The sequence below is a fragment of the Cibotium barometz genome, chromosome 25 (assembly GCF_041138505.1).
Source record: "Cibotium barometz isolate CiBa-2024 chromosome 25, ASM4113850v1, whole genome shotgun sequence".
NCBI classification, from domain to species: Eukaryota; Viridiplantae; Streptophyta; class Polypodiopsida; order Cyatheales; family Cibotiaceae; genus Cibotium; species Cibotium barometz.
Genome location: NC_141070.1, coordinates 14729496 through 14801584, shown reverse-complemented (window position 1 = coordinate 14801584; position 72089 = coordinate 14729496). Strand labels below are relative to the sequence as shown.

The 72089-nt window shown below is 38.2% G+C and overlaps 2 protein-coding genes across 3 annotated transcripts; one reads left to right on the top strand and one right to left on the bottom strand.

Moving 5' to 3' along the window:
• Positions 1-36227: 36227 nt before the first annotated feature.
• On the top strand, positions 36228-40171 carry LOC147624283 (uncharacterized). Its single transcript, XM_086819817.1, has 5 exons — positions 36228-36554; positions 37824-37891; positions 38021-38512; positions 38595-38985; positions 39084-40171. Exons 2-5 carry the CDS (start codon positions 37853-37855, stop codon positions 40169-40171), a joined length of 2010 nt encoding a protein of 669 aa, XP_086675943.1. The 5' UTR covers positions 36228-36554; positions 37824-37852.
• Positions 40172-41698: 1527 nt separating this feature from the next.
• Positions 41699-46247, bottom strand: LOC147624282 (uncharacterized). 2 transcript variants are annotated; one of them, XM_086819253.1, is made up of 12 exons: positions 45955-46247; positions 44513-44583; positions 43732-44199; positions 43558-43653; positions 43310-43447; positions 43136-43236; positions 42933-43055; positions 42678-42848; positions 42445-42582; positions 42278-42371; positions 42102-42203; positions 41699-42025 (listed from the first exon to the last, which is right to left on the bottom strand). In XM_086819253.1, the coding sequence occupies exons 2-12, from the start codon at positions 44516-44518 to the stop codon at positions 41918-41920; spliced, it is 1545 nt and encodes a 514-aa protein (XP_086675379.1). In that variant the 5' UTR covers positions 44519-44583; positions 45955-46247; the 3' UTR covers positions 41699-41917. The 2 variants fall into 2 exon arrangements, with proteins under 2 accessions (XP_086675379.1, XP_086675380.1); XM_086819254.1 differs by lacking the exon at positions 45955-46247 and having other exon boundaries at positions 44513-44672.
• Positions 46248-72089: the final 25842 nt, after the last annotated feature.

Below are 72089 nucleotides of genomic sequence, written 5' to 3'. Positions count from 1 at the left end.
AAGAATGGATGTAGATGTGTATGTGAAGAATGGATATAGATGTGTATGTGAAAGAATGTGATGTGATGTAAAGAGATGTGATGTGACATGAATATATGTGGATGTGAAGTGATAGATATGAATGTATGGATAGATGTGAGTAGTCGTACATGGGAATGATTGGATGGATGTGGATGAATGAGATGAGACATGTATGAATGAGATATGATGTGGATAGAAGTGATGTGATATAATGTGGATAGAATGTATGTGATGGGATGGCTACGAGAATGTATGTGGTGGATATGAACGAATGAATGTGATGGATATGAATGAATGTGATGTGATGTAAATGGAGATAGATGTGATGTGTGATGTGAACGAATATGATGTGATGAGATGTGGATATGGGTAGATGCGAGTGGATGAGATCTGATGCGGATAAATGAGAAAAGATGTGATGAGATGGAAAATGATGTGATGAGAATGGGAATACATATGAAATAAATGACGATTGATATGGAACAATATGGAAAGACGAGAGTTCGTATTTATGACATGTTTTTAAATGACTGTTTTATGTCAAGAATGCTGGGGAAGCATTTTGATCGTCTTGTGAATGAGGTCGTGGAGACCTAATCTGATAAAGTTGCAATAGCTGACAGAGAGTCAATGGAGGACGTCTCGCGTAGCAAGGTCGGCCGAGGTCTTGACCAGCCTCGATTCGATTTAAATGGTGAGCTTCCGGTACGGTGGATGAGGGACCAAGGAAGCGGCCTATGAGTGAAGCGCTAGGTGACCTGCAAAGGATCCTAGAGGGTGCTGACCATACGGTGCTCGGGCTCTGGGTCGCCGAAGACACCCACATGTGCATTGTGGAAGATTTTGGAACAAGGAGTAAGAGTTGTTTTCTGAATTCGGGCATGGATCTGGTTGATTGACCTTGCTGGTCCTCAATGGACGAGTCCATGGCTCTTTTATATGAAACTGTTGGTGGTTGATCTTGCTGATGTTCAACGGAGATTCCATTTTGATTTTTATAAGTGAAAATATTGCGAGTTACTATGAGCTAGGAACTATCGAAAAGGCCCCTGAGTGGACAGGTGGTGAGCGTTCTGTTTGCCAATGATGCCATAGGTACACCGATGATAGAAAAATTGGAAATTAGGATTCAACCGGATATTTTTGGCAGATTATGATCAGTGATGCTATAGTTTCATTAAATTATTGTTTTAAAGACAATTGAATCTATGAAAAAAGGTAATTTCATATTGGGTGTGTAAGTGGTGTGACCAGTTTTAAGTTTGCATGAATATCCGGCTAGGGGGCCTAGGAACTCTTTTCCCTGGTACCCGGGACAAAACCTAACAAAATTCTTAAATGGATCCCATCACTACAGTGGTTGGCGGTTAGCTAACCCATGGGACTGGATGGGGTTAGGTTGGACTGATGGGTCCCTAAAATGAGTCTATTATGGTATGATAGATGAAGTAAATCCCGGATAAAAATTGTTCTATGGAAAAGAATAAACGGTTGTGCCTCTCAATGAGGAAAAAAGCGTTGGTCTCTATGATCCAAGTGCAATCTTTTCCTTGATCTGACTATGGGACTTACGGGTTCGGTCAGATCAGTTCAATTAGTTAAGGCTTTTGACTATGTTAGAGTAAAATTATCCTGGAGGAATCGCCCGTGCTTTCCGGGCGAGGGAAATTTTTCTGGGTTCGGTTTTGGAAGAACCGAGGGATTAGTCTCTTGTCCGGATATCCATGGTGGGCGAGGCCTTGAGCGAGGGAACTAGCACCCCTGAATTCATTGCATGGTGGTTTCAGATCCTACACTACCAATTCTTAAGGTAGAGGATTCGATTATGTCTAGGTAAGTAATAAGGGTACACCTGCTATTCCCTTGCTGCCTTGTTTGCTGAGATTGTATGCATAAGTTGTATATTCCCTTTCCACCAATTTAAAAAAACAATGACACAATTGACACACACCAATATTCTACGTGAGATCATATATCCTAAAAGGACCTATCTCTCTCAACTTCAATTTCCTTTTATTTTTCTTAAGGTTATAAAGTAGGAGTGTGATTATTTAGGGAGCTTCTTATTTAGAGATTTTTCCACAAAACAACGAAGAACTAGATCTTTTTTAACACATTCTCACTACCTCCACAAAAAATAGAGTGAGAGAGTACGAGAGAGAGAGAGAGAGAGAGAGAGAGAGAGAGAGAGAGAGAGAGAGAGAGAGAGAGAGAGAGAGAGAGATGTCCAAGGTGAGAGAGACAAAGAGAAATAGAGATGAATGCTACATTAATTCTCCATAACAAATCTGTATATATCACACCTAATATGATAGGATACACACAAACCAACCATTCATTTTTGTGTCCAGCTAAGTAGTGAAACCTCGCAAAGTGAAATATCCACAGAGTGAAACCTTAATTATTTAAGGATCTCCTAAGCAAGGATGCCCAAGCGCATTCTCTTGATGGTCGGACAACGTGCCGGGGGATACTTGGAAAAAATGTACTTTGATTAAGATATGGGTTCGTAGGCGCATATGCGGAGGATAGCTCCTTAAGACTTTCTGGCCCAAAAATCTGTGGTATAACATAATGAAAACACCAAAAATTTCTTCAATAGATCAAAACCAAAAGAAGATATTGCATCCCTCCCTAAAAGTACCTATCAATCCAAAATATATCCAAAGCTAATAGGGAAAAATGCATCCCTCTCTAGAAGTATCTGTCCATCCAAAATGTATCCAAAACACCCTAGGCCTCTAAACATGGCATAAAACCAATATAACCATGAAATAGTACTCATCGCAAAAGCCCCACCAAAATAACCACACACGAGAGTCCATTACAAAATCATGGAGGTTGGGACCTGAGCTCATAGAGGTCCCAATTGGTCTTTGCATTGACACCAGTTGATGTGCTAGATTGTACATGAGAGGTCAGTATTGGCCTCATATTCTCAAAATGCATGAGATTGGTCTCGTAAACTTGTATACCATTATCCATACACAAGCAATGTTGACATAGCTCCATACATGCAACTCTTAATCCACTATATCCTATAAATATGTCAATGACTCCACTCTCCTCCTCTGTGAAAGTCAACACCAACCACCTATCCACAATTTCAAGATTGTTAATTTGAGCTAAAAAAATCCCACGTCCTTGTAATTTAAAGATTTCTAAAGCAAAAATCAACGTCCTTACAAAAAGAGTTCTAAAGAGTGTCAAACCACATAATTAACAAGTTTTTATAATTTCACAAAACAAGCATAAAGGGTGTAAAAAAAAACATTTCATGTCCTTGCAATTTAAATGTGACACGTGTAGAAGTCCATGCTCCTCTTGTTGCACCCTGCAGTGTGCCCTTCCCAAGAAACTCTCCATCGCCTAGGTCCATTAGAATCTATGACTAGGCATTAAAAGCCTTCTTTTTTATGGTCTCCCACGCTGCCTATCATACATGGGGCGGTTACCTTTGTGATAAAACATACCCATCACTAGGACCTCCACCTATAATAGATTCCATAACATGATCATTATTTGCATTTTACACAACAAGAAACCATAGAGCATGTATAAATGGTATTAATGACATTAAAAGTTGGCAATGTACCCTCTCATGAGTGCTCTTTTGCACGTAGCCTTGCGAGATTATTATATGAATTGTTTGGTTTAGCTTGAAACCCATAATTATGGCATGCCCACTCACAATACTAAAGTGGTCCAAAGAACATAAGCTAATGAACCAGCCATCATGGCCACATAGTTGCTACCCAATGTAGCAACTTTCTTACTCAACTTATGAGAGAAGTCATTCCATTTAGGCACCTAACACAACACTTTGTCCTTATATATTGACCACATTCCATACTTGTAACCATCACAAAATAACATATGTATTAATAAACTTACTGAGTCTACAAAAATGTTTTCAACCAAGAAACCCGGTGCAAAGAATAGAGAGAAAACATATGTGCTCTCCTCACCACCATGAAGAAGTAGACCTTTGGCATCTACTTTAGATAGAAAATGCACAATCCTACCACCACCACTAAAGACAGGTAAATACCATATGAAACTTACGCCAATCATTTTCTAGCTCAAGTAAAACCATCACCTTGCCTCCTTGCACAAAGTGAGATCTAAGATGTTGAGCAAGGAGCAAGCAATAGTGGTGTTGCAATTCTCAAGCTTATAATCTGTTTAAAAGTAGCGTTTCAAGAATTAAAAGATGCACCATTTTATTTTCACAAAGAGACATTGTGACACTATACCCTTTGATGTAGAAACCTCTGCAACTTACTTCTTCATAGAGGAAGTTTTCATTCTTGTCTTCTTTGAAGGCTTTGTGCTCATATACTCTAATCATTTCTTGATTGACGATGCCATAACTTATGAGGGTTGCTGCCTATGTTGGGCTGTCCTTTTGGAGTGCATAGACTTCTTCGAGGTGGACCCCACCTCATCCATTACATCTTGGGGCCCCATGAATTCATGTTCTTTACCAAATAAATACGTGTCATTAATGAAGTAAACATAAGTTGTTTATAACACACAAACTATGAATGGGAGGTATAACTGGACATCTTATCCTTATAATGACATGCCTTGTTTTTGGGATAATCCAACCACCAAGGGAAATATTCCTTCTCCCAATCACTAAGCTCACAATCTTGCATCCAAGAGGGGAAAATGCATCCCTTCCTAGAAGATTCTATCCACTCTGCCACAAAATCTGGCGTATCCTTAATAGAGTGCTCATCATGTGGCTTCACTAGCCATCTATCACAAGAGAGTATACAAAATTATCATGCCATATAAATTACAAAGTGACATAAAGAAGAGTTAGGGATAGAGAAGAACAAGCATACCTATAGAAAACTCTTTTTGAAGACTCCATGAGCTCGGGAATTTTCTCATCCGACTCCTTTATCTTGAGGTGGCCCCATAACTCACAAAAAACATTATCTATATGGTCTCTTCTTTGGTTAGAGAACCATTTTTCAAAACCTTCAGGCAACTCCTCCACCACATTCAATCTCAAATTTTTACATTGTTTGAGAATATCCCCCAATACCACTCCTTCCTTAGATGAATTCTAAATTTTTGAGCACTACTATACCGCTTAAAAAAGGTCATCCAATCTACAATTTAAAATGGAGTGGAGCAAATCCTTCTTCCTTGTGGTTGCATGTAAAAACAAGAAGCCTATGACTACTCAAGCTTTACCAACATAAACAAAAAGAAATATTTGATTTCAATCCCACATTTCAGGATTAATCTTGGCCGTATAGCCAATGAGTGAATCTTGTCCTTGGTCAACCCCACCATGTCTTTGAATTTGACCCAAGTATGATTGAATAGAAATGAGAAAAAACCTTGACCATTTGCCAGATTTGCAATGGAAAACATCTTTAAAAGATAAAAGCTCATCAACACCCACCCCATAAAACCTGTTACATAATATACCATCGCAAGCCACATACCTTATATGCTCGTTCTTTGTACACCTTCTTGATTCTTCTACGAGCTAAGATCTCCCTCTCTTTTTCTGTGAGAGTAGGATCCTTTATTTTCACAAGCTCTTTAGCCAAGGAGGCATCAAATCACCCAACATATCAAATGGTAACCCACAAAGACCATATAAAAAGTGAAAGCACAATTGTAAGAATATTTCAATAAATGTTTTGAATGCACAATTCTCATTACCTTCCATACAAGTAATGCAACTAAAATAGCTGGAGCATAATACTAAGAGCCCCTGTGCATTTTTCTCTCGTATGCCAGCTCTAGCTCTATCTAATGCACCCACTCTAGCTCTATCTAATGCACCCACTCTAGTGGAAACCCTTTCATCAAAGAGGCCTTGTTTACCATTCTAAATTTTTGAAAAAGGAATATTTCTTGGCCATAATTTGTGCTCACAGTTGTTCTTCCAACTCTACACAAGGGAAAAACACAACAAAAACATTTCTTATTAACATAATGCACACATAAAGCAAACCTCATGTGAGAAAAAGAGATATCCTAAAGCATACACTTCACAACATCTCAAAGAACAAAGAGAGTAGTCGCTCACTCATTTTGAGCTTTCAAGGCCAACATTAACTCTCCCTCAGTGCTCCAATCCACATTCAAAAATTGGCCTTTCACCTTGTAATGCCTCCATTTGACCATGGAGTACTCTAATAATTTAAAAGAGGTCACAAAGCTAGTAAAGAGAATCTTCAAAATTATGGGACAAGTAAGAGTATAGTAACTAGATTTGAACAACTTATGAGTATTGATCATTGTGAGCCAAGTTACGAGTTTATGGTTCCCATCCCAAACAACAAACTTCTTGTCTCAAAGATCTTCCCATTGGATGGAAGATTTTTCTCAAACTCCTCATTCACCTCTCTGCACAATGGCCCCCATTTGTTAAATTAATTTCAGACATAATTTCTTGATCATGGCCAAGTTTCTTGAAGGAGACTACAAATGGAGGTCCCAAAACACTATAGCCTGATTTCTCAAAGCTGTATACAAGTCCGTTAGTCCCGGGACCAACAACCCTTATGGAAAAATTCTCCATGAGCCTGCAAAGAGGTATGTGAGGCGGATCGCTACATCTCTTTATAATGAAACTCTCAACCAACTCCTCCAAAATCCTCCTTAAAACATCATTACCAAAGGTAGGCACGTGGTTAGGTGGCCTATCCACACAGAGGCTATATCAGAGATGACACTCATGTTGTCACCTTTCCAAGTTTGAGATGGAACTATTGGATCCACCTCCTCCTCTACTTGTTTCTCAATCTCAAGCTCCACGTCCGCATCTGGAGGGAATCGGGTCTTTCTTTGTTCTCTTCCTTCTTCCAACAATGTTGGAAGAAACCATAGACTCACGGGCACCCCTTTTATGGCCAATATTGCCTGATCAAATGGCATACACAATCTCTGCAAAAACATTGAGCGATGAAGAAGAAAAAGGATGACACACACACACCCTCCACTTGCCAACTTGAAAAGAAAACTTACTTTTTGTTGCAAGAGGGGGTTTCTTCTTAGAAGGAGTAAGAACCATTTTTGCAAAGTACACTTCCCTAATGAAAAGAAAGCGCACGTTGCCAATTAAATGTGCATGCAAACCTTTTGAATGGACATCGCATAGCCCATTTCACACTGCCTACTCAAACACACAAAGCTTGTGTGTAATCAAGCTTTGAGACCTTGATGCCATTGCAGGGATCACCATTCATTCTCCAAGAAAAAACCCCCGAGCTATGAGTTGCGCTGGCATCATTGGACTATTGATGATCTGAGTTGAAACTGAGCCGAAGTCGAAAGTTAGAGCAGAGTCGAAAATTGGAACGTAGTGGAAAGTCGGAATAAAGTCAGGAGTCGGGAGTTGAGAGTCAGAACGGAGTTGGAACGGAGTCAGAAGTCGGAACAGAGTCGGGGGAGTGGAAAGTTGGAACGGAGATGGAAATCGGAATGGAGCCAAGAAGGGGTTTGGAGGAAAATTGCAGAGAATTGAGCACTTGATGTTTATTTGGTAACGAGTGCAACAGGAAATGGGCAAGAGAGATTAAAGAGAATGTCAAAAGTACCTTTTTGGTATTCCCAAGAATTGATACCACGGCTAGAATATACATCTAATTAAAACGATTGGAAACAACTTCTAGGATAATGATGTGTAGCACATATATTTATTTGAGATCTCTTTTTAAAATCAAGAAATTGAGTCTTAAAAGTAAATCAAGGCAATGAGTTGGGAAAATCTAAACATGAATTCAAGATGAATGTGAGAGAAAAAATATGTATATAAGGTATTTGAATATTTTAAAAATAAAGATATCTTTCTAATATCTTAAAATAAATAACTACTACATTAATTTTCACTATTTTATTTCTTGATAAATTTTCATTTTAAAAAATTAGCAGCATTGATTGCACTCCTGAAGGGCAACAATAAATGATTACTTTGACAACATGGCTATTTATTTTAAATATTTTTTCTTACGAGATTTAATTATGTGTTTAAATGAAATAATATTTTACATGGTCCATAGATACATTCAAATTACTTGTTTTTCTTTAAGAAGAGACCTCAATAGACCTTGTCAACCCCATTCTCAAATTCCTTGCTTTTATGATGGATATGAAGCTGCTATTTCTTGGGCTGTAAGAAAGAGCACGAAATAACAAGAGTTTCAATGATACATATTTCCATAGCTTCTTGGAAACAAGGTGTCAAATGATTTCTAGCAGAACAAGAAAGGACACATATAACGTGTCATTACTGTAACAAGATTGTGCATTGTGTTTATATTTCAAGTGTTTGGTCTATTATGTCATTCTAAATGATAATTCCATGACACGTCTAATGATACACGAGGTTGAACACAATCATCCAATCCAACCACGGACATCAAGGGCTACTATTGAGAGATTAAGGAAGCTAGTTAGGATTGTCATCAAGGTGAATAGAGATATTGGACCAAGAAAAATACAAAAGTTGGTGTGGCCAGACAACTTTTGATGGAAACTTTCACTATCGATAGTGTGGAAAATATGGGGGATATAGAGCTAAACAACTTGAAGAGATGATACCTTTAGTACAAAATCAAAGGTTGTAGCTCTCCTCTCATTTTAATGCATTTCATTTGTCCAACCAAATATGTTCTATGAATATTAATAATTTTATCATATATAGGTTTGAGAGCATTGTTTCATGTGAGGAAAAGAAGGAGTCTATGGTTATAGGGGATGGTTATGACAACATCCTATACCTCAAAAAGAGGTGTATGTTCCCTTTTTTTCATGGCTGTCAATTTTCAGGTCAAGGAAAAGCCTCGAAAAAGTGCTTTCTCTTCAAAATATCTACCAAAGGTGTTGGTTTTGGAGTGGATCTTATGAATCGCATGTGTCAAACTAGCAGTGGTGACTTGCATGATTCTTGGGTGCATTTTGACCACACCCATAGAATAGATGGTTGGGCTACAATGTTGTGTTCCATCTTTGACCTAAGGTTTGCAGTTAGATGTTTCGTCTCGTTTGTTCCTACTGTCTACTCTAATTTTTAATGATATGTTTGTTCTTGCAGTTTGAAAGGATTGATGGTAATAGCCATATGTGAAACAAAGGATGAAGATTCAGAATCACCAATTCTATTTTGGGAGAATCTAGACATGATGATTGAACAAGGATTCAGAGCAGCAGCGTTGATTTTGTAGGATTTATAGACAAGGCTGGTGCTAATTGGATTGCAATACGTAGTACTGTATTCAATGGAGGCCCCAATAATGTATTACAAGGTAGGGAGCGTTCTTGTCTATTTCATGGGGAGTAGAGTCTACAAAAACACACCAAAACTTTGGTGCTAGTAGAACATAGAAGAACACATCTTCACATGTGCGAATCATGGAGGCTTTCTCAAACGCCTGAGGTTGTAGCTCTGAAAGCCTCACTAATTAAGAGTTGGTGGGTTGAGGGTAATGTTCCAAAAGCAAATATTAAAATTTTGAGGTAGTGGTTTTCATGGTGGCACCAAAGAATTGCTTATTGGGGGAGTCTACATGAGGTTAGTGAAACCACAGTTGTGTCATTGTTATTCTAAACTCAAAAAGTAGAAATATTTATTTACATGTAAGTTTCACTTTGGATGGCACAAGCTACCACCACGAGTCCATGGGAAAGAGCGAAAATCCCCAGCATAAATCTCTTAGAGAGTTGCATGCTAGTTGGCTGGCTGGAGAAGGAGGCACTAGAAAAATATCCCTATTTGATGCTTGTGCAACTGATGTGGTAAATTATTATATTTAATGTGCAAAGTATCTTGGTTTTGCGACTAGATGATACATTGGGACAAGGCCTGATATGGAGACATTTCTACATCAAGAGTAAGGGGTGGCGGGGAGAACTCCAACACCTAATATGGTTGCTCGAGTGATGCATTCAGCAGTTTGCAAGGACTCTTATGAATGAAGAGTCTAACCTTCATGGAGATAAAGAGACGGTTCAACAAAAGAAGAGGGGGGGTATTACAGCTAGCTCACATAAGCTAGGCTATGTGATGGAGGCAAGACAACGCAAACCTTGAGGAAGGCCAAGGAATTATAGCTAGCTCACATAAGCTAGGCTATGTGATGGAGGCAAGACAACGCAAACCTTGAGGAAGGCCAAGGAAAATTAGTTTCGAAGGCAAGTGAGCACACTTTGGAGAGGAGGATGTGCTTCAAAGGGAGGAGAATGTACATAGCAAGGATAATAAAGGACATGGGGAATTTACAAAAATCAAAATAGCAATTGATATGGAGGAGAAAAAGGTAATTGAGGAGTGTCCTTAAGAAGAAAACGCTAATTAGTGAAGGCTACATCCCCATACATGTTCATTTCAAGATAACTCTATAGGAGAGGGAAATATGATGACTTTGCGTATACAAAGACAAGTACTACATGGATATTCTATAATAAGATCATGAAAAGGGCCCTTTGGAGGAGATATCACAACAAATAAAGCCCTATATGTAGGACTATGGCCACCGACACTCTTTGGTGATGTAACGGAATAGGTCAAATGTTGTGATGTGTGCCAGCGGTTCACCATTTCATAACAAAAGGATAGAATCCATTATGTACAGCCAATCATGTCCATAAGACTTTTCACCAAATGGGGTCATGCCAAGATGAGTACATTGATATTCTAGAACAAGCTCATGTAGGAGTCATCGAAAGGCACTTTCGAGGAGACATCATAGCAAGAAAAGTCCTTTATATGCAAGAGGTGGTGGCCGCGACACTCTTTGGTGATACACTAGAATACATCAAATGTTGCCATGAGTGCCAATGCTTCACCATTCCACAACAAAAGGATAGAATTCCATTATATCCAATCATGTCTATAAGACTTTCTTTTTCCAAATGGGGCATTGGACTTTGTAGGACCCATTAGCATGCAAGTACAATACATCATGATGGCTACCGACTATGTGACCAAGTGGGCTGAAGGTAAGGAACAACTGCCAAGTTCACATCATCCTAGATTTGGATGTCCTCTGGAGCTAATTAGCAACTAAGGGATTGATTTTTTAAGTGACGTGATAGATTTTCCCTTAAAAGAACTGATGGTAGTGGGATGGTAGTACACCACAAGTCTTCCCCGTACTATCCACAAATGAACAGATAGGCTGAAAGCACAAACATGGTCCTATGCACTATGATTACAAAGATAGTATATAAGCATCAAAGACAGATTGGGAGAAGAAGCTCTCATCCACTTTATGGGCTCACAAAACCGTCTACAGAATCTACCACACCATATAACCCAGTCTTCAAACTTAATGCCACTCTCTTAAAATTGACCTTATGATCCTAAACTTGAGGGTAGCAAAGCAAATGGAATGGATAGGCAATGACTGAATGACTCATAGAGCTTGAGAAACTTGATGAAGCAAGGTTACACTCAATGGTGGGCATGTATACCAAGAAAGAGAGAAAGAAAAGGTGGTTTAATGCCAATATCAAAACCAAGAGGTTCAAGGAAGGGGACCTAGTCCTACTTTATGGGGATTATAATTTAGGGAGCTTCTCATTTAGAGCTTTTTCCATAAACAGACCAAAAAATATAGCTTTTTCAATGACGAGAGTGATGCACTCACTCAATTCTTCCTCCGTTAGAGAAGAGAGAGAGAGAGAGAGAGAGAGAGAGAGAGAGAGAGAGAGAGAGAGAGAGAGAGAGAGAGAGAGAGAGAGAGAGAGAGAGAGAATGAGACATACATTTTTATTCAAATATTACCAAGCTACATGGCTTGCTAAAAGTGACTCCTTGACCTGTTTTTTGCAATCTGGTTGCTACATGCATATAAACCACCTCTCATACTCTAATTGGTTGCTACAATCTGGTTGCAATCTGGTTACAATCTGGTTGCAATCTGGTTGCTACAGTCTGGTTGCAATCTGGTTGCTACATGCATATAAACCACCTCTCATACTCTAATTCACTAATATCCAAATCATGCATTATTATACACTGTGATTATCAACACAATATTTCTAACATCTCAAGAAAAGGTTCATAGTTATAAGAAATACTAGACATAAGTCGTGTTTTGATTCATATCACAATTCAACAAATAGCGTTGTTTTAATGAAGTTATTTTGTTGTAATCTATTGTAATTTCTTTGTACTAATGAAGTTTTTATTTCATCACAATCTAAAGTTGTCTTCTAATTTGAGGTCTATTAAATCATTCTTGAATAGTTTAGTGTGAATCCCAAAATTTTGAGTTGTCCTTGTTTTACATGCTCATAAAGGCCATTGCTCTAGACATAACAATTAGAGACACAAACATCCCAATTGGACACACACCCCAATTAGACTGACACACATATGCTCTTACCAATTCCACACACACACACACACACACACACACACACCAATTCAACACATACACGCCAATTGGACACACACACACACACACACACACACACACACACACACACACACACACACACACACATATCAATTACCCACACACACCCCAATTTAGCACACACACACCAATGGACACCACAAACACCCGAAAATCGACACACCATGCATGAATTGGACACTTCACACACCAATTGGACCTACACCCCAATTCTATACGCACACACACACACACACACACACACACACACACACACACACACAAGATTTTTAGTGAATAATTTTAAAGCCAAGACATTGCACTTTCACATCCATTGCTATTTAGAAATTTCATAACTCTACCTTGGTACTAAGCTTATTTGAAATAGAGATGCATCTGGAAGATCGTCCTTGACCTGTCTGCTCTGTTGGAAATTCTTGATAGCTAATTAGGTCTGACATGTGATGTTTCTTTTCAAACTAGCAATGTGAAATCAAATTTCAGAAGAAGTAATAACCAACTGCTACATAATTTGCCCTGTGGCACATGGTTTATTCATCCTATATAGAGGTAAAGCAAAGACTAATGATTTACAAGATGTATTTATTTTTGCCAAAAGATAATAGGTGAAACTTCTTTACCACATAAACCATCACTTAGCCCTCACTCTTTGTGGTTATGCACATAAGTCTCTAAAACATAGATGGCACATCGGTTAAACCAAACGGCATTCCTTTATATGTGAATGTTCTTCATTATGTAGTGAATACTAACTTATGCTGGTCCCTTGGGTCAATGGATATACTTGGTTGTACTCAAAAAATCCATCTAAGAAGCTCTAGGCTTATTTTCATGCCTTTCTTTCAAGTACATGTTCAGTGTGTAGTAGTAGGTAATGGTCTCTTATCGTAACTTTATTTACTTTTTTCAAGTTAACATACATGCATATCTTACCATTCTTCTTGGGCATAATCATGAGTGGTGACACCAAATTTGTATGCTCAATCTCATAAATGAAACTAGTATTGATAAGTCTATCTTGGCGTAGGTCTCATTGTATGTGTACGATTGGCCTAGCACCATCCACTAAAGGAATTGTGTCCTAGAAATCCTCTGGAGGGACAATTAGCATAGCTCCAAGAGAACACATCTCTGTATTCCTTTCAAATTGTGTCCTGGAAATCCTATGGAGGACTCCTTTCAAATTAGCATAGCTCCAAGCGAGCACATCTCTGTATTCTTTGAGAATTGCTACAAGTTATGTCTCCTCTTCTTGGGTTAAGTTGGTGGCTGTCCAGACTCAACTCCATTGTGAGCTAACGATTATGTATGATGGGCTACTTCTTTGTAAGGATAGTGTGGATGGAGCATTCCCCTCCTCCACCTGTTGATGATCAAGGTGTTCCTTAAACACCACATCAAGGTTGTTCTCATCACGGTGGCTGATTATCTTCTTTACCTCAAGGTCATATAGTTAGTAACCCTTTGACTCCATAATGTATTACCAAAAGATATAGTTCCTACTCTTGGGATCCCACTTGGTTTTGGATGAGTCTAGAATATGCATAAAATAATCACATCCAAATGTCCTAAAATATGCAGCTGAGGGTTTCTTACCTCCAAATGTCCTAAAATATGCAACTGAGGGTTTCTTACCTCAATAGGCTTCTTGAGGTATCATTCCCTTCACTGCCTTTTTGTAATAGGCTCAATAGGTTTCTTACCTCAATAGGCTTCTTGAGGTATCATTCCCTTCACTACCTTTTTGTAATAGGCTCAATAGGTTTCTTACCTCAATAGGCTTCTTGAGGTGTCATGCCCTTCACTACCTTTTTGTAACTCCAATTAAGCTATGCATTATACTGTTAACTACCTCAGCCCAAAAAGAATTTTACATGCCTTTTATTTTAAGCATATTCTACACTATCTCCACAAATGTGTGATTCTTGCTTTCTTGTGGGAAATGCATGCTAATGGTGCTTGCCTATCATACAAGCTTCACACACATCAAACATCTTTAAAAATGAAGGTAGATGTGCCAAAATCCAAGACCTTGCATCTCTTTTAAGACTACAAAGCTTAGGTGCTCAAATCTCTCACCCATAACTTGCTTGTCCCATCATTGGCTTAGGCTATAAAAGCTGATAGCTCATATAAGTTATTATGCAAAATTACTCTCCTAACATTGCCCCCACTAGCTATGATGATTGCGCCAACGTTATCAAAGAGAACCTTTAAGTCACCGGATAATAGATTCCTTATGATTTCTCGTACATAAAGGATATTAGAAAACTCCTTAGTATTACCATTTCTAGAAATAGATAGACAATTGATTCCTTGTGATGTCTAGCACATAAAGGATATTACAAAACTTCTTATTATTACCATTGCTAGAATTAGAAGAAATGGTATATGAACCCATGGCTAGGCATTTGGCATTGTTCTTGACTCTTATTAGGATCTCGGGGGGTTCACCTTAAAATATGTAAGTATAGCACATGAGTTCAATTGAAGGAGTTTTTTAATTCAAAATTGTAAGATAAATTTACAAAAATACATTTACAAAAGCGGTTTTTTATCGATTTTGAAAAAAAAACCATAAGTCTTTAAAGAAAAAGGGGCCATTTTATTCATTGAAAATTCACAAGTAAGGGATTTTTTAAATACCCCTAGAACACACGTGATACATAGGGTTTCTTAGTAGTGCACCCCCTGGGATTAGGATGGACTCCCCCATAGACTTGAGGGAGATATACTAGTCCTTTTGACTCATCATATGTCGGGATGCTCCATTGTCGATGATCCATGAACCATAAAATGCTCAGGAATGTTCTACCCTTTACATAGATCTCTTCTATTGTGATTACAACTCTAATTATGCTTTCATCATTTTTCTCAGATTCCTTCTTCAAAGGTTTCAAAGTGCCATTCTTCTCATTTTCTTCATTCAGTGTACATGATGATTTGACCACATGACTTCTCTTAAGCCCAAAATCAATTTTGGCACATACTCAATCATCCCCTCCTCATTCATTAGAGGTAGCTTATCTTGCAAAAGAAATTCTAGCCCAAGGTGAGCTTTAAAATGTGTGACATGAAATACATCATGAAGTCTTGTGGTTGATGGAAGCACCAATGATTAAACAACTTTACCAACACATCTCAAAACCTTGTATGGCCCATAGTATTGGTGAGCTAACTTGGTGTTTGTGTTGCCCTTAAGAACACCATATCTAGTCTTGGGTATTCTCAAGAAAACCCAATCTCCCTCCGTGAAATCCTTGTTCCAATGGCCTCCCATGAGCATTTGCATAGTGTCTCATCCTTTCTTGAGCTTGCTTCATATTAGCCTTGCATTATTGTATAAGAGCGCATCCAACTTTTTCCATATCCTCTTTTGCACCTATCATTAACATTCACTTTGTATCCATAGAGTGCCTGAAAAATAGACATGCTGATGCTCTCACGATGCATGCTATTATGAGAAAACTTAGTAAATGGCACAATCACTCATCCCAAACACCTTGTGTATCATAGCAATAATGTCTCAAAAGTAAGTCTCCACCCACTTGTTCACCCTCTCGGTTTTGGGGTGGTAGGCATAGTCCCCATGATATAAAATAATTTTTCTCCAAAATGTACTCATAAACTTCATATCTTGGTCACTAATGATTTGTTATGGCACTCCATGTAACTTGAACACATGACCCCCACAAACTGTTTAGCAACCACAAATGCTGAAAATTTGAGCTTGGAAGGAATGAAATGTGCTATTTTTTTCAAGCTATCCACCACAACCACATAAATACTATCCCATCCCCTACTTGTGAAGAAGCCCCATGATGAAATCCATAGAAATGTGCATCCCTTTATCCTTAGGAATAGGCAAAAGCTGAAGCAAACCATCGCGCTTATGTGTGGGATCCTTGTTTTGTTGGAAACTTGTCATAAAATCATACACATCTTTCTACATTCCCTTCTAATAGGAACTCTTTTGCACCTTCTCCAAGGTCTTAAACAGCTCCATGTGCTCGATAATGGAGAAGAGTTTATCTCTTCTAACACCCTCTTCTTGTAGCTTGATGTAGGCACAAGGTAGAATTTTCCTTTGTAGTAAATGAGTCCATTGGCGAAGCTCAAAATGTAGCATATCGTCATGGTAACCTTGTTGTAATTTTTGCCACATTGGTACCACTTCCTCATCCAATATGTACTCTTGGATATCCAATATCCAATCTTTATGTACCTCCAAAATGGCCATGTACATACATGCCCAAAATGCGTGACAATGCATCTGCCATAATTTTCTTCTTCCCTTTTATGTAAGAGATTTCAAAATCATAGTTTTGCAATGTAGCGACCCATCTTCTTTGCTTAGGAAATAGTGTAGGTTGAGACAAAAAAATATTGGAGTACTCTATGATCACTCTTCACGAAGAAATGACTCCCATACAAGTAGTGATGTCATTTCTTTATAGCATTAAGTATTACCAACATCTCTTGATCATAGACATGTATAACCATCTCTTTCTAATCAAGCTTTCAGCTCTCAAATGCAATTACTTCATGTTCTTGAAACAAAATAGCCCCATTGCCTCTTCCACATGCATCAACTTGAACTATAAATGGCTTCGTGAAGTTTAGGCATACAAGTATAGCGGCTAATGTGAGCATTCCCTTGAGCTCTTGGCAGCTCTTATTATCATGGCATCCCGAAAGAAAGCCTCTTTATTAACCTTGTCAGTGAGGAGCGGTAATATGAGCATTTCGCTTGATGAACCTCCTATAGAATGATGACAACATATTCTATCTTCTTTGGATCCACTATATTGACAAGCCCAATAATCTCCTCAATTAAGTGTGGTATTTGTAGGTGTAGGTCAATTCTTAACACATTACACCTTCTTTGGATATACCATAATTCCTTCCTTGATCACTATATGTACAAGATACTCAACCTTTTATGCCATAAATGTGCACTTGCTTTCCTTTGCATACAATTTGTTGGCTCTTAAATCATTGAAAATAGCCCTTACATGTATTAAGTGCTCTTTCTCACTCTTGCCATATATCAAGATATCACCAAAGAGCACAAGCACTCATTTGTAAAGGAAAGGTCCAAGCACTTTGTCATTAAGGCTTGAAATGCGGCCAGTGCATTGCACAACCTAAACGGCATAACCAAATAGTGGTATAGACCCCTGCTAGTTTGGAAAGTTGTCTTGTACTTATCACCCTATTTGATTCTCAATTGGTGATACCCTGACCTCAAATCAATCTTGGAGAAGAAACATGCACCCTTAACTCATCAAGCAAGTCATCAGTCCTTGGAATAGGGAATCTATTCTTGATTGTTGACTTATTCAAATCCCTATATTCCACACACATGTAAAAAGTGTCATCCTTCTTCTTGACTAAGAGTATGGGTGACGTAAAATGTGATTAACTAGGAGTAACCCATCCCATGTCCATGAACAATTGCACTTGCTTTGCCACTTCATCCTTTTCTTTTTCTGATAATCTATAAGGTGGTTTGTTGATGGGATTGGTATATGGCTCAAGATCTATCCCATGATTCACCTCTTATTTTGGTGGCAAGCATTTTGGCATTTAAAACACATCTTCGTACTCCCTTAACATTTCCTTCATACCTTTATGCACAACTTCACCATTTTACTCATTGCTCTCTTCCTTTGCAAAGCTATAATGCATCCCATTTTCTTTGAAAGATCCCTGAATTCTCGGGTGCTAGTAGCGGAAGTAGCACTTCTTACGCAACGCAGAGCCTCTCACTCGAGGCCTCGCACAACACAGATATCCGGACAAGAGACTTATCCCTTGGTTCTTCCAAAACGGAACCCGAAAAAACTTCCCTCGCTCAGCAGACATAGACAATTCCTCTAGGATGTTTTATTCTAACGTAGTCAAGGTCATTGCTAACGAAACTGATCCGATTGAGCTTGTAAGTCTCGTAGGGTCAGATCAAGGAAGAGACTTGCACTTGGATCATAGAGTCCAATGATTTTTTCCTCATCAAGAGGCACAGCCATTGATTCTTTTCCATAGAACAAGGGTTATCCGGGATTTACTTCAACTATCGTAACTTGACAGAATTGAGTCTCATTTTAGGGCTTCATCATCAGTCCAGCCTAACCCCATCCAATCCCAACCACTGTAGTGATAGGATCCATTTAGGAAATTTGGTTATGTTTTTCCCTGGGTACTAGGGAAAAGAGTTCCCAGGCCCGCTAGCCGGCGCTTCAAGAAGAATCTAGTCACACCACTTACACACCCAATATGAAATTGCCTGTTTCACAGATTTAGCTGTCTTTATTAAAAAACAATCTTTTAATGAAACCATAGTATCATTGATCATAATCCTCCAAAATATCTAGCTTGGACTTTGATTTCCAATCATTCCTTCATCGGTGTACCTATGGCATCATTGCTAACCAGAATGCTCACCACCTATTCACTCAGGAGCCTTTTCAATAGTTCCTAGCTCATAGTACCCAGAAATATAATCACATAAGAAAAATCCAGATGGACTCTCCATTGAAGATCAGCAAGATCAGCCAACAAATCCATATAAAAGAGCCATGGACTCGTCCGTTGTGAGGACTAGCAAGGCCAATCAACCAGATCCACACCCGAGTTCAGAGAACAACTCTAACTCCTTATTCCATTTTCTTTCCTGATGCACGCGTGGGTATCTTCGGCGACCCAGAGCCCGAGCACCATATGGTCAGCACCCTCTGGGCTCCTTCGCAGGTCACCTAACGCTTCACTCATCGGCCACTTCCTTGGTCCCTCATTCACCGTACCGGAAGCTCGGCTGACTTTGCTACGCGAGACGTCCTCCATTGACTCTCCGTCAGCTGTTGTAACTTTATCACACTTAGGTCTCTACGACCTCATTCACAAGATGGTCAAAATGTTTCCCTAACATTCTTGACATAAAACACTCATTTAAAAACAGGTCTTAAATACAGTTTCTAACAAACTCTCATCTTCCCACATTGTTCCAAATCAATTCACTTTGCTTATTCCACATCCAGTCATATCTATTCCATCCATTCTCATCCAATCACATCATACTACATCTCATCACATCTATCCACATCACATCTCATCACATCCATTTACATCTATTCAGATTCTCATCACATCATGTCACATCCATCCTCATCACATCTCATCCATTCACATCTACCCATATCCGAATAACATCACATCACATCACATCTCATCCATTCACACCTATCCCGATCCATGGACATCACATCACATCCATTCACATCACATCTCATCCATTCACATCTACCTAGATCCACATCACATCACATTCATCCACCTTACATCTCATCCATCCATTCACATTACATCACATCCATTTATATTCATTCAGATCCACATCTCTCATCACATCACATCCATCCACATCACATCTCATCCATTCACATCTCATCACATCACATTCACAACCATTTACATCTCATCATATCACATTCACAACCATTTACATCTCATCATATCATTTACGCATCACATCACATCCATTCACACCTACCCAGATCCACATCACATCCATTCACATCGCATCACATCCATTCGCATCTACCCAGATCCACATCACATCACATCCATTCCCATCTCATTACATCACATTCACATCTCACCGCATCTCACCACATCCATTCAGATCTCATCACACCCATTCACATCTCATCAGACCCATTCACATCCAACAGACCCCTTCACATCCATCACACCCATTCACATCTCATCACTCCTATTCACATCCCATCACACCCATTCACATCAATTCACATCTTATCACATCTCATCACATCACATTCACATCTAATTTCCAAATTTGGTTATGTTTTGCCCCGGGTACTAGGGAAAAGAGTTCCCATGCCCCCTAGCTAGCGCTTCAAGCAAACTTCAAGATAGTCATACCACTTATACACCCAATATGAAATTGCCTGTTTCACAGATTCAACTGTCTTTAAAACAATCTTTTAATGAAGCCATAGTATCACTGATCATAATCCTCCAAAATATCTAACTTGGATTCTAATTTCCAATCATTCCTTCATCGGTGTACCTATGGCATAATTGGTAACCAGAACGCTCACCACTTGTTCACTCAGGGGCCTTTTCAATACTTCCTAGCTCATAGTACCTGGAAATATAATCACATAAGAAAAATCCAGATGGACTCTCCGTTGAAGATTAGCAAGATTAGCCAATAGATCCATATAAAAGAGCCATGGACTTATTCGTTGAGGACCAGTAAGGCCAATCAACTAGATCCATACCCGAGTTCAGAGAACAACTCTAACTCCTTATTCCATTTTCTTCCTTGACATATGCATGGGTGTCTTCGGTGACCCAGAGCCCAAGCACCGTATGGTCAGCACCCTCTAGGCTCCTTCTTTGCACGTCACCTAGTGCTTCACTCATAGGCTACTTCCTTGGTCCCTTATCCACCATACTGGAAGCTCACCATTTGAATCGAACTGAGGCTGGTCAAGACCTTGACCGACCTTGCTATGCGAGACGTCCTCCATTGACTCTCCGTCTCAGCTGTTGCAACTTTATCACTTAGGTCTCTACGACCTCATTCACAAGATGGTCAAAATGCTTCCCCAACATTCTTGACATAAAACAATCATTTAAAAACAGGTCATAAATATAGTTTCTAATGAACTCTCATCTTCCCACATTGTTCCAAATCAATTCACTTTGCTTATTCCACATCCAATCATATCTATTCCCATCATCCTTCATCCATTCTCATCCAATCACATCATACTACATCTCATCACATCTATCCACATCACATCACATTCATCCACATCACATCTCATCACATCCATTTACATCTATTCAAATCCTCATCACATCACGTCACATCCATCGTCATCACATCTCATCCATTCACATCTACCCATATCCACATCACATCACATCACATCCATCCACATCACACCTCATCCATTCACATCTACCCCGATCCACATCACATCACATCCATTCATATCACATCTCATCCATTCACATCACATCTCATCCATTCACATCTACTTAGATCCACATCACATCACATTCATCCATTCATTCACATTACATCACATCCATTTATATTCATTCAGATCCACATCTCATCACATCACATCCATCCACATCACATCACATCCATTCACATCACATCTCATCCATTCACATCTCATCCATTCACATCTCATCACATCACATTCACAACCATTTACATCTCATCATATCATTTATATCACATTCACAACCATTTACATCTCATCGTATCATTTTCACATCACATCACATCTATTCACACCTACCTAGATCCACATCACATCCATTAACATCGCATCACATCCATTCGTATCTACCCAGATCCACATCACTTCCATTCACATCACATCACATCCATTCCCATCTCATTACATCACATTCACATCTCACCACATCTCACCACATCCATTCAGATCTCATCAAACCCATTCACATCTCATTAGACCCATTCACATCCATCACAGGGTGATTCACATTCATCACACGAATACATCTCATCACTCCCATTTACATCCCATCACACCCATTCACATCCATCACATTCATTGCATCCACATCACATCACATACATTCCATCCACATCTATCCATATCACATCACATTCATTTCATCCATATCACATCACATTCATTCCATCCACGTCACATCACATTCATTCCATCCATATCACATGACATTCATTCCATCCACATCACATCACATTCATTCCATCCATATCACATCACATTCATTCCATCCACATCACATCACATTCATTCCATCCACATCCATCCATTCATTCACATTCACATCTATCCACATCTATCCATTCATTCACATGCACAACTATCACTTCACAACTCATTCTCATCCATTTACATCACATCACACTCATTCACATCTCATCACTTTCATATCGACATCTATTTACATCACATCACATCTCATCACTTTCATATCGACATCTATTTACATCACATCACATCTCATCACTTTTATATCGACATCTATTTACATCACATCACATCTCATCACATCCACTCACATCTCCTCACATCACATTAACATCACATTCACATCTTATCACATCACATTCACATCTCCTCTTATCACATTCACATCTCATCTAATCACATCGCATCCATTTACATCCCATCACATTCATTTACATTCATTCAGCTCCACATCACATCTTATCACATCCACTTTTAGTACCGTTTTCTACTTTCGATACCGATAGGACTTTTCTAAGTTTCTGCCAATTGCTTGGCCTAGTTAAAGGTACTTTTTCTCGATCCCATTGAATCTACGTATCTGAGGGTCGTTGAAGGTTTAAAAAGGGAAAATAAACCTTATCAGAATTGAATAGTAAAAATTCAGAAAGAGCATTTATATATTGTATTTTCATTCCTTAAGCTTGAGAACTAAATCTAAACTTCCGTTTACTCATTGGATCCTCGATCCTCCTAGGGATTCAAGATTCTCTTTTCTGAATTATCCAAGTTTTCTCGATGGGTATTTTCATATTCTTTCTCAAATTTCTCAAGTAAAATATATTCAATATTCTTCTTTTCGAGTAAAAGATTCATGGGATTTACAAAAATCAATTCTACCTATATTTCCCAAAAAAATTAATAATGCTCAAAATTCCACTTTTGATAAATACTCATAATTTGAATTATGCCAAAAATTTCTCTTTTACCATTTAATTACTCGGATCTCAAATATCATTTAATTCCTCTTTTACCATTTAATTACTTGGATCTCAAATATCATGGAAATTCCTCTTTTTGCATAAAAATAAATTTACCAAAAATTCCTCTTTTACCATTTAATTACTTGGATCTCAAATATCATGAAAATTCCTCTTTTTGTATAAAAATAAATTTACCAAAAATTTCTCTTTTACCATTTAATTACTTGGATCTCAAATATCATGGGAATTTCTCTTTTTGTATAAAAATAAATTTACCAAAAATTACTCTTTTCTCATAATCAATCAATTATGCATAATTACAATAACATTATTTCTCATGAATATGATGAAAATCATTCTTTTTGCACAGGATGTCCAATCCTAGAATATCGTAGGAAGTCCTCTTTTAGCATTATGCATAAAAATAAGATATGTATTATTTTCTGAAAATTTTACCATAGCTTCGGCTATTACTGATAATTCTCAATTTTTTTCTAAAAGAATAAAAGCTTGTAATGAAAATATGATAGTAGTTCCTCTTTTATGCTTAAAATCAAACTATGAATTTAAATCATAATTTTAACCATAAAATTAAACATAACTATGATTATCTCACTAGATTAGGCTAATTTCAACATTCCTCTTTTCCTAAATTGTTAGGATAATCCATTTCTCATTTAGAATGAATTAAAGTAGTTTTTAACTACTCATAAACAATCTAAAAGAATTTACCATTATTTTAATAGCATAAAATCATGAAAATATCATTTTCTTAATCTCTTGCTTATCAAGCCTAGAGTTTAGCTTTGAGTTAAGAGACTATCATTGAGAAGCATCCTTTTTCAAGGGATTTAGCCATAAAGATGGCTATTCTTTTAGAGAGAGAGATTTACTTAAAGAAAGCATTACAATTAAGCATAAAGATTAACTTTCTCTTAATTAAACATTAAGACTTTTAGAAAAAGCTTGATTTGAATTAAAACAATCATTTAGAAAGCTTCTCAAGCTTGAGAGGGGTTGAGAAGAAGAAAGTTATTGAGAAAATTAGAAAAAACCATAAAAATTTAATTTTAACTCTAAGTTTGGCTTGATTCTCTAATTGCAGTGAAGCCCTCAACTAATCAATTGGTCCACCAAGAGGAGAAGAGCAACTCCAAGAGTTGTTGTAGAGAGAGAGAGCTCCAAGCTCCCAAGAGAGGAAAATTTAAGGGATAATAGAAAATATGATAATTTTAATTTAATACTGGCATTGTATAGCTCCAATATCCAATTACAAATGATTGAGGGTCTATTTATAGGTGAGGGAGGCCACTAACCAAGTCCAATTGGGTTCTAGAATTTTCCAAGTTTAGTTTGACTCAATTTGGACAAGATTTGGACCAATTTGGCTCCCTTTTTGATTTAGTTTGATCCAGGAGAGAGGAGAGATAAAAATATCACAATTTTTTTAATTAAAAACCCTTCCACACATGTGAAAAAGGTGCCTACCTCAAGAGTCCCCCTTTCCTTATTACCAAGGTGTCAAAAATGTATCATTATTCTAAAATATCTCATTTTTTTAGTAATATCTCATAATTTTTAACTAATAAACCTTGTCCTCAATCAACTCTTCATCTTATGTGAGCATTTACTCATTTTTGGATATTTTCTTTTGTTCTTTTAGATTTATCTCATCCCAACACTTGGATTAATCCAATTGGCCCATTGGAACCTTAATTGGACCATAATCCAAAAATTTCTAAAAATGTAAACTCTTGGGCTAAGGTCCCTTATACACATTTTCAATTAATTCCTAATGCACATTGGAAAGTTCCTTTTGAACTTCTGTTTCAAGGGAATCCATTTTAGACACTATGAGGATTTTTATATCCAAAGATATCTCAATTTTTTATTATCTCTCTCTAGACATTTTCTCTCTCTAGGCCAAAACAGGGTAAAACAAGATCTTTCTTCTATTTCAGAGAGGGAGTTAATTATAAGAATAGAAGGGGAGGTTCTTATATCTTTACTCCTCAAAAGTTGGAGGGAGGAATCTTACATTCTTTAGCTCCCTCTTGAGTTGTTTTATATTGATCATCTTGATACTTGGCACATGAGTTCCGGTCAATGTAATCTCACCATTCTCATGCATGAAATTCATATACCCTTGTTGTTGTAAATTCATAGTAATAACACAAGAGTTGCCAACCAATCACATCCCAACATGGTGTCAAAATGAAACCCATATACAAGACAAGCAAATCAGCCTTGCAAGTGTAATCCTTTGTGAGTATCAATCCCATATCCTAATTTACAATCCATTTTTTCCCCATTAGCCACTTGAACTTCATGCCATGAGGGCAAGACTAAAGGCTGTAATTTGAGATTGCACATGGACTTTGTGTTGAGGAAGCTATGTGTACTCCTACTACCAACCAAAACATATTCCACTCTTCGATTTATGCATGCATTGAGCCTCAATGTACTTGCACCCTTGCATCCGGCATAGGCATCACTAGATATGTTGCAAAAAGTAGCCAAATTGTCCTTGTCATCATGAGTACACATACGTAATTGTTGAGATATCGAGCTCGTCTAGTGAGGCGATGGACACTGATGACCCGCCTGGGGGATAGGCCCCACACTTACACCACTAGCATGGTTGGTGAGATCATGGGTGATATACAGCCAGTGGGATGAGAGGCTGTGTGGGTGACAGCCATTCTAGAGACTAGCGCCAGCTCATTTAGTTAGGTTCACACTACAGAGAACCCTTGTATGTGTTTGGTTGAGTACCTTTCATATTGTGAGTACTCTTATCTTGTATATGGTGTGTTGAGTGTTGAGTGAAGAAGAAGAAGATTTTCAGCCTCTCACCTTGTGTGTTCTCTATTAGGATTTTGTGAGTGTGTGTGTGCTTGCAAGAGCTCAAGCTCTCTTCCCCCCTTCATCTTTTCATGGTATCAGAGCCTGGTTCTTCATGCTAAGGGCTGAGCTGCAAGCAAGAGAACCACAGGAAGCGGTACGAGGGTAAGAGCTTCAACTACCCTTCCCTATTTGTGTTGGTGACTACACCCTTGTCGGGAGCTCTACGGGAGGCACCGACAAACGATCTCTGATTGAGGAGCTTTCTTTCACGGGAGTAAAGCTATAGAGCAACTCTATTGTCCTATCGGACTGAATTATGGGCCGAAAACGCGTTTCGGGCAGGTCTGGACCTCCGTTTTTCAGAAAGCAGGCAATTTCGAGCACTGTAGGTAAGTCATCGATTCTCTGCAGAACTCTGCTTTAAGAACTGCAGGAAGATAGATTGGCTGTGCAGACACTGTGTGTGCTACAAAGAGGTCAACAGTTGCCATTGGGTGTATGTATGCATATTGAAGTCATTGGTTGTGACATTTGAGAGTACTACAGTACCGCTGCAGAAAATATAACAGTTTGTGCAGGACAAACCAGAGTGCTGTTTCTAGTAAATTTGTGTGTCTGGCAAGATGTCAAATGATGGCATAACCCAGATTATGGCTGAGAAGCTTGATAAGAACAACTTCCATGCTTGGAGGTTCAGGTTGACGAATTTCCTGATGGGAAAGGGCTGTTGGGACTACATAGAAGGTGAGCATGAAGAGGCACCAGAGATACCGGACATAAACTGACTGCTGTAGATGTGAAAGAGTTTAAAGACTGGAACCAAGGAGCCAGGAAAGTTATGTATTGGCTCTCCATTAGTATACAGGACACCATGATTGGGCACATTCAGGATGCCAAGTCCCCCAAGGAGGCGTGGGACACCTTGGTAAAACTCTATGAAACAAATACCAAGGCACGTAAGATACAGTTGAAGAATGAACTTCATACTGTGGAGAAAAAGAGCATGTCTGTGAATGACTATGCATTGAAGATAAAGGGTATTGTGGAATCCCTTGCATCTATTGGTGTGTCAGTAGATGATGATGATAAGGTGGAAGTCTGTCTACGTGGTCTCGGGCCACAATACAAGGCGTGCAAGACGTCTATTCAGACTCGGGAAAACATTTCCAACTTTATAGATTTGGTGTCTATGCTGATTATAGAAGAGAAGAGCTTGGGTGAAGACCAACAGTCTTCACAAAACAAAAACAGTTCAGAGCAACAGGCCTTCTACACAAGTTCAAGAAGAGGACGAGGTAGAGGAGGCTGTGGACGCGGTCAAGGAGGTGGCCAAACAGGTAATCAAAATTATGGCCAACAGCAACAACAACAGCAGTCCCAGAATACACAACAACAACATCAACAACACACAGGTGGAAGAGGCAAATTCAGACGTAGGGGGAGTCAAAAAGGATGTGGAAATTGGCAAAGGCAATATAATGATGCACGTGAATGCTTTTATTGTGGTAAGCCTGGACATGTACAGGCAGAATGTTATAAGAAGCAGGCTGACATGCAAAATGGGAAAGTGCAGCAGAACAACTATGCATCCTCAAGCAGAAACAATGAGGATAATGAAAGGTTGTTTGTTATGCAGCATGTCATGAATGCCATGTCTGAAAATGTTGAAGCAGCATAAAAAGATGATGTATAGTATGTGGATTCAGGTGCTTTGAACCACATGACAAGTCATCGGGAGTGGTTCAAGGAGATGAAAAACCTTGAAAGACCAGGTTTTGTGGAAACAGGGGATGACACTGCTCATCCAATTGCCCATGTTGGAGATGTGCCATTATCTATGCAGGATGGCAAAGTGAAGTACCTTGCAGATGTACTTCACATTCCGAACATAACAAAGAATCTGGTTTCAGTTGGCCAGATGATTGAGTAGGGTTTGCAGGTTCGGTTTAACCCTGATGGTTGTTATGTTGAAGACTTTAAAGACAAGTGCAGGTTGGTTGCAAAAGGCAACAAAGTGGGCAGAATGTTTACGTTGAATGTAGACATGCCTGAAATGAGTGCTGCAATGTTTGCAAATGGTTCAGGAATTGTTGCAGACACAGACATTTGGCATAAAAGAATTGGACATGTGAATGTGCAGAGAATGAAGTCTATGCAGACTAAAGGAATTGTGACATGGCTGCCGAAGTTTAAAGTGGAAGGTATGCAGAGAATATGTGAAGCATGCCAATTTGGAAAGCAAACAAAGCATGTATTTCCACGTAGCAGATATGTGAGTAAAAATGCACTAGATGTTGTGCATTCACATGTATGGGGTCCTACGACGACCAAGTCTATGGGAGGCTGTAGGTATTATGTGACATTCATTGATGACCACACAAGGAAAGTGTAAGTATATTTCATGAAGAAGAAGAGTGAGGTGTTCACTCACTTTCAGAATTTCAAAGTTTTGGTTGAAAAGCAAACAGGGAAATATGTAAAGTGCCTAAGGTCAGATGGAGGGGGAGAGTATTTCTCCAATGAGTTCTCTGAATTTTTGAAGAAGAATGGTATTCGGAGACAGTTTGCATGCAGATACACTGCGCAGCAAAATGGAGTTGCTGAGCAAACAGGCACATTGCTGAGATTGCATGAGCATTGATGGAAGAGAAGAATATGCCACATAGCTATTGGGCTGAGGCTATTTCTACAGCAGTATACATCATGAACAGGACTCCAGCTGTAGCCATACATGATGTAACTCCAGAGAGGAGAGGTTTATTGGCAGAAAACCTGATTTGTCTCATCTGAAAGTCTTTGGATGCATTGCATATGTGCATGTGCCAGATGAGTTGAGAACTAAGCTGGATCCAAAAGATGAAAAATGTGTGTTTATTGGATATTCCCTTGAGCAAAAGGGATACAAGTGTTATAACCATGCTACACGCGAGTTGAGGGTAAGCAAGGATGTTGTCTTTGATGAGATGAGCAACTGGTATGCTGCTGAAAAAGAAGCTGTTGGGGCTGATGTGAGTGGAAGTGTGGTTGCACAGAATGCAGGTCAGAAATCACAGTCTTTGAGTGGACCAGGAGAGTCCTCATCTACTGGGTCTATTGATAGACCATGGAGTGGCAGACTGTGTCATAATACCAATCCTGCAAATGTGATTAGTACATCATGTAAAGGAAAAGAGAAAGTGGTTGAGCCCCTTGATATGCTTGACATTTCTACAGGGCATTCTCATGTTGATGGAGAGTCTAGTGGCTCAGAGATGAGCCTTGATGAGGAGCTTGGGATCCCAGCTATGAGAACACGTGGTATAAAGAAGGCTATGGAAGCCATGAATGAAAAGCTACGAAGATCTGGGAGAGTGAAAAACCCTGTGCAGAGGTTTACCTATGATGGTTATGTGGCACATCACTATGCATATATGGCAAAGGTTGTGCAGGTTGTAGAGCCCACATGCATTGATGAGGCTGTTGGAAATGTGTGTTGGGAGAAAGCTATGGATGAGGAGATGGATGCACTATATGGAAATGAGACTTGGGATTTAGTGCAATTGCTTGAAGGCAAGAAAGCCATTGGATGCAAGTGGGTGTACAAAGTAAAACATAACAGTGATGGAAGCATAAACAGGTATAAGGCTAGATTGGTAGCCAAAGGGTATGCATAGACATATGGCATTGATTATGAGGAAACTTTCAGCCCAGTTGGCCAAGATGGCAACAATGAGAGTTGTGATAGCAGTGGCTGCATCAAAGCAATGGTCTTTATATTAGATGGATGTAAAGAATGCATTCTTGCATGGGGATTTGCAGGAAGAGGTGTATATGTTGCAGCCACCTGGTTATGAGGATGTGAGTCACCCCGAGCATGTTTGCAGGTTGAAGAAATCTCTCTTCCCCCTGCATCTTTTCAGTAATGGAAACCCATCATCATGGTTAAGATCCCTCTTCTTTGACCCACCATTTGAGTGAGATCATCCCATTTCTCCACCATCCTTGATCTATTAAGGTCTGAAACAAAATTTTACCTCATCTCATTCTTGAACTCCACCCAATGTGTGATCAAATAACCATGAGCATTCAAGTGTCACCACCATGCATGGGCATAGCCTTCTAGATGCAAAGTAGCAAACAACACTTTGGCCCTATCACTACAAGGGATAAGCTCAAATTAAATCTCCATTTTATCAATCCATTCTTCAAAATCCTCATTGTATAAACCTTCACCTTTGAACTTAGTGTATGTAATCTTGTACACTCCCTTAAATTCCTCTTCATCACCAACTCTATGATGATCATGTGGTCTATGCTCAAACAGTCTAACATGATTGGTGTGGCCTACTATGACTAGATTCCATTCTATTTTAATGATAACCCATCCCATTGAAGTGATGACCTCCCATCTCATTGAAGTGAGGACCACCCATTAGTGATGGATTCCAAGTTTCATCCACCCTTAGTTCTTCTAAAACTACACCTTTGCCTTTGTCCAAACTCCTTCCTTGTGCAGCATTGAAGGGACACCATACATAGGACCATGCATAGGCATACCTACACATTTGTTCCACCTTGATGCATTAATGAGATATAGGCACATATTATATGGGAAAGTACTCTCCTTTTATAACATATAATGGTCGGTCCATAGTGTGAACCTGATTATATGAGTTGGGCACTATAACTATGCCATACTCTAGTAATCCAAATATGGATATCACATCGTTTGTCATCCAATGGTGGCATATCAACCATAGTCTCACCAACCATGCAAGTGGCATAAGTGTGGAAGCTATCATCCAAGTGGGTCATCAATATTCATAGCACTAGTTGAGCTTGATATCTCAACTTAAGCTAGGAACTACAAAATGCTCAGGTGCTCACCATAACAACTACTCCTCCTATAGGGGGCCTTACAAAATAAATCACATCTATAATCTACAATAACAACATGAGGATAGAGCATTAAGAAAATACTTTTCCAACATCCCCCCTCAATGTCCACCCTATAGGTGAACTACCTCTTCAGTCCATTGTTAAGTCGATGAAGATGGTGCTCTAGAAAATCTCTCCCCAAAGCCTTTGTGAAAATATCTCCAGCAAATCTCTCCCCAGAGCCTTTGTGAAAATATCTACACAATTCTTTATTATTGGGTATAAGATAAGATCCACCTATCCATCCATGATAAGCTCATGTACATAATGATATCATATCTCAATGTGCTTTATACAAGCATGAAATTTCCATGCAACTTTGATTGTTGCATAAAAATATTGTCGCTCTCTTTTTATGCAACACCCATGCCTCCTAAGAACCTTCTCAACCAGACTGCTTCACATGAATCAAAGCATGCTACCTTGTACTCATCCTTATACTCAAAGAAAGTGCCATTGTAGGGTGATTCTTGCTAGTCCAAGATGTAATTCTAGACCTAATAAGAAAAAAATTTACCAAACATTTGGATCAAGGCTTATAGTGACCATGATTTCTTACACCCTCCCACTAGGGGGCTTTATCAGTTATCATCATGTACATGTAGCTCCATGAGTAAATCTTGCACCCTTGATGGTTATCATCATATACATCTCTAGGTAGCTCTATGAGAAAATATTTCACCCTTAATGGTTATCATCATATACATGTCTTGGTGGCTCCATGAGTAAATCTTGCACCTAGTCTAGAGCACCACACATCAAGGGCCTATAATGAACATCATTCTTACACATCCCCAAGAGGTTTCACCAGGAAAACCCCCTTTGAGGATCTCAATCTTACACCCAATCTTGAGTACCCTGCATCAAGGGCCTGCAACAAACAATATTACTTGCACCCTACCAAGGGTGGAAGAAATATTGCTTGCATCTTACCATAGAGTTTTGTTGGGGAAACCCCTTGTGAGGGTGGTCTATAATAAACAATATTGGTTTACCCTACCAAGGAGTTTTGTTAGGGAAACTCCTTATGAGGGTGGTCTATAAATAACAATATTACTTTCAACCTACTAAGAGGTTTTATTGGGGGGAAACCCCTTTATGAAGGGGTCTTGATCATGTGCATGTCCAGATAGATCTTACACCCAATCGTGTGCCGCATGCATCAAGGGCCTATTATAAATATCACTATTGCTTATACAGCCTCCAAAATAGTATTTCCAACAAAAACTCCTTTGAGGGTCTTTATCATGAACATGTCTAGGTAGCTCCAAGAGTAAATCTTTGTACCTATTCAAGAGTGTAAGAATTCACTACAGCGCAAGTTGGATCAACATAATACAAACCACTCAATTACATAACAAAGTGGAGAGTAAACAATATTACTACTTGATGATGTTGCAAACTTGATGATATCTTGTTTACAAGAGTGTTTGAACTCAATGGCCTCAATGATGAACTAGTAGACTGGTATATATATAGTACCCAAGTTTGGCATGGACATCATTGGCTAATCCACAACGTGGTCCAAAAAAATGACCAATCGCCCATATCATCCATAGCTCATCACGACCATAACAAACTGTCTAAAGTCACAAATGGGCACCCTGCAACCCAAGAATAATGTGTCCTTTGTTTGCTATCCAATGCTCACTAATGTGGCACTTAGCCCACATAAGCATGCATCCTACTTGGTAGAGTGCCAAGTCTACCTAAGCCATTTCCTAACCATCTAGCCATCCAGTGTCTAGATTAGGAACTCCCAGGTGCCCAGGTGCTCATCACAATAGCTACTTCTCATATAGAGGCTTTCACCCACAGAAACAACACGAGGGTGGAGCATTGAGCAAATGCTTTTCTAAAATAAAGAGAACGCGAGGGAGAGGGAGATCTTGAGTTCCTTGCAAGAAAACACACACACACAAGAGGGTGCAAGACATAAGAGAGAGGACCAATTTCCTACCAACTGTGTGGCCTATAGGCCTTGGCACAAACCTTACTGTGGATGAGGTTACATCACTAACAAGAGGAGGTTTTGTCATTGAGACAAGGATAAAATCATTGACACCCTCTAATGCATCTGAAAAGGTAGCCCATAATAGTAAACAATGCACAAGTGGCTAGTGAACTTCCTTTGGTCCACACAACTACATCATGTAGGGCCAAAGATTGCATCAACAAGGCTGTCTCTCTTGATGCATAGGTAGTGGAGAAAATTTTGGTGAAGACAGGTAATTACAAAGTCTTTAATATACAAACAGAAGGATTAGAATCTCAAGGAAGCCCATATATGTAGTGTGTATTTCAAAGAAGCCCTCTTGTGATTACCCTAATTTCTAGGGCTAGGTGGACAAAGGAATCTCTTTCCTTACATGTAAGCACATGTACTATGTGTACTTTCACATTATGGGACTTAATCAAAATGAAAACATGTTCATACATCAACATGTCCTAAAAAAACAGTTGATGTTTGCTCTCTACAAGGAGAGAACATATCCTTGAATCCCAAAATCATCTCCAAGTGCTTTTGTGTTCCCTCGAGGAGGCAAGGTCTTGAATGGCTTGTATTCTTTACAAAGTCTATTCAAAATACACTCACCAAGTCATCGTTTTCCATTGCGGATCCAAGGGATTCAACAATACCCTTGATCTTCATCATTGATGGACATGTTATTCTTCTCTAGTGTATGTAGCTCCTATTTTAGCTGCAACTTTCTTACCTTTATGTTTGTCTAGAACATCTTTACTAAGTTTTGCCATGCAACTGCTAGAGTGTTGGCATCCTGTATATGCTCTATCATAGGGTCTGTCACATTTATTGAAAGCCGATACATGACTTTCCTTGCACCCTGGTTCCAGTATTTGAATGCCTTTATCTTTGCTAGAGTTGCATTCTCTTCGAGCAACTGTTGAGACTTCTCATTGTGTTCTTCAACATAGTCCCAAAATCCTTTTCTTATCTATAAAATGTTTGTTGAGTAGGACCCCCACACCACCCACACCAAGCTTATGTTATGGATTTGTGTAGATGGCCTCAAGCTCCTAGACTACCCAATTAATTGGTAGTCCCTTCTTCACACCTTGGCTAGTGTGATGGATCCATCCATCTCAAATGTGTCATGAGAGGAAGGGCATGATTTAGTAGCAAAGGGTTGGTAGAATGGGTCAGGATGGGTAATGTCTACCCTAGCACCCTGTCCTCATTTTGGTGTTTCGTGAGAAATCACATCCCTAATATGCCCTTGTATAACGTTATATCTCTAATAAGGTTCGTCTCTACAAGTCCTCCCTCATGACATTAAGGGTAAGGGGGGTGTCTATATTGCCATTTTTATTGTCTTAGTGTTGATGGGGATGGGTCAATACATCTCAGGTAGGTGGGTAAATTTGGGCACACCATGATAGCTATTTCATCCATCTGATAGTTGTTTCATCCATTTGTGGAGCAAAACGGAGAAGATTGGGGTGAGGGATTGGTGGTACTCTTTAACTATCTTTTTTTTCTAAGTTAGTTTCAATAACTCATTCATTTTATCCTCATTAAATCCTGGTGGTGGGCAAAATCTCTGGTGAATATATTCTTTGACATTCATCCCATCTTTTGCGAATATATTATTTGATGTCATCCCACCTTAAATGTCAAGTCTATTGGACTCACAGTAATTATTTCACCTTGTGTCAATAAAATTGACAATATTTAAGTAAGTAAGGGCCATTTTGCTCTTATCATTATAGCCAACAACATTAAAATAATCATCCATGGAATTAATCCATGATTCAACCGATTCTCCTAAGTTTCTTCCTTTTCCCTTGAAGGGTCTTGGATGAACTTTGTGAAGAGCTTCTTTGACATCATTGTCAAGGGGTTCTTCCACGGTTCCAAGGTGGGCTTAATTCATAGCTTATTAAATTTATCAAGAGAAGGTTATTATTTAAAATTAGTTAAGATAATTAAATTTAATACCTACATTCTTAGGGAAAACCATAAAACTCTTTTGGATTTATATTAGAGAACTAAAGTTATTTATCGGCAATAGGGGGTTACTAGGTCATTCTTCTAAGCTCTAGAACCAACCACTGTTAAAGAAGAAACCAATGTGTTCGAATACAAACTTTTTATCAGGAAGATACACATGCTAAGATGGTTAATCCTAGCAAGGTATTCACCCATTCAATAGCTACACAATCTAAAGATCCTATAATATTTAACTAGGTCCAAATCCTCCATTCTCATTGCCAACTTGAGGTTGGAATCATAAGACACGGTAGAAGAAATCCTAAGTTAACAATGATGATGTACTTCATTCCTTCAAGGTCTACTTGTACTTCCACATGAGAATTTGCATATGGACATTTGAAAAATAGAGAAATCCTCTAAGAAAAAGTCAACGGCCTTATGTTCATTGCTAGTGCCGAAATGTGATCTACGCTGCCTATTATTTTCCAGGACAAGAGCTTGGTCTAGAATGAAAACACATCTACCTATATCTAACCAAGCTAACACCCCCTGCCACGTCATTTTTTTAAGTTCGCCCAGCGTTGACCCATCTCACCATGTGGCCACCTTTGCACTTCACTACACCGTGCCACCTTCATCTGTTCGTTTTTAAGACCACCACTCCATGCAGAGCTCAGAGCTGCCTCCTCCTTCAATCTCTCCTCTGTCATCTTGTAGGTTGCAGGTCCGCCACCACTCCATACAAAGCCTGCTCCCTTCAATCTCTTATCTTTCATCCTGCAGGCTGTAGGGACATGCACTGTAGGATCCCTATCCCCACCGCGCAACGAATTCAGGGGTGCTAGCAGCGGAAGTAGCACTTCTTGCATGGGCAGGGTCCCACACTCAAGGCCTCGCCCACGGATATCCGGACAAGAGACTAATCCATCGGTTCTTCCAAATCCGAATCTGGAAAAACTTTCCTTGCCCCGAAAAGCACGTGCGATTCCTCCAGGATAGCTTTTCTCTAACGTAGTCAAAAGCCTTAACTAACTGAATTGATCTGATCGAACCCGTAAGTCCCATAGTCAGATTAGGGAAAAGATTGTACTTGGATCATAGAGACCAACGCTTTTTTCCTCATTGAGAGGCACAGCCATTGATTCTTTTCTATAAAATAATTTTTGTCCAGGGTTTACTTCATCTATCGAACAGTCCAGCCTAACCTCAGCTTTATCTTACACGGGGTCTAAGGCATGGGATCAAGGGCGCCCACCAAAAGACAACCCCGTCGCTTGATTTCGTCCGTTGATCCTGAAAAAATTAATCTCGAGATAAAAATTAATCTCGGGATCCCGAGATTAATTTTTAAGTTTTGAATATCGGGTTGAAAAGGCGGCGAAAGGGTACACACAATCATTAAAGGCTGAGCATTCAGAAAAGATTTCATTCTCTTAAAGAATATTTGGTGGAATTTAATGCCAAGACCTATGGAGTAAATGCCACGAACTACCAAACTAATCTCGGGATCCCATAATCTCGGGATCCCGAGATTAATTTTTACAGGAAAAAGTTTCCTATTGCGCTTTTCTTTTTTTCTCCTTCATTCTTCTTCATGTTTGTTGTAGGGTTCTTACAAGAAGCTAAGAGGCCCATTATGGTGGTATATCTACATACTCATAAGGTACTTCACTAAATAGCATTCGTTGTTCTGTTTACATAAATGCAACAATGGATTATGTATTTGAAGAGGAGAGTAGTGATGACAACACTTCAAATGAATCTAGTGAGGATTTTAGTGATGAAGAGCTTGGGTTAAATGACACCCTAAACGAACATGAGAGTGTGTCAAATGATGAGGGTCCTCATAATGACACCCACCATGGGCATGACTCTTATCAAAAAAATTGGGTCGATCCACTTGCACATGTATCTCAAACTTATTTATATTTTAATAGAAGTACGTATGAATTAATGATAAGAGCATTACAGCATGATGTTTCCCTATCATTAGAAGATCTCAAGGTTTGTAGTCCATTGCTTGATTTGAAAAAGTGGCGAAGATTGAAAGATGCGTTGGTCCTTAGAACTAAGGAAGACAATAGTCATTGTCTTTGTCTAAAAGACACGCCTAATCTGAGGATCTCATGTATTGAGGATTGGGAGAGTATTGTTGTTGGAGCACATCAAAGTGAAAGTGATAGTGCTCACCGCAGTCTCAGTGATACAATAGACAAAATCAAGTCAACATGGTACATTGGTATTCAAAAGCATGGAATTCCCCAATCCTACATTAAAGAGTTTATCAATGCATGCGGATGTAAACGCCCTAAATGTAATACCGTTCCACAATCTCAGGATCTTTCAAAAGTAATAAGCACTACTAAATTTAAGGTACAGGAGCAGTTAAAGAGTATAATGATTGAGTACAATGCTAGATTAATAATGGTGAGATCAACAAAGACATATGGTTCTTCTAAGACCATGGTAGACTACATTTGTCATAGAGGAGACAAGCCAAGAAGAAGTGGAAAGCAAAAGCGCCTGCGAACATCCAAGAAATGTGGTTGCACATTCAAAGTGCAAGTGGAGTATATAGAAGGGATGGAAGATGTTCATTTATTTGTATATCCATCACATAACGGTCACACACCGGGCACAAGAAGTGATTTATATCACCTTCCAGTTCATCCATCAGTGATTGAGTGCTGCATTCAAGATTTGTTTGATGTGGGAAGCTCTAGACATGTTTCTCAAATATCATTATCTAAACAGCGACTCCATATGGAAAAGGCTTCTCTTTTGGATTGCAAAATCTATAGGTTTTTCATGATTCCTCAAGAAATTGCCATGTTGTCATATCAAGTCCGTCACCAAGGTACTATCTTCTCCCTACAGTTTACAACCTTTGTCATAATGTTTTTGGATATTCTCTAAATTGAATACATTGTAGCTAATGTGTCAACTGATGATTGGACATCAATGTTCATGGAGGCTTTGGCTCTACAGCAACAAAATAAGGTACCACTAACTATTATTATATTTAAATCCAATATAGTCATTGATACCGAAAGTATTATTATATTTAAATCCAATATAGTCATTGATACCGAAACTATCATCAAGTTCGCTTCGTTTCTAAATGTGTAGGTGGTTTACTGTCAACCATATAATCCCCATGCAGAGAAGATCAAAGAAAGGCCTTTCATACTTATCATTCAAGATGATTGGATGTTACAAATGGCTATTCGATTTTCTCACAATAATGCATGGGCAATTGATAGTACTTTCAAAACCAACATTTATGGATTGCCTTTATTTGCTGCAGTAATACCAAATCAACTTGGTGTTGGCATGCCAATATGGTTTATGATGTGTTCATGTGATCCAGGGTCTCATCATGAGGTCATTGCTCTAGAGATGACACTAAAAATAATTATGCAAAGGATGGGTAGTGTAAGGCCTAGTGCTTTGGTTATTGATAAATGCCAACAAGAACTTGAGGCTATAACCCAAGCTGTAAATGAAGATCCTCACTCTTGGATTCTCGATGATAATGGGATTCCAAGACAAATTGCATGTCATGTGCTACTTTGTTGGTTTCATGCAAAGAAGGCATGGGTGGAGAATCTACTTCCACAAGTATGCAAGCACAACTTTCGTCGCTCTTCTTTGGAGTTTGTTGAAGTAATACTTACTTATCCTAACCCATTTTGATATCCAGGTCCCAAAAGAGAAGCGAAATGAAATTTATTCTTTGATGTCTAATTTAATGCAATGTGCTACCATAGAAGATTTTGAGGGACGCTACCAAGATCTCCTGCGAAGGTATTCATCTCATCCTAATGTGCTTCGATATGTCACAAATGGTTGGTGCGGACCTAATTGCATGTGGAAAACACGGTGGCCAAAATTTGGACGAATGTTCAACTATGGCAATGTTGATACAACAAATTTGATTGAAAGATTATGGCAATATATCAAATACACTCTTCTAGAAGCTCGTATTAATCGATCAATTGTCGAGCTACTACATGCGCTCATCGGTGATTCAAAGACTGGCAACCGCATGGGTGGAACATTAACAAGGTTCTTTAGGCAAAAGCAAGAAATAGGTGAGTCGTTGATATCGAAGTCCCATCTATTTAGTCAAAAGCATGGAGTTGAATGTTATGATTTACATACATTAAGCCATTTCTTATTTATTATGCAGCTGACTCAGGTCGATTTTCAACCCGTGGCTCCTCAAAAAGACATACCTCAAGATTGCATGCCGGAGAGCAATTATTACAGAGATTCAAGGACAATCCATCATGTGTGGAGGTAGTTAACTCTATGTCATTATTGTTCAAGATTCAAAGTGTCTCTACTCCGAGCTTATGGTACCATGTGAATTTGCAAAGCAACTACTGTGATTGTCCTGATTGGAGCTCCCAATGCAAGCACATTTATGGTATTCGCTTGATAGTATTACAACATTTTCCAGAATTACAGCAATTGCTTCCTACAGTGGATAATGGAGATGAAAACCCTTTTGAAGTGGTTGATGATGTCAATACTGCAACGTGTCATGATACACATGACCATGTGACAATAGAGGAATTGTCCAAGCATATTGGAAAGCTTAAAGAAATCCTCTCCACAATTGAGCAAGTAGCGCCTACAAAAGATCCAAGGGAGATGAAAGCTGCTCTAGCACAATTGAGGGCTACTGAGGATCTACTCTTATCCGTGATGACACCAGGGAAAATCAACATGCCAGCTCGAGGAAATGTCCGACTTATTCAAGCGCATGTGACTCAAACGCGTCTTGGCCACGGAAAACCACGCAATGAAGATGATGATGTGATTACTATGGATGTTGTAGCCTCTTCAAGTCAACCAAAAAAGCCAACATGCCAAAGTGGTGTTCTTCGAAAAAGGCATCAACGTGGTAGAAGTCGAGTTCGTTTTGATAGATTTCCTCGCATATGGTGTCCACATTGCTGCACCAAAACACTATTGGTGGATCCTATAGCTATCTTCTCATGCCATACCTGCCATGCATTACTACCTTTGTCTAGGAGACATGTTAGTGAAGGAGCAGAGAAGTGTCTTCTTGGAAAATCTATTCAAGTATGTAATGATAATGATAGTTTTATGGGTATCATTTCTTCATGTCAGTATGGGTCTTCCAAAGATGAAGAGAGAATATTCATATTAAGTTCTAATGTTGCACAATTGCAACAAATCAGGGCATCTCAATTTAGAATCATACTCATGTACACTGGACATGTACCTCAAATTTTGGATTTCATCTAAACATATATTTGACTTGATCTCAATTTTAAAGTTATATGTGCATCTTTTGTCTCTCTACTAATTTCAATTCTATTACAAAGGTTACAAGTTTAATTCATCGTTGGTTAGGGTACTTTGCTTGCATAGGTCTTGTTTAATTATGATTATGACCTCTCTACAACTGGTTTTGGTTTAGGGTCTATAAGTATTAAACAAGACCTGGTTTTGATGACTGTTCTCTGGAAAGCTTAATCTCGGGATCCCGAGATTAATTGTTCCAGAGAATAGCCATGAGCATTATAGTGGTTCTGGAAAAATTAATCTCGGGATCCCGAGATTAATTTTTCCAGAGAATAGCCTTAAACAACATTAAGACTCTGGCAAAATTAATCTCGGGATCCCGAGATTAATTTTTCCAGAGAATAGCCTTGAACAACATTTAGGCTCTGGAAAAATTAATCTCGGGATCCCGAGATTAATTTTTCCAGAGCCTAAATGTTGTTCAAGGCTATTCTCTGGAAAAATTAATCTCGGGATCCCGAGATTAATTTTTCCAGAGCACAACATTAAGGCTCTGGAAAAACTAAACTCGGGATCCCGAGATTAGTTTTCACAGAGAACAGTCATCAAAACTAGAACCAAGTTTAATACTTATAGACCATAACCAAAACCATGTGCACACTTATTACCCTAACCAGAAAGACCATAATCCTCACTAGACCATAATCATAGTCCTAAAGAGACCATAATCATAAGTAAACAAAACCATAGTCATAGGGGGATCGTAATCATAGTTGTAGAGAGCCCATAATCATAATTAAACAAGACCTATGCAAGCAAAGTATCCATAACCATAACCATATTTGATCATAACCATAACCATACTTGAGACCAACAACATAACCATATTTGAGACCATAACCATATTTGAGACCATAATCATAATTAAACAAGACCTATGCAAGCAAAGTATCCATAACCATAACCATATTTGAGACCATTAACCATAACCATAACCATATTTGATCATAACAATAACCATACTTGAGACCAACAACATAACCATATTTGAGACCATAACCAACAAGATCTCATGACCAAAACTATAACCAACAAGACCATAACCATATTTGAGACTTACAACATAACCAACAAGACCATAACCATAGCCATATTTGAGACTTACAACATAACCAACAAGACCATAACCATAGCCATATTTGAGACCATTAACCATAACCATAACCATATTTGATCACATAACCATAACCATACTTAAGACCAACAACATAACCATATTTGAGATCATGAACATAACCATATTTGAGACCATAACCAACAAGATCTCATGACCAAAACTATAACCAACAAGACCATAACCATATTTGAGACTTACAACATAACCAACAAGACCATAACCATAGCCATATTTGAGACCATTAACCATAACCATAACCATATTTGATCACATAACCATAACCATACTTAAGACCAACAACATAACCATATTTGAGATCATGAACATAACCATATTTGAGACTTACAACATAACCAACAAGACCATAACTATATTTGAGATCATTAACCATAACCATTACCATATATGATCACATAACCATAACCATACTTGAGACCATCAACCGTATCCCGAATCGTCATTGACATAACAATACTATGATAATAATCCAACAAAACCATGGAAAACCACTAAAAAGACCATAACCATAAACTATAAAGCCGTAATAAAAGTGTAAAATATGTCCATCCTTAGGGAGAATTCGACATCGGCACTCTCTCTACAGCACTCTGGATCCACTCAAAAAGGTTCTTCTTTAGTCTGTCCACATCTTCATGCTTAAACCATCCTTTTGAAAGCTGAAAAAAAGAATGTTAGTCTTTAATTACTCACAAGCTAACACCCTTCATAATATAAATGATTATTTAAACCCACCCAAGTTTTGGGTCGACAATCATCCAATCCTCCTTTGATTAGAAACCACATGACTGCCATCACATAAAATCCGCAGTCATACGCATTTGGCTGTTGTGGAATCTGCATCCAAACAACCATATGAGTTCCTAATTATAGCTAGTTATTATAGATAATTGCTTCTAAGAGATATCTACCTCATAAGACTCGCATCCTATTTCTTCTGTTGGATTCAAAAGCTCCATTTTAACGATTGGATCACTACAGAAACTACCAAAATGGACAAGTGTCCTAAAAAAATGCCACTTTTTAGAGATCTGTGTAATAGGTACAACTTATAAATGCTTGAAATATCATAACATACCTGTATAGATGGTCGTGATACTTTTGTGACGAGCGCATACCAAGGGAGTCAAAACTTAAAATACAAGAACGCCTCCTTGGTAGGCTAGGCAATCGCATACAATGAGGATTGTAGAGAACAAGCAAAGTCCAATGTGCCCTAAATTTTTCATAGCGTTAGGAAAACAAAGCTTTCCACCTAGATACTTTGTGCCTAAATGATATATACTTTGAGCACAAAATATATTACTTTACCTATCAATGACAGGAAAGAATGTGAATACTTTACGCCCAAGATCGGGCGTACCCAAAAAATTAGCCATTGTATTCTCGTTTTTTTGTTTTCGGCCAAGGAACGCTCGCCATAGGCTATCCACAAACCACGTTTGCTCTAGCACATTGACCGACAATGTATTTTCCATCCATCTATATAAGATACAATGCACTATTATACACAAAAATTGATGATTATTTAGAAAAAATCATAAGGTCTGTGTAAGAGATACTCACAAGGCAAAAACATTCATTGTATTTGTAGACGCCTCAACATTAATTGTGTCTTGCACAATTGACGCATGAAGATCGACCGCCAATTTAAAGCGGGTAGACTTCATGTGAAAGACTACTCCTCCACTAAATAACCATTTTAAGAAAATAAGATTCTAAGCTCAAACAAGAGAACATTCAAACATTGAATAATAAAGAGAGCTAACCTCTCTGCAAAAGCATCGGGACTGGGACTTTTGCAGTCGAAACTCCCAGAACAAACTTTGATGTCTACATGAGCATCTTCTTTTGCATTGGGAAACTTGGGCTACCAAAATGTCTATATAAGATTTCTAAAAGTCTTTGCATTACAACATAGAAAACTAAAGGTTTTTAGGTACCTGCTGACACTCATGTATGATGTCTTCTTTTGAATGACGAGATCCGGATGGTAGAGACATATCTAATGTCCGCTTTCTTTTCACTCGTAATTTACGAGGAGCTAAAGGTGGATCTTCGACTGGACTAGTCTCCATTTGCTATTATTTTATGAAAACAAGGTTATAAGTCCTATACTAAGAAAAGAGAGAGAGAGGGAGAGAGAGAGAGAGAGAGAGAGCAAGAAAAGGTAGCACACATAATAACTTACAGGTGTATCTGGCTCCTCTTTGGTTTCTTCTTCTACATCGGGGACATCTGTTTCTTCTACATCAGGGACATCTGTTTTTGTAGTACAATTGCGTCTCTATCATAAAAACTAGGTGTATTAGAATGTAGGTATGTAGTTTATAACCATGTATAACTAAATGCAATGATAGCCTACCCATTTCTCGTATCCTTCTGTAACACGCTCTTGCACCAACTTTCTGCGTGATTCATTCCTTGAGTCCCATGTCGCCATCCTGATTTTGACATAGTTATGTACCCATTCCTCTTTAGACCCTGTCTTCTCCTTTAAGAGGTTCCATCTCCATTCTCCCTCTTTTATTTTGCTCTTCTCGTGCGCCTTTCTAGCATTTTTTGCTTTTAGCTCCTCGTTGTAAAACCGCGCCTCACTTTGGACACGCGATCTATCCGACTTTGATTTAGTCGGTCTCTCTTGCGCTTTTGGGCGACCCATTGGAAGAGGCGGGAGTACTATATTAGTACACGCATGTTTTGTTTCAAGGTGGCGTTTCATATCCACCCTTTTCTCGAAACGTTGACTTTTATCTATGCATACTTGAGAGGCAAGGCAATGTCGCCACCATTTGCCATCCTCGTCTTGTACCAATTTGAATAGAGCATGTTCCTAAAATACATCAAGCTTCTAACATCAAACAAACCCTAAACCCTAAATCTATCTACAACACATAAAATCTACCAACTTTGAGAGAAAATCCTTAGTTACGCGTGCATATGTCCTAACATTTCACATATGCAAGGCTATGCGTATCTCTTCATAAATTCAAAGAGAGTATGCTAGCCTGCGGATTATCCCTTAAACATCACCTCTCTCTCTCTCTCTCTCTCTCTCTCTCTCTCTCTCTCTCTCTCTCTCTCTCTCTCTCTCTCGTGGCAAACACACACGCTTATGTGTATCGTGTATACATGAAGATCCCTACCTCCATGGCTCGAAGAAGAGTTATCGATCGTATTTGTTCGTGCAAGTTCTTCCTTGGCTTGTGTATGCAAACTATATTGACACAAAAGCTTCAATACATTAGGCCTCAAGCTATGGATTCAATTTCCTTAAAATGTTCAAGACACATGGCTATGGCGAAGACCTACACTGAAAAGCTAAAAGTATTTTTATGATCAGACTAGTACACAACAATATATTGATCCACGTTTTGATTAGGAATAGATATATCTAGCATCCACTGTTCTGCTATAGCATCCGCATTTGCGCATGTCACATTTTTACATGCCCATGTCACAAAAGTGAGCATTAGATATCCATAGTGGGAAATTTTCTAAGAACACATGCTCTCATGTCCAGTTGACATAGATGGCATGAATAAACAAGTTAATAAACAGATTTCCAAAGGACAATCATACACTCATACACACCTCAGAAGCAACATAAACATAATGTCCAACAGCAATTGGTTACCATAAGAGAACATAAAACATACTATGCCAACTATGCTGAGCTTCCTTCCAGCCTCACCATGTAGCACTATCAATACAGTCAACACTGAATGTCCTGACACAAACACACATACATGCACAGACAGGCAACCCACTCTAGCTGCATGGGTACATGTGTGGATGGTTGAACACAGCTAACCTGGAGACCCTACATATAACAAGCCATTAACACTCTGAAGAAGAGGGACTTACATTTCCAGCTACGGAACTACAGTGCTTCCATGAACTCGCATCCAAACAATAAATAATACGCTTACACCTAAACTGTTACGCAGATGGTTAATGAAGAGGGGTTCCCACTTTCAATTCTCGAATCCCCCCTCTTTTCACATATGAATCCCGAAATACCTGCAAGGTATCCTCCCGTGTGTGTGTGTGTGTGTGTGTATACTGTTACGGAGGCCCATTATGTGTGTTCCAATCCCTTGAAGTTTACACAAATTGCCGCCTCTGTAATTTCCCATTCTCTGGATTACTACAGCATCGTGGGCTTCAGCAGGGAAGGTCTACTAGCTAAGCGCGGTTGGGGGCAGTCCTTTTTATATAGTCGGCCATGGTGCACAGAAAACGCAGATGCCTGCTGCTTTGTTCACATAAAACGCAGATTCCCTATCATAGTTATACAAGGGTACTTAAGGCCAAGCAAATATTCAAAAACGTGATTAGGATGTGGATAAAACGCAGATTCCTAATCATGTATCCCTTTGATAAAGATAAGTACCTCAGCTTGCACAGAAAACGCAGATGCCTGCCCCCTAAACCCTGCTGCTTTGTTCACATAAAACGCAGATTCCTAATCATAGGGATACAAGGGTACTTAAGGCCAAGCATATATTCAAAAACGTGATTAGAAAACGCAGATCCCTTTGTGCACAGAAAACGCAGATGCCTGCTGTTAGATAAAGACGAGTACCTCAGCTTCAAGGGCGCACAGACATGGTTATACAGGCGGCGAGCTGCTGGCGTTCGTCCGTCGCAGGAGACTGTGCCTTGGCGTGGTTGGCGGGCGCACAGACGAGGCTTCAGATATGGCGCTGCTCCAGTTTGGATGTCACCACACTGCCCGCCCCACACTCCCCGACCATCATTCGATCGGCCACCCTCAAAACGTCCCGAGATTAAATTTTAAATCGGACGGCCTCCATTCAACCCGCTTTGCAGTCCGTTGATCCCATGGCCTCAGCCCGTGTTAGATAAAGACGAGGCCAGCCTAACCCCATCCAGTCCCATGGGTTAGCCAACCGCGCCCAACCACTGTAGTGATGGGATCCAATTAAGAATTTGGTTAGGTTTTGTCCCAGGTACCAGAGAAAAGAGTTCCCAGGCCCCCTAGCCGGAAATTCATGCAAACTTAAAACTAGTCACACCACTTACACACCCAATATGAAATTGCCTTTTTCACATAATCAGCATCTTCTAAAAACAATCTTTTAATGAAACCATTGTGTCACTGATCATAATCGTCAAAATCTCCGGTTGAATCCTTATTTCCAATCATTCTTTCATCAGTGTACCTATGGCATCATTGGCAACCAGAACGCTCACCAGCTATCCACTCAGGGGCCTTTTCGATAGTTCCTAGCTCATAGTAACCGGCAATATATTTACATATCAAAATGGAATCTCCATTGAAGATCAGCAAGATCAACCAACGGATCTATATAAAGGAGCCATGGACTCATCCGTTGAGGACCAGCAAGGTCAACCAACCAAATCCATGCCCGAATTTAGAAAACGACTCTTACTCCTTGTTCCAATATCTTCCCCGACGTACGTGTGGGTATCTTCAGCGACCCATAGCCCGAGCACCGTATGGTCACAGCACCCTCTAGGATCCTTCGTAGGTCACCTAGCGCTTCACTCATAGGACGCTTCCTTGGTCCCTCATCCACTATACCAGAAGCTCACCATTTAAATCAAACCGAGGCTGGTCAAGACCTCGGCTGACCTTGCTAAGCGAGACGTCCTCCGATGACTCTCCGCCAGCAGTTGCAACTTTAACAGATAGGTCTCCACGACCTCATTCACAAGACGGTCAAAATGCTTCCCCAGCATTCTTGACATAAAACAGTCATTTAAAAACAGATTTCACATACAAATACAGTTCCAACAATATTTCCATCTTTTCTCATTACTCCACATCCTTTCCCATTAGTCTCCATCTTTTCTCATCTTTCCATAATTTTATTTTCTTCATCGATCCCTATCACATCACATCATTCCCACATCAAATCACATCCAACCACATCATCCACGCATCAGTCCACATCATCTATACATCTATCCACATCAATCCACATCATCCATACATCCATCCACATCAATCCACATCAATCCACATCATCCATACATCCATCTACACCAATCTACATTATCCACACATCAATCCACATCATCCACCAATCAATCCACATCATCCATACATCCATCTACACCAATCTACATTATCCACACATCAATCCACATCATCCATACATCCATCTACATCAATCCACATTATCCACACATCCATACATCCATCCACTTCATCCACATCAATCCACATCAATCCACATCATCCATACATCCATCTACACTAATCCACATTATCCACTATGGGACTTCTGGGTTCGCTCAGATCATCTTCATTAGTTAAGGCTTTTGACTACGTTAGAGAAAAGTTATCTTGGAGGAATTGCCCATGCTTTCCGGGCAAGGGAAGTCTTCCGGATTCGGATTTGGAAGAACCGATGGATTAGTCTCTTGTCCGGATATTCGTGGGCGAGGCCCCGGCTGTGGGACCCTGCCCCGTGCAAGAAGTGCTAGCATCCTTGAATTCGTTGTGTGGTGGGGACAGGGATCCTACAACTGGTATTAGAGCAAATTGGCTAATGAGGATCAATCGAGAAGCCAAAAATATCAAAAATTTATGAAGAAGTAGTAAAAGGTTGTAATTGTGTGATAAAATTCATACAAATTAATATTCAAACTGAAAATTTGTAAATTGGTAATTGGGTCTTCAGATGGAAGTACCGCAATTGTATGGAATCCTTGACTTCCTTGAGGCCTAGACATGATGGAATTTACCTTATAGTTCCAAGGACCGTGACTACCCGTATATACCGAGGGTATAACTGCAGCTCTTTACTGGCAGTATATACGAGTAAATCTAAGACTTGAAATTATAAGTATTAATACTATCTAGATGATGAATTCGAATGTGGTTGATATCATTTTAAATTCTGATTGAGAACTGATGAGTTAATTGGGATTCTTATTGAAAAATGAAGATTCCTGAATTTTGGTTGAAATGTAATAATCTAAGCAAAACCACAATGAGGATGAATGGGACGAGTCCCTGTGATAATGTTCGCATAGCTGGAATGACGTTAATGACTTCAGCAAATCACTATGAGATTAGTGGATTGTGCTTGGCAGATTGCTGATGTTAACACTTGACACCCAGTGGATCAAGTTAAGGGATGTCAATCTTTGTAGAATCCATCCGCACTCCATCTTTGGACACAATATGTCCATGACGGACTGTTCAGATAGAAATTTCGGTCTAATGGACCATTATTGTGATAAGGATTGAATGTTACGATCTGAGTGAATTATTATCTGATGATGAGTTTTATATAAGGGATCTTTATCCGAGGATTCTGTTGGGTTCACCAGACTATAAGGAACCCCAGAATCAGTTGGATCTTAAGGAAAAGAGTTCTCCTCTAATTTTACGAGATGAGGACATCTCGCGTTTTTTAAGTGGGGTAGGATGAAAGATTCCTCCCTCCGGCTTTTGAGGTGTGCAGGTGTAAGAACCTCCCCTTCTGATCTTATAATTATTCCCCTCTCTGAAATAAAAGAAAGATCTTGTTTTACCCTGTTTTGGCCTAGAGAGAGAAAGTGTTCTAGAGAGAGATTATTCAATTTTAAGATATTTTTGGATGGAAAAATATCTCTTCTTATTAAAATAAATTTCCCCGAAACAGAAGTTCAAAAAGATCTTCAGAAGGTGCATTAGAAATCAATTATAATATGTTCAAAAGGCCTTATCTTAAGGGTCCAAATTTTCAAAAAATTTTAAATTAAGGTTCTCAGAGGCCAATCAGATTCATCCAAATGTAGGGAGGAGATAAATTGAAGAAATAAAGAAAATCCCCCCAAAAATGAGTAAATACTCACATAAGATGAAGAGTTGACTAAGGACAAGGATATTAGTTAAAAAAGAAGAGATATTTAGAGAAATGATGCATTTTTGACACCTCAGTGTGGGGGAATTCCCATCATGAAGGAGGCACCTATTTCACATGTGTGGGTGAGTTTTAAACTCACAAATAATGAGATATTTTCATCTCTCCTCTCTCCTTCTTTAACTAGATCCAAAAAGTAAGCTAAACTGACCTAAAAATGGTCAAAAATTGACCAAACTGATCTGGAAAATTCTAGAATGAGTTTGCTTAGTTAGAGGCTCACTTTTTCCTATAAATAAAGCCTCCGCCTTTGTAAATGGTTAATAGTGTTTTATGCATTGTTACTCTACTCCTTCCCAAAGCCAAAAACTATGAATTTATTTACAATTCATTAGTTTTTGACCATTCCCTCTTCTAAAGAATCGGTAGCCGCTCTTGTTGCAAACAAGAGTAGATCCCTCAAACCATCAAGCCAAAGGAAAGCTCCCAGAAATTCATGTAAGTTAGAAATCTTACTTTTTCTTATTCCTTTTAATGGTTTTTTGATTTTTGTTTTGTTTTAAAATGTAAAATGATGCTATACCTTGCTGGAAAGGCTTTCCCCCTCTCTTCTTCTTAAATTCTACCTTTCTTTATGCTAGATAAGTAATCTAATGGTTGGAATTAAACTTTTCATATTATTTCTCCGTTAAAAGTGGAATTTGATTAGTTTAGAATGCTTTAAACCATTTGGGGATAATTTTTAAGTAACTTAATGATAGGAAAAATTGAAAAATGGTCAGCCATACAAAGGAGATTATGGCAAAATTTTCTTAAATTTTGTGAAATAAGTTTTATCTTTTATTATTCAAGAAGAGTAATCCCCACCGCTTGTGTATTCTAAAAGTGTTATTTTTATTCTATACATAGAAAAATGCATATTAGAAATATTTTTATTATAAAAGTATTTTCATTAGAATTAATTTCTATGCATAGAAAGATGCATATTGGGAATATTTTGATTATAAAAGTGTCACTTTCATCAAAATTGATTTTTATGCATAAACAGATGCATAAAAGAATTTTTTTTATTTTAAAAGCATTACTTTCATTAAAATTGAATTTATTCATAAATAGATGCATAAAAGAATTTTTTTATTATAAAAGCGTAACTTTCATCAAATTTTGATTTTATGCATAGAAAGATGCATAAAGAAAGTTATTTTTATTTCAAAAGAGTTATTCTCATCAATTTTGATTTTATGCATAGAAAGATGCATAAAGAAATTTATTTTTATTTCAAAAGAGTTATTCTTATCAATTTTGATTTTATGCATAGAAAGATGCATAAAGGAATTTATTTTTATTTCAAAAGAGTTATTCTCATCAATTTTGATTTTATGAATAGAAAGGTGCATAAAGGAATTTATTTTTATTTCAAAAGAGTTATTCTCATCAATTTTGATTTTATGAATAGAAAGATGTGTAAAGAAATTTATTTCTATTTCAAAAGAGTTATTCTCATCAATTTTGATTTTATGCATAGAAAGGTGCATAAAGAATTTTTTTTTAATTTCAAAAGAGTTATTCTCATTAAAATTGAATTTATGCATAAAAAGATGCATAAAAGATTTATTTTTATTTTAAAAGTGTTATTCTCCTTAAAATTGAATTCATGCATAAATAAATGCATAAATGGATTTTTATAAAAGTGTTATTTCCCACTGAAGTTGTTCTTATGCATAAATAGGTGTGTAAAGAATCTTTATATCAATAATGAGGATGAGAGGTAGATAGATGTGATGATATGTAATATGAATCACATAGATGAGAATGAATAGAGAATGGATGTGATGAGAATAGAAGTAATGAGAATGAGAGGTAGATAGATGTGATGATATGTGATATGAATCAGATAGATGAGAATGAATAGAGAATGGATGTGATGAGAATAGAAGTAATGAGAATGAGAGGTAGATAGATGTGATGATATGCGATATGAATAAAATAGATGAGAATGAATAGAGAATGGATGTGATGGGAATAGAAGTGATGAGAATGCGAGCTAAATAGGTGTGATGAGATGGGATGCGAATCTGATAAATGTGAATGAATGATAAGGGATGTGAATGAATGTGATAGCATGTGAATAGGGATGTGAATAAATGATAAGGGATGTGAATAAATGTGATAGCATATGAATCGGGATGTGAATGAATGATATAGGATGTGAATGAATGATATAGGATGTGAATGAATGTGATAGCGTATGAATCGGGATCTGAATGAATGATATGGGATGTGAATGAATGTGATAGCATATCAATCGAGATGTGAATGAATGATAAGGGATGTGAATGGATATGATGTGATATGAATCGAGATGTGAATGAATGATAAGAGACGTGAATGAATGTGTTAGCATGTGAATCGGGATGTGAATGAATGAGATGTGATGTGAAATGAATGTGAATAGATGCGATAGATGTTAATGTATGTGAAGTGATGAGATATATGGGTAGATGCAAGTGGATGAGATCTGATGAGGGTAAATGAGGAAATAAGTGATGAGATAGAAAAAGATGTGATAAGAAGAGAATGGGAATACTTATAAAATGAATGTGGATTGATGTGTGGATAATGTGGATTGATGTATATGGGTGTATGGATGATGTGGATTAATGTGTGGATAATGTGGATTGATGTAGATGGATGTTTGGATGATGTGGATTGATGTGTGGAATGTGAATCGATGTAGATGAATGTATGGATGATGTGGATTGATGTGGACGATGTGGATTGATGTGTGGATAATGTGGATTGGTGTAGATGGATGTATGGATGATGTGGATGATGTGGATGGATGTATGGATGTGTGGATAATGTGTATTGATGTAGATGGATATATGGATGATGTGGATTGATGTGTGGATAATGTGGATTGATGTAGATGGATGTATGGATGATGTGGATTGATGTGTGGATAATGTGGATTGATGTAGATGAATGTATGGATGATGTGGATTGATGTGGATTGATGTGTGGATAATGTGGATTAGTGTAGATGGATGTATGGATGATGTCGATTGATGTGGATTGATATGGATGAAGTGGATGGATGTATGGATGTGTGGATAATGTGGATTGATGTAGATGGATGTATGGATGATGTGGATTGATGTGTGGATAATGTGGATTGGTGTAGATGGATGTATGGATGATGTGGATTGATATGGATGGATGTATGGATGATGTGGACTGATGCGTGGATGATGCGGTTGGATATGATTTGATGTGGAAATGATGTGATGTGACAGGGATTGATGAAGAAAATAAAATTGTGGGAAGATGAGAAAAGATGGGGACTAATGTGAAAGGATGTGGAGTAATGAGAAAAGATGGAAATATTGTTGGAACTGTATTTGTATGTGAAATCTATTTTTAAATGACTGTTTTATGTCAAGAATGCTAGGGAAGCATTTTGACCATCTTATGAATGAGGTCCTCGAGACCTATCTGTTAAAGTTGCAACTGTTGACGGAGAGTCATCGGAGGACGTCTCGCGTAGCAAGGTCGGTCGAGGTCTTGACCAGCCTCAGTTTGATTTAAATGGTGAGCTCCCGGTACAGTGGATGAGGGACCAAGGAAGCGGCCTATGAGTGAAGCGCTAGGTGACCTGCGAAGGATCCTAGAGGGTGCTGACCATACGGTGCTCGGGCTCTGGGTTGCCGAAGATACCCACACGTACATCGAGGAAGATATTGGAACAAGGAGTAAGAGTTGTTTTCTGAATTCGGGCATGGATCTGGTTGGTTGACCTTGCTGGTCCTCAACCGATGAGTCCATGGCTCTTCTATATGGATCCATTGGTTAATCTTGCTGATCCTCAACACGGAGAATCCATTTTGATATGTGAATATATTGCCGGTTACTATGAGCTAGGAACTATCGAAAAGGTCCCTAAGTGGACAGGTGGTGAGCGTTCTGGTTGCCAATGATGCCATAGGTACACCGATGAATGAAGGAATGATTGGAAATAAGGATTCAACCGGAGATTTTGACGATTATGATCACTGACGCAATGGTTTCATTAAAAGATTGTTTTTAGAAGATGCTGATTCTGTGAAAAAGGCAATTTCATATTGGGTGTGTAAGTGGTGTGACTAGTTTTAAGTTTGCAGGCAGCTAGGGAGCCTTGCAACTCTTTTCCCCTGGTACCCGGGACAAAACCTAACCAAATTCTTAATTGGATCCCATCACTACAGTGGTTGGCTAACCCATGGGACTGGATGGGGTTAGGCTGGACTGATGGATCCCTAAATTGAGACTCAATTTTGTTTTGGTTCGATAGATGAAGTAAATCCCGGACAAAAATTATTCTATGGAAAAGAATCAACGGCTGTGCCTCTCAATGAGGAAAAAAGCCTTGGTCTCTATGATCCAAGTACAATCTTTCCCTGATCTGACTATGGGACCTACAGGTTTGGTCAGATAAGTTTAATTAGTTAAGGCTTTTGACTACGTTAGAGAAAAGTTATCCTGGAAGAATCGCCCATTCTTTCCAGGCAAGGGAAGTTTTTTCGGATTCGGATTTGGAAGAACCGATGGATTAGTCTCTTGTCCAGATATCTGTGGACGAGGCCCCGAGTGTGGGTCCCTGCCCCGCGTAAGAAGTGCTACTTCCGCTGCTAGCACCCCCTGAATTCGTTGCGTGGTGGGGACAGGGATCCTACAACTGGTATTAGAGCAAATTGGCTAATGAGGATCACTCGAGAAAGCCAAAAATATCAAAAATTTATGAAGAAGCAGTAAAGGGTTGTAATTGTGTGATAAAATTCATACAAATTGATATTCAAACTGAAAATTCATAAATTGGTAATTGGGTCTTCAGATGGAAGTACCGCAATTGTATGGAATCCCTGACTTGCTTGAGGCCTAGACATGATGGAATTTACCTTATAGTTCCAAGGACCGTGACTACCCGTATATACTGAGGGTATAACTGCAGCTCTTTACTGGCAGTATATATGAGTAAATCTAAGACTTGAAATTATAAGTATTAATACTATCTAGATGATGAATTCGAATGTGGTTGATATGATTTTAAATTTTGATTGAGAATTGATGAGTTGATTTGGATTCTGATTGAAAAATGAAGATTCCTGAATTTTGGTTGAAATGTAATAAACTAAGCAAAACCACAATGAGGATGAATGGGACGAGTCCCTATGATAATGTTCGTAGCTGGAATGACGTTAATGACTTTAGTAAATCACTATGAGATTACTTGACCTAGTGAATCAAGTTAAGGGATGTCAAATTAAAAATCTGTATAATTGAAAATTTCCATGACGGACTGTTCAGATAGATGACGAACTGTTTAGATAGAAATTTTGGTCTGACCATTATTGTGATAAGGATTGAATGTTAAGATCTGAGTGAATTATTATCTGATGATGATGAGTTTTATATAAGGGATCCTTATCCCAAGATTCTGTTGGGTTCACCAGACTATAAGGAACCCCAGAATCAGTTGGATCTTAAGGAAAAGAGTTCTCCTCTAATTTTGCGAGATGAGGACATCTCGTGTTTTTAAAGTGGGGTAGGATGTAAGATTCCTCCCTCCGGCTTTTGAGGTGTGCAGGTGTAAGAACCTCCCCTTCTGATCTTATAATTATTCCCCTCTCTGAAATAAAAGAAAGATCCTGTTTTACCCTGTTTTAGCCTAGAGAGAGAAAGTGTTCTAGAGAGAGGTTATTCAATTTTTAGATATTTTTGGATGGAAAAATATCTCTTCTTATTAAAATAAATTCCCCCAAAACAGAAGTTCAAAAAGATTTTCAAAAGGTGCATTAGAAATCAATTCAAAAGGCCTTATCCTAAGGGTCCAGATTTTTGAAAAATTTTAAATTAAGGTTCTGAGGGGCCAATCAGATTCATCCAAATGTAGGGAGGAGATAAATTGAAGAAATAAAGAAAATCCCCCAAAAATGAGTAAATACTCACATAAGATGAAGAGTTGACTAAGGACAAGGATATTAATTAAAAAAGAAGAGATATTTAGAGAAATGATGCATTTTTGACACCTCAGTGGGGGAATTCCCCTCATGAAGGAGGCACCTATTTCACATGTGTGGGTGAGTTTTAAACTTACAAATAATGAGATATATTCATCTCTCCTCTCTCCTTATTCAACTAGATCCAAAAAGTAAGCTAAACTGACCTAAAAATGGTCAAAAATTGACCAAACTGATCTGGAAAATTCTAGAATGAGTTTGCTTGGTTAGAGGCTCACTTTTTCCTATAATATAAGCCTCCCCCTTTGTAAATGGTTAATAGTGTTTTATGCACTGTTACTCTACTCCTCCCAGAGCCAAAAACTGTGAATTTATTAATAATTCATTAGTTTTTGACTATTCCCTCTTCTAAAGAATTGGTGGCCATTTTTGTTGCAAACAAGAGTAGATCCCTCAAACCATCAAGCCAAAGGAAAGCTCCCAGAAATTCATGTAAGTTAGAAATCTTACTTTTTCTTATTCCTTTTAATGGTTTTAAGATTTTTGTTTTGTTTTAAAATGTAAAATGATGCTATACCTTGCTGGAAAGACTTCCCCCCTCTCTTCTTCTTAAATTCTGCCTTTCTTTATCCTAGATAAGTAATCTAATGGTTGGAATTAAACTTTTCATATTATTTCTCCTTTAAAAGTGGAATTTGATTAGTTTAGAATGCTTTAAACCATTTGGGGATAATTTTTATGTAACTTAAGGATAGAAAAAATTAAAAAATGGTCAGCCATACAAAAAGGAGGTTATGGCAAAATTTTCTTAAATTTTGTGAAATAAGTTTTATCTTTTATTATTAAAAAAGAGTTATTCTCATCAATTTTGATTTTATGCATAGAAAGGTGCATAAAGAAATTTATTTTTATTTCAAAAGAGTTATTCTCATCAATTTTGATTTTATGCAAAGAAAGGTGCATAAAGAAATTTATTTTTTATTTCAAAAGAGTTATTCTCATTAAAGTTGAATTTATACATAGAAAGATGCGTAAAAGATTTATTTTTATTTCGAAAGTGTTATTCTCCTTAAAATTGAATTTATGCATAAATAGATGCATAAATGGATTTTTATAAAAGTGTTATTTTCCACTGAAGTTGTTCTTATGCATAAATAGATGTGTAAAGAATCTTTATATCAATAATCAGAATGAGAGGTAGATAGATGTGATGATATGTGATATGAATCAGATAGATGAGAATGAATAGAGAATGGATGTGATGAGAATAGAAGTAATGAGAATGAGAGGTAGATAGATGTGATGATATGTGATATGAATCAGATAGATGAGAATGAATAGAGAATGGATGTGATGGGAATAGAAGTGATGAGAATGAGAGCTAAATAGGTGTGATGAGATGGGATGCAAATCTGATAAATGTGAATGAATGATAAGGGATGTGAATGAATGTGATAGCATGTGAATCGAGATGTGAATGAATGATAAGGGATGTGAATGAATGATATTTGATGTGAATGAATGTGATAGCATATGAATCGAGATGTGAATGAATGATATAGGATGTGAATAAATGTGATAGCATATGAATCGGGATGTGAATGAATGATATAGGATGTGAATGAATGTGATAGCATATGAATTCGGATGTGAATGATTGATAAGGGATGTAAATGAATGTGATAGCATATGAATCCGGATGTGAATGAATGATAAGGGATGTGAATGGATGTGATGTGATGTGAATCGGTATGTGAATGAGGGATGTGAATGAATGATAAGGGATGTGAATGAATGATAAGGGACGTGAATGAATGATAAGGGACGTGAATGTGTTAGAACGTGAATGATAAGGGACGTGAATGTGTTAGAATGTGAATCGGGATGTGAATGAATGAGATGTGATGTGAAATGAATGTGAATAGATGCGATGTAAATTGGATAGATGTTAATGTATGTGAAGTGATGAGATATATGGGTAGATGCAAGTGGATGAGATCTGATGAGGATAAATGAGGAAATAAGTGAGGAGATATAAAAAGATGTGATTAGAAGAGAATGGGAATACTTATGAAATGAATGTGGATTGATGTGTAGATAATGTGGATTGATGTAGATGGATGTATGGATGATGTGGATTGATGTGTGGATAATGTGGATTGATGTAGATGGATGTATGGATGATGTGGATTGATGTGTTGGCAATGTGGATTGGTGTAGATGGGTGTATGGATGATGTGGATTGATGTGGATGGATATATGGATGTGTGGATAATTTGGATTGATGTAGATGGATGCATGGATGATATGGATTTGATGTGTGGATAATGTGGATTGATGTAGATGGATGTATGGATGATGTGGATTGAAGATTGTACTTGGATCATAGAGACCAACGATGATGGTAGTTTCATCCAAGTAAAGGATCATAGGGTGGATAGTCAATGGGTTGTTCCATATAATCCTTTTCTATCTATGAGATACAAAGTGCATATTAACATAGAAGTATGCTCTACTATTACAGTACTGAAGTATTTGTATAAGTATGTATATAAAGGACATGATAGAGCTCCTATAAAGTTGCAAGATACACATGGGATTATTGACGACGTTAGTTAATACGTGGATGCATGGTACGTGTTTGCATCTCAGACATGCTGACGCTTATACCAATATGATTTATATAATGAAAAGCCTGATATACAAAGGTTGCATGTTCATCTTTCGATGAAAAATAATATGATATTTAATGACCATGATGAATTGCGTGATGTAATTAGTTGTGATGACAGAAACTCTTACCAAATGGTTTAGAGACAATGAGTTGCATGCAGATGCAAATAGCTTGCTATCTGTTGATTTTCCTTGCAAGTGGGTTTGGAAGTCAACTCTTCAATCATGGACTAAAAGAAAAAGGGAGAATATGATTGGCCGTATGTATAATGCTATCCCAAATGCATGTGAGCAATACTACCTATGCATGCTACTCACAATGTATGTAAAGGCTATAAATCTTTCGAGGATGTACAAATTGTGAGTGGACAATTGTATCCTTACTTTAAGGCTGCATGTGAAGCCAGATAAATGTTGGAGACTAATGAGGAGTGGTGTATGTGTCTTCAAGAAGCTGCATTACAAAAAACAAGATTCCAACTACGTCAACTATTTGTCACTATACTAGTTTTTTGTAAGTCTATATCTCCCGGACAGTTTTGGAGCAAATTTTGCATTGAGCTTTCAGATAAATTTTTTGATGGCTCACACAGAGAGGGTGTGCTGATGTTGGTGTTTATCTTCCTATAGCAAAGAACCAAGCACTTTTGCACAAAGTGCTGGTGGGGGCGGAGAGGTCAATTGAGGACTTAGCCTCATCCTGTTTAGGTGCTTTGGTCTCCTCCATCACTCTAGCAGCAAGGGTATCCTTTTCAGCCTCTAGCTTGTCTTGTAAGGTTGTGAATTCCTCCTCTGGAACTAGGGCTTGCTCTGTGGTCTCAACCACAGTTTCCTTAATCAAAGCAACTGTCTTTGCGATAGATTTTCCAAGGGGTAATATAACACTATCTAGGTGAGGACCGAGGTTAGATGTATCAAGGTCCACCTCACATTGCGTGCATATAAGGCCTAAGCATTCATCCATTCTCAAGCCAGCTGCCTTTTCAAGGTCATGAAGAAATAAGTATTCTTCACCTTCCACCACAATGGTGCTCAAGAGATTGATCTCAAGCTCTGGTAGCACCTTGCTCTCCTTGTGAATGGCCCCGCATCTTCTACTACAATGGGTTGTTCAGCTGCATATTGTGCACCCTTTGGAAAGTGCTCTGATGCAAGCTGCTTATCCACACCAGCACTCATACCTAGTGCCTTCACTTCCTTGTCATCCCCCCTCAAATACCCTGCCAACTGCAATGTAGGCATCTCTATCTCCTCATCCAAATCCTCATCGCTGCTGATGAGGAACACAAAAGTGGTGAGCCATGAGAGGAACCTAGTTCCTAAATTGCCCTTACCTAACCTCTTCACCTCCTGCTTATTGAAGGTACAGTAAGCTCCTGCGGGGATGCAGATGTTGAAGTGTTTAAGGCGCTGGATGTAGGGGCAGGCATATTGTTGAATGTACTTAAGCAGCTCAACAGGCACCCATCGATCATTGGGGCAATGGGGAAAGGAGATGGAGTAGGGAGCCAAGTATTGCTCCATGTATGCAATCTGCATCTCATAATGTTGGGACGCAAGGGCGAGCGACTTTTCAAAGGCGACTTCATGAGCGAACATGACAAAGAGCTCGCTCTTGTGCCCGCCCACAGGTTGTTGGTGGAGAGGAACTCACGGAAGTCAAAGTGGGTAGCCATGTGAATGCAAAGAGAGTGTGAGCTCGTGCTTGGTTTCTATTGCGTGAAAATGAGAAAGAAGGCACCTTTGGCTATTTATAGTTAAAATTTAAAGTTTGGCCTTTTCACACTAGACCGCTAGACGAAAAATCACAATTTGCAAAAATATTAAGATTTCAATTAAATAAAGATTGGTTAAAAAAGAGCTTGCTACAAAATTACAAGCATGTCATCTAATCTAAAATTGTTATAATGTCTTCATTTTTTGCCTCTCTTGTGACATTTACTTCATGTTGATCTCCATCTCCTTGTTGACTTGAAAGCTCGTCATTGCCTTCACCTCAATCCTGAAACTCTTGCCCCTCACGTGCATCAGAACAGAGGCTATTTTCCCATATACCCAGTTCATCTTCAAGCTCTTCCACATGCCTACTATGTGTTGGTAGGGCTATGCACCACCTTGCTGCTGAAAATTCAAGGTCCCCCATTTGCCATGATTCTGAGACCATGGTTGTCCCCTCCTTACGCTTCCCAATCTGTAAAAATATAGAAAGTGGCACGATAACCAGAAAGTGTAAGGGTTAATTCTAGACATGTAGTGGAATCAGATATACCTTTCTTCTCATCAACTTGAAACTTGACTTCTCACATTGTCAAAGCCCATGATGCTAAAGTGTTGACGTAGTGGAATCAGATATACCTTTCTTCTCATCAACTTGAAACTTGACTTCTCACATTGTCAAAGCCCATGATGCTAAAGTGTTGACGTAGGTCTGCTAGGCTCCAATGCTTGCTTGCTGCCACTCACTCAATCCATCCATTTTGCATCATCACAGCTACCTCAATAGGCACAATTTCTTCTTCTGAGGCTTGAAGTGGGATCCATGTCCCGTGCTTTTGCATCCATCTTTGGTAGTGCAGACACATGTACAAAATAGAGCGTGCCTTCAAGAACCTGAAAGACATTGTAGAATCCACTACATTGCACTTGTACACATCATCTTGATGTGACCCCTCACATTAACCTCCCAACCCTCTCCTAGTAATCCTTAAATGAGGTCAGACCATACCTCCTTACAAATATACATTGTTTTTGTTTGGTGCATTGGCATGGAATTGAACATGTGCACAAAAACATGTAAAGGACAAAACCAATTTAGCCCTACTGACCTAGATGCCTTTGAAAACTTGAGTGATTTCTTGATATCACTTACCATCTTAAACTTTAAGCATAAGATGGTCCAAGCATCAGGTTTGGGCCATTCGAGATTGTTAAGAGGGGGGTTGGGGATCTCTTCTAGCTTGCCAAATAAACCTGGTTTTTTATCTACAAAATATGAGTGAGAAAAGAAAAAGATATTGTTCTGTACAAGATCACTTGGGCTTTGAGATACAAACATTGCCTCTCCAATGGATGCATGCATAGCATAGAAAACTCCAGTGAGGCTTTGGAGTGGTTGTTCCTCAACATAATTAGAGGGGAAAATATCTACAGATAGAGACATAAGAAAATGGAGAATCATAAGAAAATTTGAAACAAAAAATCTAATATTAGCATGTTGTTAAAGATGTGTTTATAATACACTGAAGGAAACCTTGGTCGTTGGCCTTGAATGTACAAGTCTCCAAGGGTATACACATGTTGCACTATGGCAACTAGTCCTTCCATCTTAGTATGCTTGAAGCCTTGTAGCCGCCCCTTCTAATGATGTAGCATATTCCCCAGTTGATGCACTCGATGTGCTCCCTTAGAGCTTGGTTGCATGTAGACCCAAACCCCAACCCTGAATCTTGTTGGAGCCCAAACTCCATTCTCATCTCTTGTGTTATGCAACACAAGCTCTTCCACCTTCACCCTAGGTCTTCTCACATTACTGGAAGAGGCCATGGTGGTGAGAAAAGAGAAGAAGGGAAAAGAAAAGCTTGTTTTACAACAGAGGAGTGGAGAGGAGAGAAAGTTCAGGGTTTTCAATGTAGCAATGGAAAGCTTAAAAAAAGGGTTAGAGTTTGAGAATAGGCTTCCTGAAACTAGAGTAGACTAAAGAGGGATAGAGTTTTTGCAGCAGCAATGGAGAGGGAGGGAGCTTGAGAGAGAGAGAGAGAGGGAGATTGAGAGGGAGGAAGCTTGAGAAGGAGGGAGAGCTTGAGAGGGATGGAGTTTCTGTAGCAATGGAGAGCTTAGAAAAGGAAGAAAGAGGGAGAGGAAGCTTGAGACTGAGGGAGAGCTTGAGAGGTATGGAGTTTTTGCAGCAATGGAGAGCTTAGAAGAGGAAGAAAGAGGTTCAAAATGATCTTTCCAAACCTAGAGTATATTGGGGGGAAGTTTGAGAGGGAAAACACACTTTTGGGAAAAAATTAAAAATTTTCAATTTTGAGAGTTTTTAATCTGCGCGATTCTAGGTGGGCGGGACCCCTAAGTTTGGGCCCAAGAGGTAGCAGGACAAGAGTAGTAATAAGGCCCCATTAGCAAACCAAAGCCTAGGCCCCCTAGGGTCAAAGAAGTCAAAAACGTGCACCCAATCCTCTTCCTATTGGTCCATTCCTAATCAAAAGTTAATCCAAGAGGCCCTCTTTGGGTCCAAAAAATTCCTAATGTTTGGCATCGATGAAGACGCCAAAGGGGAGCATGGCTTGAATCCGTCTATCCGTGATGAGAGTGCCTTGGAAAAGCAGATAGATGGAGGATTAGGTACATGGTGTAAAGACTTGGCCTCGATCACCATTGGATCATTAACTTTGGTAAGGAGGCCAGGAGATCAGCAAATAATGTGTCATCGACATCTGTCATTGGTATTGGCATTGGTTTGCAAATTGGCAAAGAAATGTAATGGTTTTCTCATAGTTTTCATATTGAGATTCTGATGCAAATACAAAGGAGACTGTGGCAAAATTTTCTCAATTTCTATGGCTACACTTGATGGGCAAGGTTTAATGCATTATTGAGCAGTGGAATGATGCATTCTTGATCAAGGAAAGCTTATGCACAAGTGTCCTGGACAACGGGTTCCTTGAATGCATTGAATTGGGGTTTTTCACAATTTTCACTAGGTTATGTAGGACCATAAAACTCTAATTCATTTAAAATAGGGTGGGGCTAATTTTTGGGTGATTGCATAGTCTCAAGTAGTACTCCCTAGGGGCTATGTTTAGAGCCGTCAAGCTCCCAATTCTCGTACCATTTGCTATCCCAACTGGCTTGGTCAACCATCTGCCAGGTAGAAACCCTAATTCAGTCATAGCATATTTCTCATCTTTCTCAAGTGTTTGCATATTCCAAGAGTACTCCCTTAGCGCTTCGAGAAGAGCCATTAAACTCCCCAATCGATTACTATTTAGGTGGTCATAGTTGACTTTTTCATAAAAGTCCAAATAGAGCATACTTATCCTTTGATTAAAGTCAAACCTATCATAGGGTTGTTATTACTCCTCAAGATCTTCCCATCAAGCTATGGATCACTCCATTTGGATCCCTTGTTTGGGGATTTATGGCTATTTTTCTATTTTTAGCTGTGAATCAAAAAAGACAAACAGAGGAGGGTACTACAGCTTTGACCAAGTCAAAAGTGATCTTATACATGGGTAGTAGACTTTGTTACCACTCCATCAAGCTAAAGAACATTAAAATTGGAGTTCAAGAGCTTTTCCAAAAGTCATTTGACATTTAAGATGATGCCGAAGGCCAAGCCCACCAAAAGGAAACTACAAGGAAGCCCTTAAGCATGAAGTGGGACATTAAATTCAAGGCAATATGCCCAAGGAGCTATGCAAGAAGAAATAAATTTCAATTTCAATGAAGGGATGCATCAAGATGAAAATGTTCCACATATGCCTAACTTTGGTGGGAACATGAACATGAACGCCGTGATGTATTTCATGCAAAGCCTACTTGATAAGATGGACCAAAGATTTTAGTTCATGGTGGAAAATTTTGATTCTATGAGCAAGGAATTGCATAATGGACTCATAGGTTTGAGGCAAGATGCGGATAAAGTAAAAGAAGCTTATGGTGGATCTATGTTGCATCCATATGCACCAAACACCTTTTAACTAATGGGGCCACAAGTTTATGGATCGTTTGTGGGAGCTTCACATGCAAATGCATCACATAATCCTCAAGCTAGTATGTACCATGGTGAGGAAGTCATGGATCTATTCTTGGAAATGAGAACTTACCTCCATCATTGATGCATCAAGGTGGAACAAATATACCAGGAATGCCTATGCATGATGTCTCTTTAATGTGCAAGAAGGGAGAAGTTTGGACAAAGGCAAAGGCATAGTTTTGAAAGAACCAAGGGTGGATGGAAATTGGAATTCTTCACACATGAATGGTCCTCACTTCAATGAGATGGGAGATCCTCACTTCAATGAGATGGGTCATCATTCCAATGGAATGGAATCTATTTATGGTAGGCAACATTATTTTAATGAGTTTGGGGGTAATCATGTTAGACTATTTGAGAATAGACCGCATGATTAGCATCGAGACGGTGATGAAGATGAGTTAAAGGGAGTGAAGGACAAGATAACATTTACTAAGTTCAAAGGTGAAGGTTCAACCAATGAGGAGTTTAAAGAATGGATTGATAAAATGGAGCTTTACTTTGAGCTTAGCCCTCGCACAACACTGATAGGGTCAAGGTGTACTTTGCATCTAGAAGGCTATGCCCATGTGTGGTGGTGGCACTTGAATGCTCATGGCTATTTGATCACTACTTGTGTGGACTTCAAGAATGAGATGAGGAGAACCTTTGTTTCAACCCTTAATAGATCAAGGATGGTGGAGAAATGAGATGATCTCACTCAGATGAGCAATGTCAAGGATTGTGTGCACAAGTTCATGAAATTCTCACTTTATGTGGAATGCTTGATTGAGAGTTAAAATTGAGGAAGTTCATCAAAGGGCTACAAAACAACATTAAGGTTGATGTGGACCCAAAACCATCAAGGGGGCCATGCTTCTTGCGGAGATCTATGAGGCAAAGTATGCACATGGAAGCGGAGCAAGGAATAGGTTTAGGGCTGATTTTGGCACTTCAATTATGGGCAAGACTTCAAGTGATGTTGTATCTCACACAAGTCTTCCTAGATTCCTAGCCGTTTATGGAAGAGGTGGGAGAGAAAATTTTAGATTTGGCAACTCTCTTCCTAGACCTTCAAATAATGATGGGAAGAAATTTGATGTGAAAGAATCTAACAAGAGCAAGGTTATTGGTGAAGACCACATTAATGACTTGAAGGACAAAGGCTTGTATTTCAAGTGTGGTGACAAATGGAATAAGGATCATTGGAAGGTTTGTAAAGCCAAGAAGGTGACCCTAAGCATGATTCTCATCGAACCTTTCCACGAAGATACAAAAGAGGAAGATTATGAGGATTGTTTTGAAGATGTAAATAATGGTAGTGGATGCACTTTTGACCTAGGTGGATCAAAGAGAAGTGAAGTGGAAGATGTAGAGAATGATCGTGAAGTTTTTTTTTTATTTGGGTGGATCTTAGAAGAGTGAAGTTGCCTATGTGTGTTCATCGTGACAAGGATAACATGGCTACCTTATGCAATATCTCAAGTGATGCCTATGTTGCCTATGTGTGTTCATCTCGTGACAAGGATAACATGGCTACCTTATGCAATATCTCAAGTGATGCCTATGTTGGTTGCAACGTTGCAAGCACATTAAGGTTGAAGGCATGCTTAAATGGGAGGGTGGCGCATGTTTGGGTTGATAGTGGGAGCACATGCATGATTGCTTATGTGCCAGAAGCAATTTTGGGTACAAGAGAAAGAGTTTTTTATAGCCGTACATTAGTGGAGTATCTGGGAAGTCCAACGAGGGTCAAGAACAGTGAATTAGCTTTGAAACTCCTGTAAATTCCTCAGGGGGGGGTCACTCATAAATATATAAGCATAGCATGTGGGCTCAACAGAAGGGGGTTTTTTAATCCATTTTTTTACAATTTTTTTACATACAGAAGGGTACCATTTAAAGGGGGTATTTACAGATTGAATAGAAAAAGGGTACCATTTAAAGGGGGTATTTACAGATTGAATAGAAAAAGGGTATGTTTTATTCATGTAAAATTTACAGATAGGGGTTTTTTAATTAGGCCTTGAACACACGTGATATAGAGAGTTTACATATAGTGAACCCCCCGGTGAATTCATTGTGGACAACTCTCTACCCTTGGCATTTGAATGCATAGTGTTTGGAAGCTACACAAGGATCTTATGCCATTATGGGGTAGATGTTATGGTTTGTTTTGAAGGATTTTGGGGTAGTTTACAGCCCTATACATGTAATTTTGGCTTCCCATACATGGTGTGAGCGTGAGCTTGAAGTTTGACATGAGTTCATTAATATATATTCTATTCATATGGATTTGTGATTATACATATCAATGGTTTTGAAGGACGAAACCTCTTGGGTGGGGATGGTTTGTAACAGTGTGTGGTCTCATATGAATAATGGGCCCAAGGCCAATAGACCATGTCCATGGATAATATTAATGATAGTGTGAAAAGGGTGGTCATGTATATATACCAAAATAAGCCATTATTGGGATTAATCACTTAAATATGAGAAATTAATCTTTCTTCTCTCTGAACCTAAGCTAATCTCCCTAATCTAGGCTAATCCAAGGTTAATCCAAAATAATTCTAAGATAATTTAGTTGTTGCTTTCTTTCAAACAATGCCTTGTGCCTCCACCAATTCCTCATCAACACCAATAAAATCAACAAGAGCTCTCTCTAAATCCACCCTTAGAAAATCCACAACATGGCCTATCCCTAAATGGAAGAAGGTCACACCCAATCACCTCGCTCCACTAACCGTCGTCTGTCGTTCATGTAGAAACATAGACGATGACCAACAAGCTCTTCCCCTCACTCCATAGGTTGCCCATTGTCTCATTCTCTAGGCTCCCACACTTGGGCACCTCAAGATCTAGGACTATTCACATATCTTTATTATAGCCCCCCCCCCCCCCCCCCCCCCCCCCGCGCCTCCCCCAGGTAGACACTTCCCACATGGTGTGATTAAAAATACCCATGTCGTGGAGAGAGCCTCACACATGGGGGAGGGAAGATTGAACCCAATATTGTGTCGTATTCTTATGGTTTCTCTATCTCTCTTATTTGCATATGTGTTTTAATTATCTTTCATATGCTATGGCAATTGGTAGTTGAAAGATATTTGTTAAATCTTATTAATTTATACTTGGAGTAAAGATCTATTTGTTAAATCTTATTAATTTATACTTGGAGTAAAGATCTATTTCAGTGATATCAGAGCTTTGGCAAGTATAAAGGACATCTCTTCAAGGGTTTAAATAAAAAAATATAACTGAAGCAATTCCAAAAATTCAAGGTATGCCTATCCTCTTGTTCTAAACTTTGATTTGATTATTACAAAAGAGTATGTAAATAGCTTAAAAGCCATTAAGCCTCTGTCATACCTCAATGCGAGGGGTACAAGTCCTTTTCAAATGATTTATAAAAGGGAAGGAAAGCTAAAAACCCTTGGGTAAAGGATTTGAAGGGTTTATGTGATTTTTGTGGATGGAGAATTAGATGAAGGGCTTGAAATTCTTGCCTTTCCTCCCAAAACCACCTCTCTGAAGGCAAAAACCGTCCTTCATGAAAAATGGTTTTTTCCCATTATTAACCTCTCCCAAATCCAACTACACCGATGAAATCGGGTCAAAAGAGAAAGAGGTTTGAGTTCCAAAGTTAGATTATTAAGCCAACGGCAGTGTCAGATTTCTATAAAGACTTCTCTTAAGTCAATTTTAAGAAAAAGAAAAAGAAAATCATTAGACTAATTTGATTAACAAAGGTTTAATCAAGTTTGTTGAAGGTTATTTCCTCAAGAAAAAAGGCAAAATAAGTTTTCCTCTCCTCTCCTCTTTCATGGAGCAATCGGCGCATCTTTCTCTTGTTCGTTTTGATCTTTCTAAATATCCAATAGATGTTGTTGTGTAACCATTTCTTTTTACAAAATTTTCTACGAGTTTAGGGGCGCGTCTTGTACGGATTGATTCTACCAGGAAGTCAAGAGAGTGGGGTCCAATCGTGACATTTAATTTGAAATGTTTTGCTGGATTGGCTATCCAGAGGTTAAGTGACATCCACCTTCGATCAGGATGATTTTGAAATTTGTACTCCTGGTGTGTGTGTTCAAAAAATTTAGGCTCGTCGGAGTCAGAGATTTGAGCTAACCATGGGGCTAGCCATGTGTGTTTTGGGATGATCAGGACCACTCGAGCAGTCCTAGCATCATTCGATTATATGTCTACCATTGAGGAATCGTTGACATCATAGGTTAATTCTTCTCTTTCTCTTCATCTCTTTTGAACTTTTGGGACAAAGGACTAAACTCTTGAGGCTTGACGAGACTACAGCAAAATTAGTGAGAATTGTAAGGTACTTCTATAAGTTTAAAAAAAACTTATACCAAGGCTTTAAAGATATATATATATATAATATGTATTATATATAAACTGAAACGGACCAAGTATAGAAAGATTTGGGTTTTTCCTACAGTCCTTTACATTTCACATTTAACTTCACTTAAGAGTTGACACAATAAAGCCCATCTCTCCTCCTCCAACAACAAGAACTAGAGTGTTCCCAGGAAATCTGATAGCCAAGCATGATACAATCTTCCATCATTGCTTTAGTAGTGCAGTCTCTTGGTGGGGACTGTTTTTCCAGCTTTCCCCCTTTCTATAAAGATATAATCTTAACGTATAGTATTCAAATGCAATATTTATCGCTCTATCATCCTTTATGATGGATGATGCAATAGAGTGAAATTAAAGTCTGTTTGGACCTTGTGTTCATAGCCTTATCAAGGCACATCATAGATTAAGTTAGTATATACTTATATAAAATAATCAAATTTAAGTATCAGAACGATTGTTTTACCATAAGACTTAAAAGGTTATTAGTCCCAATTCTTCTGAATCATTTGCATAAGACTCGGGCCATCTTTATTTCCTCGAGAATATGGGTATTGATGGTTTAGTTAGAGACCGTCCTATGACCGTGAACCATTTCTTATGACCAAAATTTCTACATTTAGGCCTTATTTCATCTAAACCTTTTTTGAGCAATGTCTCTTAGCCTCATTCCATTTATTTATAGGATTTTAAATTTTGATAGTCTTTCAGTGAAATAGTTAAATTTATTTCTTCGTTTTACCAATTCAATCATAGCTGGTAGATTGATAAATAATGACCTGTTATTGCATGTTTATATGATGTTTAAATTTTGGATGAATTGAAAGTTATTCATACTATTTTCCTTTACATTCCTTTTACATTGTACAGTCTAACATCAAACCAAAAGAGCTTCCTATTAAGCTCCCAATTGAGACAAAAAAAAAGATGTAAGGGATGACACCGAAAGTGGAACTCATTATGGATTTTTTATCCTAACAATTTGAAAGTTCTAATTACCAAAAATCTTTTATTTGTCAAACTATGACTCGAACATCTCCACATTATCCTTATCCACCCTAGAACTCCTATAACTTATGTCAGAATGTACTCGATTAGTTTATTTATCCGAACGAAATGCTAATGTATTTCAACAACTATTGCAAATCTGCAACAATAAACAAGGTAACGAATGGTCAAAAATTTGGACACGCGATCACGAGGAATGCTTCTTCATGATACCTATTGGAGGCAACACATAGTTTTTACTCCTAACATCCACTTTTGTCAGATCATGGAGCATCTAAATATCATTCAAAGATATAGTGTAGAAGATGATCCAGTAGTATCTCTAATGAAGAATTTCTTACTTGTTTCTACTACCTTAAATCTAAGTTACCACCCAAGAAAGTGTTTGTATCTGATCACATTCGTATTATTAGAGGATTGTAAAATTTACTAACTGAATTTGCTATTGTTAACATTTTTATCGATTTCAAATTTCATTTTTTGTAGCAAACAACTCATAAATTTAAAGTCTCTCCTACCTTGATATTAATAATCAGTTTAGAATTTATTTTGTCAAGTAGCGATTTAAGGTTGAGATACATCCAAATTTTAGTTTATGCTATTTAAGACTCTTGTGCATAGAAAAGCATGCTCCCTTAATTCAAGGACACGGTCTTTTTGTTTTGAATACTATGAATTCACAAAGTTACTTTTGGTGTATTAAGCTAACGTGGCAAGAAGTTTTATGATCAAGAGTAATGTTCCGTCAAGTTGTCATATTACATAATGCACGTAACTTCTACTCTCTCCCTAATTTATTTTTCTTAATTTTTATTCAAATTTCAAGTATGGCTAATCAATCTTTGATCCGACCACTACTCTTGGCTCTTAGGAACACTTTAAGGCCAAACATTCATAACTTAGTGGAAAATCTCATCGACTACGAGCCTCCTCCTAGAGATTTTCTGGACGAATGGGGACCCTTCATTCTTTGGGTTTTTGGGATTGTTTGGGACTCGGTAACAAAAGTAGTGGACTTCAACATCACTTCCCTAACTCCAAATGCATACCCAAATGACTGACTTCATATTTTATTTTTCTTCAATATGGTCACAGAAATACAACTCCATATCCACCAAATAAGAATTTCCGATGGTAGGCATTACCCTTCTCATCATGAATACTTTTCCTCATCAACTCTTCAGACTATACGAGTGTGGCATATGGCATCCTTAGCCATAAACAAAACCTCCTCAGTGCATTTCCCTCATTAGAAAATGATACTATTCTATAGCTTCATGTACTTTTTTCATGTTTTGTACCACCTCTATTTTTAAACCAATTAATTACTACAAGCTTAAATTTACTAATTTGAAATCATAATTTGACATCAACTAAGGTCAGTTTAATTTTAAGACCCTTAGGTTCCACTCATTTAACATTGTTTTAATTTCACATTGCACAACCTTGTTAAACATTATTCATTTAATAACATTTATTAAAATCACGCAAGGTATGTTTTTTTTATCTATCTAAAGTTAAGCTTCATTTTAAACACATCTATTTCATCTAAATATTTATCTATTAGTCTTGACAAATATTTTTTTCAAACTGCCATTTCATATGATAATGTTAACATTGCTGATCATTATATTCATTAGTTAATTTCATTGCATTGTTAACTTGATGCAGAAATATTCTTCATCAACAAGAGAGTCATGGATCATCATGGCATCAACCATGTTCAAAAACTCATACCAAGTGACCAGGGAAGTTTCCAATTGTATAAATATTTCTATGATATTTGTTTCCCTATATAAATATATATGAAAATTATAAGGTATATATATATATATATGAAAATTTTCCTTATAAATTTTATTTGAGACCAAAAGGGTTAGACTCTAGTGAATTCAAATTTAGAATAGTTATGATATTTTAATGACTAATATATAATCTCTACACGCGGAAGGAAATACAAATTGAATCATATCACGATTCCAAACAATTGAGCTTGAAAATATGAATAAACAATGATCTATACATAAATCCTTTGATTGATCACCGAACAATACATGTTATTCATTGTTATTTCATATTGAAACTATAGAGTTATTTTTTTGCTAACTTTCTTAGAAAATCTGACACATTTCAAAGCTTAATTTAACATTTATTGAATAGATTTTCATCACTTAACTTCTTCTTTGGAAGTTTTATAAACAACAATAACCACAATTAGTGAAATGATATTGCTTCAAATTTCCTAGTTTTCAAGGGAAGAGATTTTATGTATCAGAGTAGATCTTCTTGAGGAAACTTACCCTTTCATCTTGAACTTTACTTTACGATTTTTTCACTATGAATTAGTCTTGGTGTTATGGGACACAAGGACTAATCCTAGGTGAGAAATATTGATGCATATATATCTCTAGCCTTATTCCTAATAGAGATAATTATGTCTAATATTTTTTGACACTAGAAATTACAACACGTATAATTTCTTGATGGAATATCTCTATGATACTTGCAAGTGATTTTTATTGTTTGTGTTTAATTGCATGTAACCTAACATATTTATTTGCTAATGAGTATAGGTGATGAGTACAAGGGTACCAAATGAGGTGTCATGCTTGAGTAAGAATCATCGATTGAGGTGTCGCACAAACCGTACAAGGGTACCGATTGAGGTGTCATACGAGTTATTTAGATTCCATGATTATATGAGCCTCTGTGAGAGCCATGCTTGATCAGCCTCTTAGCCTTTCTCGATCATTGGATATCTGAAGTATTCCATGTCTAGAAAGAGCCTCTAGGCTATGCGTGATTAGCCTCTAAGTATCCTTCATGAAACTTTTTTATAGATATACATCTAAGAATAGTTGCTCTTCATAATTGAGGGTTGTTTCTCTTCAAACAGGAGGACTATTATGGCTATTAGATTTATTATATTTTTGATGCTCAATATTTTAGAAAGAATACATACTCAAGTAATATGTGTGTAGAAACTAACCTCTAAGATGAATGTGCGAGAAAATTATTAAAGGTTGCACAAGGTGCAAGTGGTAAATATGTGTTTAGTTTGATTAACTTATTTTAAGGTTATACA

Excerpts from the sequence above, each read along its gene's own strand:
- LOC147624283 (XM_086819817.1), top strand. The coding sequence starts at position 37,853 with ATGTTCATGGAGGCTTTGGCTCTACAGCAACAAAATAAG. Across the intron at positions 37,892-38,020 it reads CTCTACAGCAACAAAATAAG|GTGGTTTACTGTCAACCATA; the intron begins GTACCACTAACT and ends CTAAATGTGTAG. Across the intron at positions 38,986-39,083 it reads TAGGCAAAAGCAAGAAATAG|CTGACTCAGGTCGATTTTCA; the intron begins GTGAGTCGTTGA and ends TTTATTATGCAG.
- LOC147624282 (XM_086819253.1), bottom strand. Across the intron at positions 43,237-43,309 it reads TCATACATGAGTGTCAGCAG|CCCAAGTTTCCCAATGCAAA; the intron begins GTACCTAAAAAC and ends ACATTTTGGTAG. Across the intron at positions 42,849-42,932 it reads ACAATGAATGTTTTTGCCTT|ATGGATGGAAAATACATTGT; the intron begins GTGAGTATCTCT and ends TATCTTATATAG.